The sequence below is a fragment of the Aulonocara stuartgranti genome, assembly GCF_965226115.1.
Source record: "Aulonocara stuartgranti genome assembly, chromosome: 3".
Classification (NCBI taxonomy): Eukaryota; Metazoa; Chordata; class Actinopteri; order Cichliformes; family Cichlidae; genus Aulonocara; species Aulonocara stuartgranti.
Window position 1 is genome coordinate 49405199 of NC_138941.1, and position 61927 is coordinate 49467125.

General features: G+C 40.7%; 2 protein-coding genes across 9 annotated transcripts; one reads left to right on the plus strand and one right to left on the minus strand.

The window, feature by feature from the left end:
* Positions 1-24162: 24162 nt before the first annotated feature.
* LOC309703100 (uncharacterized protein) lies at positions 24163-25929 on the plus strand (the record flags this gene model as incomplete). Its single annotated transcript, XM_082527802.1, has 3 exons — positions 24163-24822; positions 24908-25190; positions 25282-25929. The coding sequence occupies exons 1-3, from the start codon at positions 24518-24520 to the stop codon at positions 25927-25929; spliced, it is 1236 nt and encodes a 411-aa protein (XP_082383928.1). The 5' UTR covers positions 24163-24517.
* Positions 25930-31272: 5343 nt separating this feature from the next.
* Positions 31273-56645, minus strand: LOC309703271 (NLR family CARD domain-containing protein 3-like). Of its 8 annotated transcripts, none has more exons than XM_082528016.1 (13): positions 56611-56645; positions 55499-55794; positions 52481-52618; positions 52304-52396; positions 51496-51597; positions 50392-50470; positions 50043-50229; positions 48082-49885; positions 46623-46796; positions 44331-44504; positions 42145-42309; positions 33516-33562; positions 31274-33340 (listed from the first exon to the last, which is right to left on the minus strand). In XM_082528016.1, the coding sequence occupies exons 3-13, from the start codon at positions 52567-52569 to the stop codon at positions 32817-32819; spliced, it is 3438 nt and encodes a 1145-aa protein (XP_082384142.1). In that variant the 5' UTR covers positions 52570-52618; positions 55499-55794; positions 56611-56645; the 3' UTR covers positions 31274-32816. The 8 variants fall into 8 exon arrangements, 7 of the variants coding, with proteins under 7 accessions (XP_082384145.1, XP_082384147.1, XP_082384142.1 ...); XM_082528020.1 differs by lacking the exon at positions 56611-56645 and having other exon boundaries at positions 48082-48277; positions 48356-49885; positions 55499-56339; XM_082528019.1 differs by lacking the exon at positions 56611-56645 and having other exon boundaries at positions 31273-33340; positions 51496-51594; positions 55499-56340.
* Positions 56646-61927: the final 5282 nt, after the last annotated feature.

Below are 61927 nucleotides of genomic sequence, written 5' to 3' on the forward strand. Positions count from 1 at the left end.
ACTGGCTGCTACGTCTTCTTTGTTTCTGCTTTTCTCTTTGTCATGACTGTGAATCAGGCAGCTGTGCTGAAAATATGATTGTTCTCCTTATAATAAAAGCTGGAAGCTGGAAGTCCTGCCTGTGCTGAGACATTTTTTTCATGCATGATCGTCACAGAAGTAAACAGCACAGGACAAAGGAAACTGTGGGTGATGTCATCTTTAGTTCATAGAAAAATATTAAAGAGTCTTAATTTGAATTTATTATTTACCAAATTGAGTCCAAATGAGTGTGGATCATCACATACATACTATTGAACCAAACAGCCCAAAATGTGTCATCATTATTACTATTTTTAATATTATTTATCAGTAATATGGACAGAGTAATGTTTCGGCACCTGCATTATTCTCATTTTCATTATCAGACTTTGTTCTGTTGTTGGCTGATTGTTGTAAACTTGTTATAACAGAGGGGAAGATCATTCTGGGCAGCAGAAATGTGGAAACATGAAAAATGGAAAATGCTGTTGACAACAATTTATTAAAGCATCAGATTCATTCATTAAGGTCTGTTCTGGGTTGTTGGGGCCACTTTTTCTTCTCCTGTACAGTCTGTCTGTCTCTCTGTCCTTGGCAGGTGATTCGTTCAAGCACCGTGTGACTTCTGTGCTTCATAGGATTCCTGTCTGTTTGGACTTTGTTCAGTTTGTGCCTTTTTAAAAGAACGAACAGCTCATTTGACCTGCAGTGCCCTGCATTTACGTTGTCTGTCCATTACACCTCATGACAGACATTGTTAAATCGAAATAAAGGTTGAAATACTTGAAAGGTGCACTTTGCCTCCACAAACAGTAAAGTGAGTAAAGTGAAGGGTTAAAGTGAGATTTTGCAGGTGCTAATATCCACTCCCTGCACTGACTGTATACTGTTCACACCGTCTGTATACCAGAAACTTCAGTCTGTATAAAGGTTGAATTGATTTAAGCCTCATCACTGACCATGAGCAGCGTCTAATGGATTGCATTTATATAGCGCTTTAGTGAAATAAATGTATATAAAAAACACTTGTATGTGCATGAATAATTTAAGAAGTATATTTGATTGTTTGTTCTACTTTTTAAAATTTATTTATACAGTAAAACTGTTAATTTTCATTCGTTGCCTCAAGGCAACACTGTGCAGTTAGCCTAATTTTTTTCAGGCAAAATAATGCATATGTATGTAGAGATGTGTTTGTGTGCATTTATAGGATCATAGTCAATGTTTTTTACTTTACAATCTACTGATAATTACAGGACATGGACGTACAAACCTTTTATGCAAGGAAACCAAGGGAATGTGCAGTTAGGGACATTCCCTCAGAAAGTGAGGACAGTGAGCTTTCAGGGAGTGACAGGGAAGTGGAGGAGTGGATCCCTGAATCAGGTTTGAGGGATAGGAGCTCAGGGGTCAGTTGGTAAAGTAATTGTGTGTGTGTGTGTGTGTGTGTGTGTGTGTGTGTGCACACACACGTGCATGGGGTTAGGGTCAAATGTCGGATGTATTTTGGTGGTTTATTGTTCTGTGAAATGTTTACATTGTTTATTTGTTGTTTGATTATTGGTTCATCCTTGTTGTACTAATAAAACGTATTATAGAATAACTTGGTTTTGACTACCCTTGTCGCACAATGTTACCTTGAAGCAACAAACCAATAACTGTTTAGGGGGAGGGTGTCAAACTTTATGATTGATATGCTTAGAACTCAAATTGCACTGCTGGCAATAGTTTATTTTGATGCACATGCTGTTTTCTTTGCAAATTTGCATCATAGGATTGTTTTTTTGTTTTTCCTGCAGTATATAAAAATTGCTGTATCTCCAAAATAAAACTATGAAGATACTAAAAATAAATTTCCTGTTGTTGTAAACTATTTTTTGCAACTTTTTTCTATTTAAAGTTTTGAGGGATAAACCTTTCTCCAAGTAGAAATATATGTAAAAAAAACCAAAACAAAAACGATTTTCAATTTTTTTGCCATAATTTGCTAACATTTTTGCCATAATCGAGCAGCCCTATATGCCGTAAATGGTAAATGGCCTGTATTTATATAGCGCATTACTAGTCCCTAAGGACCCCAAAGCGCTTTACATATCCAGTCATCCACCCATTCACACACACATTCACACACTGCCGTGGTATGTTTTCAATGGAACTTCTGCTCCCGAACCTCTGGCACAGCGTCTGCAAATCGGGGCTTTACAAAGTCACTTTCATGTTTACGCAGGACTGTAAGCTGTCATCTTTGAGGCGTGAGCGGTTTTTAACATAGTTCACGGTGGAGAACAGCTGCTGACATAATGTGGATCTGAAGATCCATAATTGGCTTACCTGGGGTTGAAAGTCTCGATAAATGCACGGCGTTTCGGCGGGTACACCGGCTTCCGCGAGTGTGACGCTTATTTTGAGCGATGAAAAAATAATAGAATATAATTTTGTTTTTACATTTCAATATTACAATAATCTTCAAATTGAGAACTACAAGTTAAATAAATAAAATAATAATTAAATAAAATACACTTCAGCTAAATACTTCTAATTTATTTTCCCAAACCACGCAGAGCCGCACTAAGGCTCCGGAGCCGCAGGTTGCCGAGCCCTGTACTAATGTTTGAATGCGCGCAGTGACGTGAAATAATAACTTCCCGTCAAATGTGTTGAACCTAAAAGAGCCTGTTTTGAAAATGTCAGGAGTAGAAAATACAGATACTTGTGTTAAAATATAGCAAGTAGAAGTAAATTACGTATACCTGAAATTTAAACTGAAGTAGGGGAGAGTGAGGTAAGATGAGCCACTTTTTACTCATGTTGCCCTGGATGTGAGAAAAAAATGACACAGAAATAGAATGATAACATATTCCTTTATTTCAGGATGTCTCCTTTCAAATGTAATGATCAGAATCTATGTCTGATGACGCTGCCCAAAATAATGACCTATTAAAAAAAATGCTCCTTTGGCTCAACTTGCCCCAGATTAGGGGTAAATTGAACCTAGTCAGTGGGTAAACTGAGCCATCTTGGGGCAAACTGACCATGTAGTTTTTAAAATGTAAAACTGATCATATTGTGAAAACAAACCATTTTAACAGTTGTAAACCTGTGAGAACAAACCTGGAAACTGGTGGTTTCTAAACAAACCGCCAGTTCAAAACCATTTATTCAAAAGAACTATTCAATATTCCAATGATCAAGGTTGCAGGGGAATATGAACTGTTGCTCCCTCCTTGCAGTTCCTCCAGCCTGTTGAGGTTGAGGTAGCTTCTTCAGCACATCCTTGCGTGGGAAAGATGCCTCATCATTTTCCTTGAACACAAACGTGGGTTTCTTACTGCTAGTGATCCCTCAGATTCTTCTGAGAAATCTGGCACTCACTTCGTTGTCTGCAAAGCTGTCAACCAGGCCAATGTAATGGTGGCTCCTGGATTTGGATGCAAATCTTACGATGACAAAGTCACCAACTACCAGGTCTGAGACATCTGGTTCACTTCTTTCATCGCTGGAACTCTCATACTCAGAAGTGTCTTCAAATGGGATGGGAACATCACTCTCCTCAGAGCTGCTTTCCACTGCAATTTTTGTCTGGGTTTGTTTCCTCTTCCACATTCCTTGCTTTTTGTGGATTATTTCTTTTTTGCCTTTCAGTTTATTTGTCCTTTCTTCATGGGCTCTCTCAATTGCCTGCTTTTCAGGTGTATCAGTCAGGATTCGTGTCTTCACACGCTTTCGATTTGTTTGTTTCCTGGGCTGCTGAGTTTTGGGTAAGGGTAGAATATCAGTGGGAGACACATATCGAGCATGGTTGGGGTCACTTCGTGAACCACATGCATGTACAGGGTCTGGTGAAGGTAGTTCAGCAGAAAGAGAGGCTGAAACCACAGGTGCAACACCTTCAGCGGCAGGCTGCTGCTCCAGGTTGGGCCTGTCTGACACCATGGATGGCTCAAACTCTGCATCAGAGAAGATATCTCTGTTGTAAGGGAAAATCCCAGTGGCTCTAAATCCCGAGGAGATATTTCGTGGTGTCATTGCTGACATGAAAGCATCATTCACACAACCAGCAATTTGGTATATGCTGGCAGTTTTGCCTGGGTTGGACCTCATCCAGCCATCAAGAGCTCTGTTGTAATAGGTTTTAAATGGACCATACACACACTTATCCAGAGGCTGAAGGCGATGGGAAGTGTGGGGTGGAATTGTGAGCATTACAATACCACTTGTTTTTGCTATGTCCAAAGCCTTCAGTGAAATGTGGGCTTCATGGTTATCCATGATTAGCAGCAGTGGCAGGTCAGGGGAGCACTTGGTCTGCTGAACCAGATGTTCAAGGAACACAACAAAGACATCTTCACTGATCCAGCCTGATCTTGTAGTGGTACCAATTGATCCCGGAGGTGCTCCTGCAATGAAGTGGTCTTTGTATCTAACCCTTGGGAAGATAAACATCGGAGGGACTGCGTTACCAGTCGCATTGACAGCACAGACTACAGTCACCAGTTCGCCTCTTTCAGCAGATGTGATGGAGCCCACTTGTTTTTTTCCTTTTTCTGCCACTACCTGCTTTGGTGTCTGTACTGTTGTTACACCTGTTTCGTCAACATTAAAAATCATGTTTGGGGGGAATTTATACCTGTCAAACAAAAAAAGAGCAATGATGATTAGTTACATTTTTAAGTAATGCAAAAAATGTTAGCTGAGAGTACGCATATTTATTCACTTAACTGTTGTTTGTAGTTGTCATAAATAGTTATTAATGTTTTCAATTAGATAACTTCTGTTACCTGTCGATCACTTTAGCCAGATTGTCAAAGAACTCAACTGTAGTCTTATTGAAGGCTGTAGCTCTTCCCAAAGATGTTGCCTCAGGCATATGGCAAGAGAGATGGTGGCGTGCCAAAAAATTCTTGAACCATTCTTTACCTAAAAAATGTAATGGTAAAGTAATAAACTACACAAAATACATTAGTCTGTGCCAACCTACTGAAATGTTGTTTCTTGCACTTCCTACCGGCTAAACCTTTCTCTGTCCAGTTGCTGGGAGTAGGAATGTTGTTTCTGCCTGCCAATTCTAATGCCAGTTGACGGCATTTCTTTGGGGAAATGCCATGGAACTGCTCTGCAAGCTTCTTGATATGCTCTGCTAGCTCCTTCTCCACCTTCTCAGAGAAGACTCTCTTTGCTGAAGCTGTTCCACTATAGCCAACCGATTTGACCTCCTGTGTGTCCCTCTTTTTAATATATCTCCTGAGGGTTGACCTGTCAATTTGTCTTTCTTTAGCCACTGATCTTATGGACTTTCCTCCCTTGACTTCACTCGCTGCCCTTTCAATCTCCTCCAGGGGTGTTGAGCCCCAGCTGGTCTTCCGTCTGTAGGTCCTTGGCATGATATCTTTTCTATAATAGTTAACATATGACAAATACAACAAAAGGGTTCAGTATACTGAACTAAAATACTATTTAATAAGTCAGAGCCTTAAATAAATTTCAGTGCCTTATGGTGGGGTAGGTTGAACCATTGGATCAATTTACCCCATAGCCTTTGGCTCACTTTGCCCCATAGCCACCATTTTGAAAAAAACGGGCTAGCTTAGCAATTTAGGCTAATCTTTAGAAAACTTCTTCAGATGATATTATATTTTAGAAACCCCCCAACATGTATAATATATCATTTTAGACACAGATACATTTGTTTTAATATTACAGTCAATTTACCTGATATGCAGAAATTTTACTTTGACAAGCAAAAAACATTTTTTTGTGTAATACAGACTTGCCCTTTCTCCAATGTGCTCCTCTTTAATATAGCAGGATGGAAATGATGAGTGCTTCCTGGATTTATGGTCACATGACAAAACATGTACACAGTTACCTAGATACAAGGGGTGGTTCAACTTACCCACTGGCTCATCGTACCTCACTCTCCCCTACAGTATAAATGCATAAGGGTAGAATTTTGCATTACATGAACTTATTTCAAGCTGCAGCAGTGATTGGATTTCCTGCAGAGAGGAAAGGAGGCCGAGGTTTCTCCCGTGGGCCACACGCAGGCCTCAAACAAGAAGCTGCAGTTATTCTGCATCGTAGAAAATTATTTTTTATATTCAAATGTAACCTAAAATCATCGGCAACACAAACATAACAACTTGTACCTAAAACATTTATTCAGTGACAGTAATGTTCACCATAATCGTTGACACTCTGGATAATAATATTAACTCAAGTGTGTCCCAGAAAACAAATAATTCGCATTACGTTTGTGATTTTAAAAACTTAAATTATTCATTACTCAGACATTCATTGAATAGTTTATTTAGTGACAGTCTGTATAAATATACATGCAGTTGGATAAAATGTTACATAAACAAAAGGCTTATTAACGGAATGTTTCAAAAAATGCAAACTTGAAGATTAAATGAATGGAATAAAATACATATTAATATGAATTCCCTTTCCTGCATCCTCAAACACATTCAGAGGGTATGCTTTTAGACGCTGAAAATATGCAGCTAGCAGTAATATATTTAACCGGTGGCAGCAACTGATGAGCGCAGGGGCAGGAAGGTAACGCATCTGCGCTGGGTGGTTCACCAGCATCCAGCACAAGGCCGACACTTCAAATCTTCTCCTCCACAGGACTGACGGGAATCAAAACTTCTCCAGGCTGGCAGTCCAAATTCCTCCTCTGCTGGCAGCTACTCGCGTTTCTTGTCGATGTTCGGCTGGAGTTTCTGTGTCAGAGTACAGGGAACATAAGATAATTAGCTGAATTCCAGGAGCGTGACACACGTTGATAAAAGCTCATAAGGACTTGTTTGACATCTATGGGCTCAAAATGTGGTCATAAATATTTTGTACTTGTAAAAAAGATTTGTATGTGTAAAAAAGATTTGTGTGTGTGCGTAAAAAAGATTTGTGTGTGTGCGTAAAAAAGATTTGTGTGTGCGTAAAAAAGATTTGTGTGTGCGTAAAAAAGATTTGTGTGTGGACTTAGAAAAAAAACCCCTGCAAGTTACAAGTATGGATTTTTGACCCTATTTTTCTTCCTTTCATCTGATTGGTCAATGTCATGTCAATCACAAATGTAACAATCCAATCAGAGAACAGATGGGTTTGGCTGTCGAGGGGTGCTTTTTTTTTTTTTTGTTTTTAACTTTTTTTTTTTTTTTTTTTTTTAACTTTTTTCGTGTTGCACTCCGGTTGCCTAGGCCGGGGTGTAACATTATTCAAATGTCTTTGGTGTGAATTTTTCCCTCGCTGTCTTTCTTTCACACAAATACCTGCAGCCTTTCTGGCTGGAAACAGTTTTGTCAGGATAACAGAGCCGACTGCAGAGAAACACCTGGACTGAGTTTAGATGAAGCTTCAGGTTTAACTGGGATTATGGCAGCAGATTAATGCTTCTTACTTTGTTGTATATTCATTTTATCTTAATGTGCTTTTGTTAAAGGTTTTCAGTGTTTATTCCATCAAACATTTGAAGTCATTTAATGTGCAAAATGAATAAAATCATGACTGTAATCTGCATCAGGTTAGAGCGTCACTTTGTTACCAACTCAAAACTATTGGCACACAGCAGCTAACCTGAGCTTTTTACAAAGCGCAAAGAAAATAGAGTGAAGACTGTTAGTCTTTACAAACAGAGCGGATATGACATACAGAACATACAGAACTTGCTCTCACCAATGGGGGAAAACCTTCAGCTGTTACTGATCTTTGATGATTCAGCATTTTAATGAATCTGGGTGACGGTAAGAAAGATGTTACAAAGAAAAACAAACACTTGAGATTCTTGTTTGTACCGTAAATTGTTGGAAGACCGCAAATCAAGCCTTACTGGAAGCTTTTTGAGGTATAAGCTGTACTTTCGTTAAGTGATGTTGGTACAGTCATTTGTACCCACCTTTTTGGTCACACTCATTTGCAAACATAATTTGCAAACTTGAATTAACCCGTACCTGCTATTGCTAAAGAGCTTTGAGACACGGGAACAATAACAGTTTTGCTTAGGAAGAAAGATGCAGTATGTCACAATCGTGTGACTACTCGCCCATAGCTGGTTATTTCTTGAAGACAATGTCTTGTTTTTTAGTGACATTTAGATATGTAGACCTTTCACTGGATGTGCCCTGTTAGAAAAGAGACTATAATAGGAATGTCTTGTCAAATTAAGGCTAAGACTCTTGCGTTAAAACCAGGTTGCGAAGTGGTTTTAACTTTGGACTAAGATCAGCACATAAGTATGTCACTGCTAGTTTCTGTCACACTAAAGGGGAAGTGGTTTGGTTTTCACTGTGAATATAGCACACAGCCCTGCAATAGGACATCAATATCAACTGAAGTCATATAGTCCACATAATGGTTTCAATGAACCATGAATTGCCCAACGACATTCAGACTTACTAAAGGGGGGGGGGGGGGGTTAGTAAGTGTCAGTGTGCGCAGTACAGCTCCTGTAGTTACATGATGGAGGAATACTGCAGCAGTAATGAAAGAACATGTCTGTACTAATGTATAAACAATTAAAAAGTTATAGTAGTGATTACAATTACAAGAGAGTAACTCATGTTATTTCACCCAAAACGTCTTTTTATTTTAGGTTTCTTTTTTTTTCCAGCGTCAAAAAATAAGAAATCAGAATATAGCATTTAAAAAAAAAAACTTTTCTTTGCTTGAAGTGTTAATTTGTTTATCTATTACTTAACATGGGGAAAACTATTAAAGTGAAAATACACTATAAATTCAGAAAGTCATGTGCCCCCCCCCCCCCCCCCCCCAAAAAAAAAGAAAAAAAAAAAGAAAAAAAAAAAATTTTGACCAAAAAAATTAAAAAAGAATGTGATGCTAACACCGTGATTTTATAGTGAGGAAGAGGATTTGAGATTAAAAACACGTCAGCAGCTGGAGAAACGCTCCCCGTTTAATCACAACAGCACAACAGCACCTCTCGCTGGCCTCTTCTATTTTATTGTTTCTATTGTTATTATTGTACTGAATTAGTTAGTATTGTTTCAATTCTTCTATTCTATTGTTTCTATTGTATTACACTGTAGTTTTTAATTTTATTGTTATTGTTAAGCACTTTGTGCAGCATCGGCTGTTGGAAATGTGCTATATAAATAAATCTGACCTTGACCTTGACCCTTGACCTGTACAAATCATTTTACTTGGCTCAACCCGAGGCCTTTCAGGCCATTAACTCCAAACAGTTCATTTGAGTATTTTTAATGTTTTTTGTGCTGCAGTAAAAGTGGAAAGTGTATGCTTTAGTTTTTAATGTGTGTATCGCACATGTCTAGCATTCATTTCATTGTTTAGGGGAATACTTTTAGTAATGAATGACACTGACAGAAAGGGTTTTTTATTTTCAAAAAAGAAGAAGACAGATTTAAATAGCTCTGTTATTATCATTTTGACTTTCCGATCAATCTGAATGGTCAGATGGGACAAGCTCCGCCTACACAAGTCGTGTGTCGGCAGCCACCTCCCTGCCAACATCAGCGAGTATGGTTGACTGCATTCTTTTTACACACTCTAACAGAGGTTAACACATCATTTCTAATACAAAAAAAATCCTTAGACGGTTTCGTATTTCACAAACATTTGATCCACTGCCTTTGCAAGAGTTTGATTTGTTCTATGAACCGTGTGTTTGCCCATATATGTGAAAATTGGATTATTTATAATGTAGCTGCTGGGATCTGTTAGGAGTTATGTAGAGCATTTTCTTTACACGTCAGCACAAATATCAGTATTGTAAATTTCCCTGATATGATTTTAAGATAACCTTTATTAGTCCCACAAGTGGGAAATTTGTTTTGTTACAGGAGAAAGTGGACAGTGCAAAGTCACATGGCAAAAATTAGAAAGAAAACCCCACTGGAATATGATAAGATAATAAGAATAAGATACTGTACACAATAGGATAAAATAGAATAGAATAAAATACTATATACAATAGAATAAAAATACAACCGAGTAAAATACAACGTTGTAAAAAAACATGTGTGGATGTTTGGTCAGCTGGGAAGTCTTTGTTGTACAGTCTGACAGCAGTGGGGAGGAAAGACCTGCAAAATCTCTCCATCCTGCATCGTGGGAGCCCCAGCCTTCCCCTGAAGGAGCTGCTCAGTGCTGTCATAGTCTCCTGCATGGGGTGGGAGATGTTGTCCAGCCGGGATGACAGATTAGCCACCATTCTCCTGTCACTCATCAGCTCCACTGGGTCCAGAGGGCCTAGAACAGAGCTGGCCCTCTGGATCAGCCTGTTCAGACTCTTCCTGTCCTCTGCAGGGATGCTGCCACTCCTGCACACCACATTGTAAAAGATGGCTAAGGCCACCACAGAGTCATAGAAGATCTTCAGGAGGTTGAGGTTGCATCCACACCTGAGGGAGCAGCTTCACCACCAGTTGAGTCTAAATAAAGAGACACTCAGCTGGTGTGTGCAGATTTGAAAATAAATACTGAATTTATTAAAAAAAAAAAAAGATATAGAAGTAGGAGCCTGGACCCTACCCCAGCTGTCTTAGGGTAAGAGTAAAGATAGACCCTGCACAGGTCGCCAGTCTGTCACAGGGCTAACACATGGAGACAAACCAATTGGATCAAAATTGTGTTGATATCTGGTGAACACAGTAACCGGGTCATTGCAGCAGATTTCAATGCAAGACACCCTACGAGACCACCCATCTCCCATGCTACAGTTAGCAAACTGCTTGCTAAGTTTTGTGAAACTGGTTCAGTGTTGGATTTGCCAAAATGTGGACGCAGAAAACTGTCACTAATGAAGAGACATCAGTGGCTGTCCTAGCTTCATTCAGCAGGGGCCACAGCGTAGCACTCGCCGCATGTCACTGGAGAATGGCATTAGTCGAACATCCCTTCGGCGGATATTAGCTACTCACAAATGGCACCCTTACAAACTCCAGCTACTGCAGCATCTCAACGAGGATGACCCAGATCGGCACACAGAATTTGCAGAATGGGCAAAACAAAAATTGGAACAGGACCCTCAGTTCACGCAGAAGATTTTGTTCAGTGATGAGGCAAACTTTTATGTGAATGGTGAAGTTAACAAACAAAACCACAGCTATTGGTCTGACACTGACCCACATTGGATGGATCCCTCCAAGACTGTTGGAACAACAAAAGTGATGGTTTGGTGTGGTATATGGGGTACAACAATAGTGGGTCCATTCTTTATCAATGGAAACCTCAAGGCCACTGGTTATTTGAATTTGCTACATGATGATGTGTTTCCTCTTTATGCACTGAAGCTGGCAGGTTCCCTGAGTTTTTCCAGCAAGATGGTGCACCACCACATTATGGGTGCCAGGTCCGAGCATTCCTAGATGAACAGTTTCCTGGAAAGTGGATTGGTCATCGTGGGCCAGTTGAATGGCCCTCAAAGTCTCCCGATCTGACCCCCTTAGACTTTTATCTTTGGGGTCATCTGAAGGCAATTGTCTATGGTGTGAAGATACGAGATGTGCAGCACCTGAAACTATGGATGCTGGATGCCTGTGCTGGCATTTCTCCTGCGGTGTTGCTATCAGTGTGTGAAGAGTGGGAGAAGAGGGTTGCATTGACAATCCAACACAACGGGCAGCACATTGAACACATTTTATAAGTGGTCAGAAACTTGTAAATAACTCATGAAAGAATAAAGTTACGTTGAAATCAAGCACACCATTGTTTTTCTTGTGACATTACCAATAAGTGTGATGTGTCACATGGCCCTCTTCCTATTGAAAAAACAAAAGTTGTATCACTGCAACTTCCCTCTCTGTCAGTGTGAAATGTTTAACTACAGCAAAATCCTATCCTTACTGTGGTGTTTTTTCATCAGCCACATACAGTAACAGGAAAAAAATGACTTCCTGCCAAAGATTTTTTCCCCCTCTGACAAGCAGCAGCAGCAGCAGCAGCAGCAGGATCAGGCGACGTACTTTCAGTCATGCTATCGTTACTTTGTGGCAACACTGATGACTAAAGGATTTACTAAAGAACAAATTTTTTGTGGTTGCACTTCTCTCTGTGTAACAGCACAGTTCAGCACAAATGCACACCAACAAACAAACAAAACTTAATAAAACACATAAAAAGCAGTCACAGTATGCTCACATTTAATAATCTGACGGTCAGAAATATATATGCTCCTGTTTTCTCTCATATGATGATGATTCCAGTGGATCCTTGTAGCCCAGTGACTGTAAGATATTTTATACAGTCACTCCACACACACATATCAAGTTCAAAGGTCACAGAAATGGTACACCCGCTATGTCTTTGTTTAAAATTAGAGTTATTGCCAATAGGTTTGGGGGAAATACATTGATGGTAGGCAAAGCACTTTATATTGCAGGGTAAAGACCTACTGTGACAGCACTGAGCAGCTCCTTCAGTGGGAGACTGCGGCACCCACGGTGTGGGACGGAGAGATTTCGCAGGTCTTTCCTCCCCACTGCTGTCAGACTCCATAATAAAGACTTTAACTGATCAAGCACACACATCCATACATATGCAATAATACTAAGTGCAATAATCCTTCTGTCATCGTTGTATTTTTACTCAGTTGTATATAGTATTTGTATTTGTATTCTATTTTTATCTTATTGTATATTTATTTTATTTTATTCTACTGTATATAGTATTTTATTTTATTCTATTCTGTACAGTTGTGTACTGTATTTATTCTTATTGTATTCTAATTTTTGCCTCATAACTTTTGCACTGTCCACTTCCTGCTGTGACAAAACAAATTTCCCACGTGTGGGACTAATAAAGGTTATCTTATCTTATCTTATCTTACAACAACTTTAAGGTAAGCTAATGGCTCAGTCTCACTGGCTTTGACAGTTTATCAGCGTTCATTGCTGGATTATCAGAAATAGATTGCAAACTGATCCCAGTCAATCACAGACTGATATCATATTGACTCAGCAGGCAGACAGACTGCTGACATTTATTAACTGTACTTACTGCACGGGAGCAGAGAGTCCAAGATGAGTCCGTCTCTGTGTTGTGACTTTATGAGATTTCCAAATCATTGCATTTAGATTTAAAACACAGAGTTTGTAAAACTGTGATTCAGATTAATTTAATTTGAGCTCATTGTTCTCCTGCTGGGCCCCATCTGTTGGTTCATGCTCACTGCTCTCAGACTGTGTGGCTTGTAGAAGCAACAGTATAGTCTCAGCACAAAGCAGAGCACGTTACTTCACAGCAGTGTAAACCACAGCCATTCAAACCACAGCCATTCACTTCCCCTCAGGAGTGGAAATCAAAATGATTCAAGTCTTAACATTTATTGAAGGCTGTGTGGGAGCGCTGAGTAAACAAGTGCTGCTGTGGAGCTAATTTGGAGCAAACTGCTTTATGTTTAAATTCACAGGGTGATTCTCTTCAGTATTACTGGTCAACAACTGCACATAATCCACACTGGAACTGTTTGTGTGTGAAAGCAGTTACAAAACTAAAGCAGCTCCTGTTACATGTGCTAATGTGTTGGTGGCTGAGGAGGTTACAGAGCAGATCACTTTCTAGTCTCCCCGTCTAAATGAAAGTGTTGTGTAAAAAAACACCAGTGTTATCCTTTTACTGTCTGATATGTTGTACAGGGTGTATCAGAAAGAAACCTCAGGTCAGCTGACCACACGGTCCAAGTTAAAGTCCTCCTTGAGCTCAGTGCACTGGATCCAGCTCTAACTCCAGATGATGATGATGATGATGACGGTCAACCTCTTGGTTAATATGAAGGCTGTCAGGAGGCTTGTTAAGACTCATCAGAACTCTGCTGCTCCCTCTCTGCAGGTGCTGTATTCAGCTGAGACGATGATGCTGCTCGTCTTCAGCTGTGTGGGTGGAGCAGCAGCAGAGGTGGAGGCTGGAGGATGGTGTGGATGCATTAGCACGTCTGGTGTGTAACAGCCTTTAACCTGCTGTGGGTCAGACTTTATGACCAGACTATCACTGCTGGGCCTCACTGACGTTCTCGAGAACATCGTATCCCAGGATTTTTAAATTGATATCACAGACCACAACCTTAAAGTCAAGGTCAAAGGTCAAGTGTTCTGAAAAGCTTGTGAACTCAGTTTGATGTGTTTCAGTAGAGCTTCCACAAATAACAGGCGATGAAGTAAAATCACTGTTCAGTCATGCGTGCAGGTAAGAATAGACAGTGACTGAGAGCGTTCATGCGTTTAAGGTGGAATAGATTGTGTTCGCTCTGGTGATTCAGCTGTTTCAGAGCTGATCAGCTGTTCTAAAACTTTTACCTCAGAGGATTTGTGGCACCTACAGATTCTCCTGTACCTGCCAGCACACTGACACTTTGACTATCACAGGCCTGTGTGTGGACATGTGGACGCTCTGTGTAACAATGATATTCATTTTAGCACTACTTACTACTGACACGCAAGAGAGGAAGGTCAGTTTCCATTTCTGTGCTTATATCTTACTAAATGCAGGGTAATGACTGTGTAATGTGTTGAATTTAATGTAGTGGACTGTCTGAGTGGGTTTGCTGATAAGCTGAGGTAGTAGAAGATAAGCAGCTCTGTCTCTGCTGCACTGAACGAGTCCTCTGAGCTTCAGCCGCAGACACAAATGATGTGGATGATGTTGAAGCTGATGGGAGTGGTGGGAGGATTGTTGTTGTAGGTGTGACAGAGCATAAGCGAGTGATTGAAGGAGAATAATTAGTTGATTAAGATTAAATTAAATGTCTATAGATGTCTGTGAAACACTCAGCTTGGTGGCTGGCGTTGAAGTGTTTTCATAAGCTTTCCTGTTGTGACTTTGCATTTTCTCCCTGCATGAAACTCATTCATGTTGCATGACTTGGTGATCCTGAGCTGGCCGTGGATGTGGGGTTAAATGTGGCTCATCGGCTGCTTTGCACAGTGCAAACCCTTCATAGCCCTTCATTTGTAATTCTGCTAAATTAAGCCACCGTCTTTACTGCTGCTCTGGTCAGTGCATCACGTCTCAGTTCACATCAATAATGCTCAAATATTTACTGCCTCTCAGTGAATGAGTCAGCTGCAGTAAAAGCCTGGTCTCAATCACAGCAATTACAGGGCAGCTTTTTAGCTAGTGGTCATTTTTAGTTGGCTTGTGCTGCTCAAACGTTCACACCGTCATGTGAATGATGTCTGTGGCGTGTGTGGGATCAGAGAAGGTTTACGTGGAGTTTTTGCTTATTTAATAATTGTTCAAAAAATGCCAACACCTTCCAAATCTGAGACTTTCTCTGAGAAACGGAGAGCTGCAGTCTGCTCTTCAGGTTTTCTTGTATGCGTGGATCTGAATATCAGGATGGAGCTTCATGAATGCCACAGAGTTTGCATGAATCACTGTGATATGATCAAAGCTAACAGACATTTTCTGTCCGCTGTCTGATAACAAACACTGACCAGGATTAAAATGGAACTTTGATGACATGTGAACGCAGTTGGTCAGGATAAATTAAAGGTGGTGATTGTGTGTTACTTTATTTAACTGAAATCTGTGGATTTACCTTTTATTTCTTGGCATTTGTTAAATCAAAAAGCTTAAAATGCTCATGTAAATGAACCCAGAGTTAAAAAAAGAAAAGCAAAGAAAGAAAAACATAAAAACTCTTTGGAAGCAAAATGTCTCTGGTCAGGTGAAACTTCTGTCCCGCTGTGACGACTCTGAGAATAGACGGAGTCTGTATTGATCTCTCAGTGCATTATGTGCTGAGTCAGTTGAATCTGACACTGCTTGCTGCCACACACTGCTCTAGTGTGCACACACACCTATCTAACAGATGGCCATATAAGGTAAAGCATCCAGGACATCAGTGTAACCAGCAAACAAAGAGAAATGAAACTGTGAGAGATTCTGTTCTTGAGTGATTCATGCAGGCAGATCCTGATTATATCAGCACAGCTTTTAATTTCTTATTTTCTCATGTTCACAGAGTATCTTCACTCCACATGTAGAGTTGGTTCCACTACCCCGAATGCTGAACTACAAACCAAGTCCAGCATAGCTTAGCTTTCTTTGCATTAGCTGGCTCACAAAACCTCAGTCAGATATAAACTTCACAAACACCTGGCAGGAGTTTGTGGAGGACCTGAGCTTCCTCCTCTCCCTGGGCATCGTCTACTACGTCAGTGAGGTCCTGCCTTTCTCAAGGTGGAGGCAGTAAAATAAATGAAGATCCTCGTGTAGAACAAAGACCCTGTTTGCTCTGTTACAAGCTTTATATTGCTGATGTTTTGTATCTTTGATTTTCATTGTTTTCTCCCCACTTGTTATTTACTCAAATGTTTTTGGTATGAACTTTTTTTTTTTCCTTGTTGTCTTTATTTTACACAAATACCTGCAGCTGTTGTTTAAAAATGTCTCGCTATGTGCAATAAATGAATAAAATCTCATAATGACTGTAATCTTCATCAGGTTAGAGTGTCAGTTTGTTATTATCTCAACTTTATTGGCAAACAGCAGCTTCCCTGAGATTTTTATAAAGAGCAAAGTAAACAGAGTGAAGACTGTAAATCTCTATAAACAAACAGGACAAGTTCTCGCTGTAAATGAATAATTTTAATATAAAAGGGGACTAAATAAGTAAGCAGAATAAACAATAAAACAGTTCTGAAGAATGAAGAATTTTGTAAAGTTGTCTGAGGAGCTTTGAAAGAAAGCGACTGGACGTTCACCTCTTCTTCTCCACTTTAAGGGTTGAGTTGTTTTTCGTTTCATTTATAAAGTCAGGGTTTCCGTTTGACTTTAGCATGTGTTGTTGGTCAGTCTGATTCTCTGCTCTCTTCAGCCCCTCCTCCTCCTCTTTGCCGTTGCAGAGGTGTCCATCACCGTTGTTGATGCTAACATTTTTCAAGTTTATTTCTTCCTGCTCTGAGGATCCTCCACTGAAACCTTGAGTGTGCACATTGAATTTCCTGTCCCTCAGAAACCAGCAGAGCCAAACCAGCAGGGCAACGATCACAAATACAGCTGCCGTTATGAAGAATGTTCTCCACGACCAGTTGGAGCACTCTGATGGCTGCAGAGGACAAGAAGACAGAGCAGAAATGTTAGTGAGCAGTTTTAACTGACTTTTAATGCTTTCAGTTAAAGTTAAAATAAAACATTTTACACCGTAAAGCTTAACGTAAGGATGAGATCTTTATGTGGTGCGACAAGTGGTGAGACTGAAGGTTGGACAGCAGATGTGGGGACATTAAAATTGCAGAAAATTGTAGAATTTCGGTCAAACAGGAAAAACAGGGGCTTCTGGTTTTTATGGAGCTTCTGCGACCATTATGACACTGACTATGAGGCTCTGAAAGAGCTGCTTCCACCGAGTTATCAAAGCCCATGACTGCCATAAAGGCCTCCCCCGATCATCAGAATACATTTCTTGTTGAGCTGGGCTCTGTTATCTGTGTGGTTGTGTGGAAGAATACCTCAGTAGACCTTTAATGTTCACAGTGAAGTCTAAAACTAATGCAGTCTGTGTTCTTACCCTCTCTGTGGTTGTAGGCTGTGATGTGGTGCTCGGTGGTGTTGGTGGTGTGGAGACGTGCAGGCGGACAGCGGAGCGGTGTTTCTCCACTTTGTCGATGTCACAGTAATAAACTCCTCTTTCTCTCGCCTCGGCTCGCTTTATGATGAGGGACAGGTTTGCTCGTTGGTCCCAGTCTGATGGTATTGAGACCCGGCTTTCATCAAAGCTTTTTCCATATGTGGTTTTCCCCGACCCGACATCCAGCTCCAGCACCACCTCTCCATCTCTCCTCCAGCGCACAGACTTCACCCACTGACCTGCTGTGATGGAGCGGCACGGGAGGATGGCATCCTCGCCCTCGTGTACAAAAACATCAGAAGGTATGAATACCTGCAGCTGTGCAGTCTCTTCTTTCTTGTTGTTGCAGTCAAACTCGTAATAGCCTTCATCACTGATATCTGCACTTGTCAGTATCACAGAGTCGCTGCTTTGGAAAAACCTGCTAATATAACCTGGAGCCGGCTTCCAGCTGCCGTCGAGATCCCCGACCGAATGGAGGCTGTTGTCCTGCAGGCGACGTTTCAGCGTGCCTCTTCCTTTCATGCACTCCTCTGTGAGGGGAAATGTTACATCGTCTCCTGCAGCGGCTTGAATCAGTTTCCCAGAAACGCCGCTGATAAAAAGAAGAGGAATGAGCGTAGAGACCGAAAAACGTGTCATCTTGTCAGTGTGGCAGCAAAGTGAGCCGCACAGCAGCTGACTCTATTTATCTGCCGAGGCGTCTGGTTATGACTGCTTGTGCCAACCAATGCACCGCCCTCAGAGAAACCACAGGAAACCACAGAGTGGGTGAGTGCTCAAAGGGCCTGTTAGTGTTGGTGTATGAGGTGAGATTGGTACCCAGCACAGACTTTTAAGCCGGCGAGGCATGATAGCGGATGGCGCTCAGGTGCGTCCGCCTCCCTTGCAGCCGCCTCACAGACCACGTCCCGCCACAACCACCTTTATAAATCTTCACAGTCTGAACTCTCTTTGACAAGATTTCTTGTAATACTTCTCCACGCTTCTTGATGGACATTCAAAGTCTTTGTTTCTGCCTTTAGATGATCCCACATGTTGAGTTACAGGATCTGGGGAGGCCAATCCATGACTGATAGTGTGTGTGTTTTTCTATCCAGGTATGGTTTTACTGCACTGACTGTGTGTTTGGGATCCTTGTCATGCTGAAATGAGGCTGCTATATAATTTTGGCACACCACAGTCTGTACCTCCTGTTTCTAGTTTGGTTTCTTGCCAGTCACCTGTTTGGAACAATTAGTGTTTTTTTGACAGGCTGCTGCTAACAAAGTACCCAGTGAAACAGTTTTAAACCATTTCACTGCCCATGCAGGAATTAGCTACCTGAATGATTGGTCAGTGTTAGTAACTTAACAAAAACCAAGAACACTTCCTTAACCTCCGAGGCCCTCCTGCCCACATATGTGGACATCACATTTTGAGTTGTGCCTGATAAAGTGCCTGATATCTGCTTACGAGGACATTATAGTGCCTCTGTTTTATCAAAATTTTAAATGAATATCCTCATATGTGGCTCTCATTTTTCTTAGAAACAAAAATCAGGTAAAAAAAAAAAAAATCTGGTGATTCTTTGTTTTTACATTCATCAGGTCCCAATCAGCCCAAATATCAAAGAGAAATTAAAAATGCATGCTGTGGAGGAGTTTGGGTGTTAGGAGGTTAAGAAGCCATAAAACACTTTACTTTTACACGTTTTTTTGCTTTAGGAGCTTCACTCTGAACCCTGACCTCCTTTATTTCACAGTATATAGGAACAGTTAAGAGAGGTTAGTAACATCTGGAAGACTCAGACTGATGCAGAGATCTGAACTCTGATCCGTTCAGTTCTTCTGGTTACTGAAGCTGCTTCTTTGTCAGTCTTACTGTTCAGTTGTGCGAAAAAGTGTTTGACTCCTTTGAGATTTTTAAAAAAAATGTTTGTCACTTGTTTCAGATCACTAAATTTAAATATTAGACAAAGATAGCATCAGTAGTTTATTATTACAATTATTATTAATCCAAACCTATATGGCTCTGCGTAAAAAAATGGATGTTTGTGTGTGACTATAACTGTGTCAGTAAAATAAACATCGCTTCAAGACATGTTTTACAGTTTACAAAATCAGAAATAAGATGGATTAATAGTCATGAGGGGACTCTTTATTAAGAACTTGAAACTGTTCATCTGCTGCAGTGTCTCTTTGGCCAGCACCAGTGTGCTCTCCCTGGTATCACGTGTTCATGTGAAGCAGAGAGAGCTTACTGGCAATGACTAAGACACAGTTGTGCTGTTTGTAAGTTGTCTCTTCACCACACGTACTCACATGCTATGAAGCTTAACTTCTTTTAATTTCATTTTTTGTTCTTGTTTACTTCAATGGAAACGACCTGTCTGTAAATGGTCACGAAACAGAAAGAGTTTCGATGCTTCCTGTTCAAAGCGTAGCGACTCAAACTGTGTGTAAAACCTCCCACATCTGTGCGACTGACAGTGACATCAGTGGCTGACTAGCTGATTCTCTGTAGATTGACATCATCTTTATGAGTTGTGAGTGGCATTGCTTTCATAATCAATCACAAAAAATATCTTAGCTTCAGTTTTGTTTGTTTAAATAAATCCAGTTTTTAACGTAACTGTGTCAGACCTGACATATCTTTCTTTTGTAAGAAAATAAAATCTGAAAAAGTAAAAGTATCATTACTTTTTCTTGAAACTACAAATAGTCTGGCACAGAACGACTGGCGACCTGTAGCCCTGACCCCCATCGTGAGCAAATGCTTCGAGAAGCTGGTCAGGGACTTCATCCGCTCTGCACTACCCGACTCACTGGACCCTCTACAGTTCGCATACCGCCACAACAGGTCCACTGATGATGCCATAGCCCTGACACTACACACTGCCCTGTCACACCTGGAGAAGAGAGACACGTATGTGAGAATGCTGTTTGTAGATTACAGCTCAGCATTCAATACCATCGTTCCCTCGAAGCTGGACAGGAAACTGCAGGATCTAGGACTGAGCAGCTCCCTCTGCAGCTGGATCCTTAGCTTCCTGTCTGACAGACGCCAAGTGGTCAGACTGGGCAGCATCACCTCATCCCCCGTCACACTGAACACTGGTGCTCCACAGGGGTGTGTACTGAGCCCTCTCCTATACTCACTCTACACCTACGACTGCACGGCCACTAACAACTCCAACATCATTGTGAAGTTTGCGGACGACACTACAGTGGTGGGTCTTATCACCAACGGTGATGAGACGGCTTACAGGGAGGAGGTCAGCGCCCTGACCCACTGGTGTCAAGACAACCATCTCACCCTCAACGTCGCAAAGACAAAGGAGTTGATAGTGGACTTCCGGAGGTGCAGAGAAGTACACACCCCCATCACCATCAACGGCGCTGCTGTGGAGAGAGTGAGCAGCTTCCGGTTCCTTGGAGTACATCTGGCTGAGGATCTTACGTGGTCAGTACACACAAACAAAACAGTGAAGAAGGCGCAGCAGCGCCTCTTCTTTCTCAGGAGACTGAAAAGATTCGGCATGAGCCCCCGCATCCTCAGGACCTTCTATCGCTGTGCCATTGAGAGCATCCTCACTGGATGCATCACCACCTGGTATGGCAACAGCACCGCCTACAACTGCAAAGCTCTCCAGAGAGTAGTGCGGTGCTCTGAACGGATAATTGGAGGTGAGCTTCCCTCCCTCCAAGACATCTACAGGAAGCGGTGCCTGAGGAAAGCGGGGAGGATCATCAAGGACTCCAGTCACCCCAGCCATAAACTGTTCAGACTGCTTCCATCAGGAAGGAGGTTCTGCAGCATCCGGTCCCGTACCAGCAGACTGAGAGACAGCTTTATCCATCAGGCCATCAGACTGCTGAACACGTCATAGACACCTCAGCTTCACTACTGGAACTTCAACATTATGCACTCCACACTGTATATAAATGCCACTTGTTTTGCACATATTCAACTCTGTATATTTTTATATATTTTATTTATTATTATTATTATTTATTTATTTTTTTTACTATTTAATTTGTAAAATGTGTATACACAAACACACACACACACACACACACACACACACACACACACACACACACACACACACACACACAGGATAATATTTAGTATACACATCCAGAAATGCATACACTATTATATATTGTACATATATTTATTAGTTTCAGATGTAGCCATTCTTGTATTTGCTGGTTTGTGTTGTTGTGTTTGCACATCTCTGTTGCTTGTGGGGCTCGCACACAAGAATTTCACTCGCATGTGCTGTGCCAGTGTGCCTGCACATGCGATGTGACAATAAAAGTGATTTGATTTGATTTTGATTTGATTTAGTCTGGTTTGATGATGTTAATAGTGGCTTTATGGTTGAAAACATTTGGTTAACACAACTTTGTATCTGCACTGACTGTGTAGTCAGTTAAGTTTAGGCTGGAGTTTATCAACATCACTGTGTTTAAAGATTTGAATTTTTAATAAAATGTCTGTAGACACCTGATAGCCTCATAGGCTGAACTGACTTTGGAGATCTAACAATTTTCACTTTACTAGTCAATCCTGATCACTAAGGAGGTCTTAGCTTTGGCAAGTTAAGAGACACTGTAGAACCTTCAACAGCACCGACTAAAAGATTTAAGTGTATGTATACATTTGATCTGTGTGGATAAGAGGAAAGTGTAGTGGTTTTCACAGTCACCTAACGAGCAAAAGATCCTCAGTTTGATCCTGGGAGGAGACATTATTTCCCTTTGGATTTGGCAAAAATCTGCCAAGTCAAACATGTGGAGTTGGATGTGAGTTTGTAAGAGATGCAACACTAACTGCACATCTAGCAGATTTAAAACAGCAGAATGCAATTCCAAATAAAGATTTTATTTCTAGCTGATGTTATTAGGAACAGTTAAGAGAGGTTAGTAACAACGGGAAGACTCAGACTGATGCAGAGATCAGAATTCCGATTACTGAAGCTGCTTCTTTGTCAGTCTTACTGTTCAGTGGTGTGAAAAAGTGTTTGACTCCTTTGGTTTTGAGGTTTCCTGTTTAACGACACGCTGAGTCAGAACAAGCATGGATGCGCTAAAATGTGTTCCCCACATTGAACAGTGAAAATGAGCAAACATTTGCTAGTGGTTTTTGGCTGACTTCCTGAGAATGAAGCTTTTTGTAGCAAAATATAAAGAAGTAGAGTGTCTTTGCTCCTTTTTTGTTCTCAAACTGTTCTCCTCTAGAAGCTCAGTCTGGCTGGAGTTCGTTTTTTCTCTCCCTGTCTTCCCTCATGAATTACATATTTCATTGTTTCCATCCTACCTCTCTCCGACCTGCCCTAATATGATGTCTGTGAAATGAATGTACGAACGGAAGGGGGTCCAATTTCACTGCATATTTGTCACTGCACATGACAAAGAAAGGGCTATCTATCTATGATGTGTAAGTTAAATCTGTTGTCTTTTTTTTTAAAGCTTCTGTTTGAAAAGATGAACCTTTAACATAAACTGAAGCCCATGATAGTACAGATGGTCTCTGTTGAAACTGAGATTTGAATCTCAATGAGATTTTTACCTGGATAAATAAAGGATTCATAAAATATAACACTACAATCAGCAAATCAAACAGGAGGTCTGTATGTGGACTGGAGGCACTTTTTTGAAAACATCAAACGTCCTCACTCAGACAGGAAGTAGACAGTTTATTTAGAAAATATATATACAAATATATATACAAATATAGGCATAGACGCAATGAAACAGATCAAATGAAGTTTTAATCTAAAATCATATGTGAATGGTCATTGTTATCATTTGTGACTATGAAAACATCGACATTATTAAAATGCACACTAAACACTAAAGCACGTTCATAAAAGCTGGCATTGTGCAGGAGACGCAGCTGCTGGCAGATGTGCTGAAGAGGAGGAGGAAGAGGAGAGGTTCTCATGATCCATCTAGGCTACATTTGCTCGACCGCAGTGTCTGCATTAGGCACCTCTGGGGCAGCATGTGTGATCAGTGATGGGAATAACAGCATTGCTTTTTTCAATAACGAGTAATCTAACTAATTACTATTTCTTTTGTTACAACGTTACTAACAGGGAAATGCAGTCCGTTACTATTTTTCAACAAACAGATGGTTGAAGCTGTGTTCAGTTTACCGCGTCTTATATCAGTTGCACGGAAGTAGCTGTAAGTAATCTGGACGCTACAGCTTTAAGCAGCTGCGCGCGCTCCCGCGGACGGTAATCATGATCACTATCTAGCACAGAGCTTCCCAAAGTGTGGGGCCCGCCCCCTAGGGAGAGCGCAGAGCCATTGCAGGGGGGGAGGGCTGTATGAAAAGGGAGAAAAAAAACAACGTTTGGACACTGCTAGCTCAGGACGCCCACACAAACGCAAAGCAGGAGATGAAGCATCGCTGAACATGTTTCCAAACCAACTTCATTCTAAGCCAAAGACTAGGAAATAGGGTGAAGCAAATCTGCCCTTTGGTTTCACCTGCACAAGTGCAGAATTGGTTTTCCCTTTAGTTGGGAGCACGCGCTGGGCTGTTCACATCACAGACAAACAGGATCCCACAGCTGTTTATGTTCTTACAGTTTTTACCGAATGCCTAAACCCTAACTGTGATTCCTGTAGCACAATTTCTAAAACCATTCAGACATATAGCAAAACCACTCACAGAGTTTGCAAAACCAAAAGCACAAAAACTGCTTTGCACTCAGTTTGCAATTTTGTAACACACACTTTGCAAAACTGTAGGCACAATTCACTGCACAACACTCAATTACCAAATTTCCAACACACTCCTAGCAAAAGTATACACATGTATGGCTATCATTAACACTAATTTGCCAACTGTCTGGCACACTTTCACATGTGGAAACTGTTTTAGATAAATAGTCCACTTTGCAATCAGCCTAAGCACTATAAACAGGCCACAGGTAAGCTGTCTATGTGGAGTACAATGGAGGGAGCAGTAAGAGCGAGAAGAGTGAGAATCAGAGGAGGCCGAGGGAGAGGACGTGGAGGTGAAGAAGTTGGAGGAAGAGGACGTGGAGGAGCAAGAAGAGGACGAGGAGGGGAAAGAGGAAGGGTAAGAAGAGTAAGAAACAGAATAACTGATGACACCAGAGCTACAATAGTGGACCATGTCATCAACCATGGGATGACCCTGAGGGAAGCTGGCCAACGTGTTCAGCCTAAACTGAGCCGCTACACTGTGGCAAGCATCATTAGGACATTTCGAAATGAGAATCGGTAAGTACTTTGTAGCACTGCCATACTCTAATGAGAAACACAACAGTACCATACATGCAAATATATTGAAATTGTTACTTTACAGAATTGCTAGACGTCCAGATGTTGGGGGCAGAGGCAGAATGTTCACTCCAGAGCAAGAGACCCATATAGTGAACATGGTGATTGCCAATAATGCAATAAGACTACGTGAAATACAGCAGCGCATAATGGATGATGACACCATCTTTCAAAATATACACAGTGCAAGCATTTCTACACTAAGTCGTGTACTTGCGCGCCACAGAATAAGAATGAAGCAAATTTACAGAGTTCCTTTCGAGAGAAACACAGAACGTGTAAAGCAACTGCGATATGACTATGTGCAGGTAAGCTAGTGTCATTGGTTCTGAATTTGGAAGTGCATACTGTAGTGCTGTGCACGGGCCTGATGTGTTGCATTTGTTTTGTCTTGTCCAGAGAGTGATGGAACTAGAAGCAGATGCAATGGGACATGAGCTACTTTTTGTAGATGAGGCCGGTTTTAACCTCAGTAAAACCAGGAGACGTGGCAGGAACATTATTGGACACCGTGCCATCATCAATGTCCCAGGACAACGTGGTGGTAACATAACCATGTGTGCAGCTATAAGCCAAAATGGTGTTGTTCACCATCATGCAACCATAGGCCCATACAACACTGCACACATTATTGCATTCCTGGACACCTTGCATGACATGCTCACTGTTCAGAGACCAGAGCAGACCCGATATGTCATCATATGGGACAATGTTAGTTTCCATAGGGCTGCTTTGGTCCGCAACTGGTTTACAGACCATCCATCCTTCATGGCACTCAACCTCCCTCCATACTCTCCATTCTTGAATCCCATCGAGGAGTTCTTCTCTGCCTGGCGCTGGAAAGTGTATGACCGTCATCCTCATCAACAGGTAGCCCTTTTACAGGCAATGGAGGAGGCATGTGGAGATATTGACCAGGCATCATGTCAGGCCTGGATACGGCATTCAAGGAGATATTTTCCCCGGTGCCTTGGACTGGAGGATGTCGCATGCGATGTGGACGGAATTTTGTGGCCGGACCCAGAAAGACGACATGATGTAGGCTGATTGTCTTTTTTTTCCCTTTTATTTGTGGTATTCCTATTTTGTGTTCTGACTTTGTCTTGGTTTTGATGAGTGTGAATAAACACCAATACTTGACGTTTGGATCCTTGTATGTTTACATGACACTACGACAAAAGTGTGACCTCAAATTGACATCTGTACACAGAGAAAGCAAAAGCCAGATGTGTTTTGTATTCATACCATCAGTGTGCAGTTGGCGCATTGTGTGCTTAGTAGATGATGGCTTGTGTGTACTGTTTGATACGGAAACACCATTTTTACAAAGGTGTGAGGAGTTACAGTTTTTTCTGAATGCTTAAACCCTAACTGTGATTCCTGTAGCACAATTTCTAAAACCATTCAGACTTATAGCAAAACCACTCACAGAGTTTGCAAAACTAAAAGCACAAAAACTGCTTTGCACTCAGTTTGCAATTTTGTAACACACACTTTGCAAAACTGTAGGCACAATTTACTGCACAACACTCAATTACCAAATGTCCAACACACTCCTAGCAAAAGTATACACATGTATGGCTATCATTAACACTAATTTGCCAACTGTCTGGCACACTTTCACATGTGAAAACTTTTTTAGATAATTAGTTCACTTTGCAATCAGCCTAAGCACTATAATACAGGTAAGCTGTGTGTGCGGAGTACAATGGAGGGAGCAGAAAGAGTGAGAAGTAGAGGAGGCCGAGGAAGAGGACGTGGAGGTGAAGAAGTAGGATGAAGAGGACGACAAGGACAAGGAGGAGCAAGAGGAAGACGAGGAGGGGGGAGAGGAAGATGAGGAGGGGGAGAGGAAGGGTAAGAAGAGTAAGAAATAGAATTGCTGATGACATCAGAGCTACAATAGTGGACCATGTCATCAACCGTGGAATGACCCTGAGGGAAGCTGGCCAACGGGTCCAGCCTAACTCGAGCCGCTACACTGTAGCAAGCATCATAAGGACATTTTGAAATGGGAATCGGTTAGTACAGTCACTTTGCACAAAGAGTTGTAGCACTGCCATATGCCAATGAGAAACACACCAATACCATTGATGTAAAAATACTGAAGTTGTTACTTTACAGAATTGCTAGATGACCAGATGCTGGGGCAGAGGAAGCATGTTCACTGCAGACCAAGTAACCCATATAGTCATTATGGCGATTGCAAATAATCCTATACTTGGAAATAAACACTTGTGTTTGTTTTGATGTGTTTGAATACAGTTTTTTCTGATTGCTTAAGCACATGTTATGTAACTATTGGCTAATTTAGCAAAACTCTACACACAAATAAGAAAACCTGTCACCCAATAATCAAAACATTTTAGTTCTCTTGCAAAAGCAAACACAGCTAGATTAACTCCTCACACCTTCGTAAAAATGGTGTTTCCGTATCAAACAGTACACACAAGCCATCATCTACTAAGCACACAATGCGCCAACTGCACACTGATGGTATGAATACAAAACACATCTGGCGTTTGCCTTCCCTGTGCACAAGGTAGGCTATGTCAGTTTGAGCTCATACTTCTGTCATAGATCCATAAGCATGGAGGGATCCAAACTTCAAGTACTGGTGTTTATTCAAACACATCAAAACAAACACAAGTGTTTATTTCCAAGTATAGGATTATTTGCAATCGCAATAATGACTATATGGGTTACGTGGTCTGCAGTGAACATGCTTCCTCTGCCCCCTCCTCGTCTTCCTCTTGCTCCTCCTTGTCCTTGTCGTCCTCTTCATCCTACTTCTTCACCTCCACGTCCTCTTCCTCGGCCTCCTCTACTTCTCACTCTTTCTGCTCCCTCCATTGTACTCCGCACACACAGCTTACCTGTTTATAGTGCTTAGGCTGATTGCAAAGTGAACGAATTATCTAAGAAAGTTTTCACATGTGAAAGTGTGCCAGACAGTTGGCAAATTAGTGTTAATGATAGCCATACATGTGTATACTTTTGCTAGGAGTGTGTTGGAAATTTGGTAATTGAGTGTTGTGCAGTGAATTGTGCCTACAGTCTTGCAAAGTGTGTGTTACAAAATTGCAAACTGAGTGCAAAGCAGTTTTTGTGCTTTTAGTTTTGCACACTCAGTGAGTGGTTTTGCTATAAGTCTGAATAGTTTTAGAAATTGTGCTACAGGAATCACAGTTAGTGTTTAGGCATTCGGTAAAAACTGTAAACACCAGTACTTGAAGTTTGGATCCCTCTATGCTTATGGATCTATGACAGAAGTATGAGCTCAAACTGACATAGCCTACCTTGTGCACAGAGAAAGCAAAAGCCAGATGTGTTTTGTATTCATACCATCAGTGTGCAGTTGGCGCATTGTGTGCTTAGTAGATGATGGCTTGTGTGTACTGTTTGATACGGAAACACCATTTTTACGAAGGTGTGAAGAGTTAATCTAGCTGTGTTTGCTTTTGCAAGAGAACTACAATGTTTTGATGATTGGGAGACAGGTTTTCTTATTTGTGTGAAGAGTTTTGCAAAATTAGCCAATAGTTACAGAAAATGTGCTTAAGCAATCAGAAAAAACTGTAATTGACGCCACTGCCTTTGTAAATAGAGGGAGAGTAACTGCGTGTTTATGTGTAAGCGTGTAAAACCTCAAGATAGAGACAAAATACTGTTAATCTGACTATCTGCCATTCTGCAATTCATCTCATGTAATGCCAATCACATGACCACTTAAAGACAAAGCAACAAAGTGATATATACCAGTTTTTAAACTGTGTTGATAGGCCACGCAAAACCAGAGTCATGATAAACAATATATACATGGAGTTTTTTCCTTAATAGTTTCGTCACGTTTACTGTCTAATAGTGTTGGTAAATTTGATTCTTTTTACTGAATCGAGTGTTAATGAGTCACTCACCAAAGTGAATCGGTTGCTTTGAGTCATTTGATTCACTGAGTCAGTTGATCAGAGTGCAAAAATTTTACATTTTCACTCAAACTTAATTTGTTTCCCTTTTCATGTAAATCCCCCTGCTAACATGAATGATTAAAAAAAACAAAAAACAACAACAACTATTTTATAGAGAAAAAAAAGAGCAAAAACATTTCTAAAATTAAGCAATTTCCTATCAAAATTGGCACATCGTTTACAAACCCTCCGCGGTCTTTCGCTACTCAGGTTTAACATGATATATAAGTCACTTAGATAACTTAAAAATGTTATTGTTTGGCTTTTTTCAGTGTTTTATTTGTTCCTGAGTAAATCGGTTTGACTTAGATTAAAGTTATAGTTTTGACACAGCTGAATAAACATTTAACAGAAAACTGATTAAACAGAAGTGTGAGATGGTTGAGAATTTACTCCTGTGTCCTGTTATATTTGAGATCAGACGGCTGAGATAATTAAACTCCACCGAGACAATCTGCAAATTTCATTTAAATTTAATAAACTATCATCTTGTCTTTATTTTTAGTTAGCACATACCTTAAACACTTCAAGCTGTAAGCTAATGATAGTTATATAAGAGCAGATGCTGCTGGTGCAGTAAGCTGTACGTTTTACGTCCAATGGATGCATGATCTGATTAGTCGACTAATCGCAAAAATAATCGGTGACCAGTTGACTATCAAAATAATTGTTTGTGGCAGCCCTCGTGGCCACCAGACTCTGGACCTCTCTTCCTCCAAGCTTGAGGTCAGTGGACTCTTTCAAGAAACAACTAAAAACTCATCTTTTCAGACTTGCATTTAGTTAATTCTTCTTTTTTTCCCCTGGTATTTTGCACTGGTTTGTCCTGAAGCACTTTGTAAATTTGTCTTGAAAGGTGCTTTAGAAATAAAATTTTTAATTACTTACTTGATATATGATATAAGATAAGACAAGTCATGACAAGATAAGACATTCTTTCTTAGTCCACATCCAAGCAGTGGACAGGAACAAATAAACAGATTCAGCATAACCTGATAGACTCAATGAGCAACCTGGTGAAACAGCAAGCCCAGTGCCTGCCAGACTTGGTGCAAAAGTTTGAAATGATTTTGGATTTTCTCTAAGCCACACAGGGTCGAAAGGGACTACATGCTGGTGGCATAATTCTGGCTGGATACTTAACCACTCTTTTAGCAGAACCCTTTAAACTGGTTAGTTTCTGGAACAAACTTTGCTTTTAAGCATAGTTTTCAGGAGGGATGTACTGATTTGGGCTTTCACTACAAGTTGTAAAAATATGTGTTCATTCTAGAAGTTTAAGACCAAGTTCAGAGAAAAGATTTGGCCGGTTGAAAAAAATCACTATTATCACTGTCAGTAAAAAAAAAAAAAAATAAATAAAATCATTGTATGTATGAAGAAATTTGGCTTTTGACTCCAATTGATTTCACCAGCGCTTCCTTCCCCCTGCTGTGCAGCAGTAAATATTGCAGCATTATCTCAAAGGCAGATATAAAGTTGCATTCAGTTTGACATTGAATATATATGGATTCAAAGAAAGGAAACAAGCAAAAACAGAAAAAAATCACTTGATGATGGTGTATAAATATTTCAGTACAAAGTAAGTCATTTATAAACAGGAAATGGTGTGGGAGTTAGGTTGACATGACATTATTTCTAGTGATTTCATTACTTAAAGCCAAGCAGCACATGATGCACCTGCAATGTTTCCTGTATCATGACAGTTAAAGTTAAATGGTCAGTGGACTGGTTCTTTTATAGTGCTTTTCTACTTTGAGCACTCTACACAACGTGTCTCATTCATACAAGCACTTTTTGTATGCTTCTTCTCCGCAAGTGCTTTTTATCTAACGTTCACATACATTCATACTATAACTCATGAATTCAGAGAACAACGTGCGATTTGTATCTTGCCCAACGATATTTGACAGATCGGGATTGAGCCACGAACCTTCCAATTAAAACCTTCCTGCTCTACTTTCTGAGCCGCAAAAAAAGCAAGGGACACTTCTCACTCCCCCTCAGGGAACCCGGTCTTCCATGTGACATGAGTTCCACTTCACTAACTAGGATCTGACACGTGGGTGAATAGGAATTAGTGCACAGTGAAGGACCCCTAGCAGCAGAGGACAAGTCATGAACATAATGGTAAATACAGTCCAAAAACCAGGATTGGAGAAGGACTCATTGAGTGTTTGTGTTTGAAAAATGGTTAAAGTTTGTTTAGAAGGGGAGTTTCTTAATGTGATTCATTTAATCTTATTTCAGGTCCAGGTCTCTCTTGGAAATGAGATTTTTAGTCTGAGTAAGTTATAGAATATCAAAAGATTACTTTTTTTTAAAATCATGGAAACATCCAAAGGAAACTACTTTAGTATTACTTAGAAAAACAAACGTTTTCCTCATACTTGATTCAGTTTATATTTAATACAACACATTTTAACAAAAGATTTATAAATGCACACATTTTGGGAACCATTTTTAATTCCTTTGCGAATTTTAATTTTCTGCAAATACAATTTTGTAGCATCCATGACACTTTTCTTATGCAATTGTACTCATACAATTACAAATTGGACACTGAACTTTGTATGTATTAAAAACAATGAGGGTCTACCTGCCAGCTGCATCCACCTCAACACATGCAACTGTTATATGAAAGCATATAACAATTTATACGCTTTCATACTGAACTCAACTGACAATTACAAAAACCATAAATGATAAATTTGAGTTATCTTCACTCTTACCCAGATGTGACCGTGTCTTCAGGCAGTAAGGTACATGTTCAACTTTTATTTTCTGTCGTGCAAAATTGCAGTCACCTCAAGGCACTTGATAATTTAAGGTAAAGACCTTCCAGTAACACAGAAAAACCCTTATCAATAGATAGCACAAAATTAAAATAAAGAAGTTGTTTACCAAAAAAGGCAGCTAATAAAAACCCCCAAACTTGATTACATGGAATAGCATTTAAAGATGTATCGAATGAAAGGTTGGACATAGAAAGCAGTGGTACTCCTACATAAAACCCATCACTACATAGCCAGTCACTAGCCAGTGAATAAGAAACTGACATTTTTCAACAATATGCACCAAATAAATGTAATAAATGTCAAATGTAGCACATTTTCACTTAAAAAATTAGCAAAGTAGCTGTAATTCCAGGTTTCTAAAGCAAAAAACAAAAAAAGTTAATTTAACAGATCAATTTTCACATTTTAATGTGACCTTTACTTAATTTTCATAAAACAATTTAATTTTCAATTTTTCGCAGTAAAGGGGGCACTATAATGGTTTGGGTGCTTTTTCCTTCAGTGGAACAACGGAGCTTCAGGAGGTGCAGGGGCATCAAACAGCTGCTGGCTATGTCCAGACATTGCAGAGCATCCCTCATGACTGAGAGCCCTCATCTGTGTGGTAACGACTGGGTTTTTCAACAGGACAGCGCTAAAGTACACAATGCCTGCATGACAAGGGACTTCTTCCAGGAGAATAACATCACTCTTTTGGACCAACCTGCATGTTCCCCTGCTTTAAATCTAATTGAGAACCTTTGGGGATAGATGGCAAGGGAAGTTTACAAACATTTCCAGACAGTAGATGCCATTGAAGAGGTTTTTTGGAGGTGACTCAACCAAAGCTGGTGCTGGTCTTTCTTTATTTGAAATTAGGGATTGTCTTGACCTTTTATATTTTTTGTCTTTGAAGATTCAAAGCAATTTTTCTAACATGAAACACAAAAGGTGCACGATTAAGACAAGACTAGTTTCAAATAATCAATGCAGCAACTGCTGTTTATTAGATAAGCCACATGCATTATGACCCATCTGAAGAGCATTCAATCAGTTTAAAACATCAACTGATTGAATCCGTGAATCTGAAAACGTGTTTCTGAGTGAAAGAGACAGACATGTACAGACTGAACTATCTGTTCAACAGTCAGAGTGTTTCTCTAACAGGAGGACACTCTTTACACTCAACTCAGCACAGACACACCGAGGAAACAGGAGACCAGAAACTAAACCCAGGATAAAGAGTTTGAGTGAAAGTGGTGTTGAAGGTGTGGAGGTGGATCAGAGTGTCAGAGGAGACACTGTAGAAGGACAGAGTGCCAGCAGGACAGTCCACATACACTGCTACTCTGTTAGAGACGGAAGAGGAGATGGATGTTTTTCTGTTATTGTGCCAGACAGAGTAACCAAGAACATTAGAGCACCACAGACTCCAGGACTGATCATTGTATCCAAACACACAGTCATCACTGTCTCCTTTCCTTCTGATTCTTCTGTAACTCACTGATATATAAACATTTCCTTTCCACTCGACCTCCCAGTAACAGCGACCAGTCAGACCATTTTTACACAGCAGCTGAGGACGGACATCAAATCTGTCTGGATGATCAGGATATGACCGAACCTTCTCCACACGCATCACCTTCATGTTGTTGTCAGACAGTTTGAGTCTTTTGTTTACTGTGTTTGTGTCGATTGTAAGTTTACAGGAATCTGATGGAGAGAACAAACACAATCCAGTTGCAGTTATTGATCCATCATCTGTTCATTGATTGACACTTTGATGATGACACCTGACATCAGAGATGTGAATGAGTGATGTGACAGTTTGAAGATGGTTGAATGTGTGCTGCTTTGTTTTCATGAATCATATTAAAAACAAACTTACACTTCCTCAGACCTGGTGTCAACCATTGTTCTCCAGCAGGCTCCACCCTGAAAGGAGGAGGGGGGGTCAAACCAGCACAGTCTCTTTCAGCATGCACACATGGACATTGCATGGCTCTCTTACACATACTGTTTTACATTGATAAAGGAACAGTCCAAGAGTTTCACAAATACACTTCAATCCATACGTGGATCAAACTGCTGATGATTTGGACTGATCCTGGATCTGTCAGTACACCACTGTATTGAATGAAATTGATTGATTCAAACTGTGACCTTCATTATCTTTATATTCCTCTTCTGTTTAGCTGGAAAGGACACCTCCCTGCGACATTAGAATAGGATCAATTAGAAAAGCTCTTTACTGAGATTGTACATGTAAAACTAAATGATGGGTGAGCTCACTCCAAGCGTGCAGGAATCAAATATAAATAGTAGACCGCAGGCATAAACACCAAACTGGACAAATATATAGCACACATTGGGAATCAGTAATGTAACATGTAACTGTACTCAATGCTGTAATTACATTACAGTTGTCTTGACGCAGCGTGGATAGAAAAGAAAAATCAAAAACAGGCACTTTCCTTCCTCCACACTGAGCTACAATCAGTTTTTTTTAGTTCGTGTCCCTCAGGAGGAAAATGCTGCAGTGGTTTATAGTGGAGATATACATTTGATTTTTAATGCACAAAAGTCTGATGATGAAATACACACCACATCCAGGACACAAACAACTGCATTATGCTGCTAACACAACTTTGGCTCTTTGCAACCCTGTGCACAGATGGCATGCTAACACAAAGTGACAAAGCCAGAATCCAGAGCAATGTTATAGCTGTGTAGATGCTGACTAGAGTCCAGAAACCCAAGGCTGATTTTTAAACAGACAACAAAGGCAGTGATGAGCAGTCAGGCTTGGAGAATCCATTTCTACCTGCTCACTTTTCTGCAGTAGAATCACTGTGAAGTCTTTGTGCTGCTTTGTGTTGTTGCTTTTGTGTCCATACACAAAAACTATCATTAGGACAGATTTATGTGTTAGAAAAAGAGGAAGTTACCAGAAACCTTTTTTTTTTTTTAAATTTAGTAGAACTTGAAATTTTTATCAGTGAGTAAACAATTAGTATTGTGCCCTCAGAAACATCATGTTATTCTTAGTACTGTATACTTGTAATGAATAAGTTGTCCTAACACAGATATCTTAAGTAAGCTTTACTTTGTTTCTTTTTTAGGGAACGAGTTTGAATCATTTTTTTAAGTTTGGGGAACTAATTGGATTTTACAGTGAAGTGGTTCAGTTAATTCATTTATTTGGCAAGTAATTAAGTAATGATTTTCAGAAAAAGGACAATTACTGTGTAATCCATGACTCTTTTGTGTAATGATCCCAACACTGGTAATGATAATAACTTATTGTTGTTTTTCTCTCATTTATTATTTTAATTCTCTCTTTTTCCTCTGCCCAAATGTGTTAATCCTGGCTTTATGCAGCCACATTTAAACCTCTCAGATTTTCTTTACCACCTCTGTTTTGGCAGGTTTTTGTCTTTAAGTAACTTTCCATGTTCATGGGATGTCCTACTCTACTCTGTATGCTGGATTTTTCAAAAATAAAGTTCAAAAAGAGGCAAAAACAGAAACATGGATTCTTTGTCTCAAACAGACTTGAGGCTATAATTGCTGCCAATGTTGCTTCAACAAATTACAGAGCCACAGCTGTAAATACTTGTGTGATATTATCTATCTATATATTATATTATATATATATTATATTATATATACAGGGAGTGCAGAATTATTAGGCAAATGAGTATTTTGTCCACATCATCCTCTTCATGCATGTTGTCTTACTCCAAGCTGTATAGGCTCGAAAGCCTACTACCAATTAAGCATATTAGGTGATGTGCAACTCTGTAATGAGAAGGGGTGTGGTCTAATGACATCAACACCCTATATCAGGTGTGCATAATTATTAGGCAACTTCCTTTCCTTTGGCAAAATGGGTCAAAAGAAGGACTTGACAGGCTCAGAAAAGTCAAAAATAGTGAGATATCTTGCAGAGGGATGCAGCAGTCTCAAAATTGCAAAGCTTCTGAAGCGTGATCATCGAACAATCAAGCGTTTCATTCAAAATAGTCAACAGGGTCCCAAGAAGCGTGTGGAAAAACCAAGGCGCAAAATAACTGCCCATGAACTGAGAAAAGTCAAGTGTGCAGCTGCCAAGATGCCACTTGCCACCAGTTTGGCCATATTTCAGAGCTGCAACATCACTGGAGTGCCCAAAAGCACAAGGTGTGCAATACTCAGAGACATGGCCAAGGTAAGAAAGGCTGAAAGACGACCACCACTGAACAAGACACACAAGCTGAAACGTCAAGACTGGGCCAAGAAATATCTCAAGACTGGTTTTTCTAAGGTTTTATGGACTGATGAAATGAGAGTGAGTCTTGATGGGCCAGATGGATGGGCCCGTGGCTGGATTGGTAAAGGGCAGAGAGCTCCAGTCCGACTCAGACGCCAGCAAGGTGGAGGTGGAGTACTGGTTTGGGCTGGTATCATCAAAGATGAGCTTGTGGGGCCTTTTCGGGTTGAGGATGGAGTCAAGCTCAACTCCCAGTCCTACTGCCAGTTTCTGGAAGACACCTTCTTCAAGCAGTGGTACAGGAAGAAGTCTGCATCCTTCAAGAAAAACATGATTTTCATGCAGGACAATGCTCCATCACACGCGCCCAAGTACTCCACAGCATGGCTGGCAAGAAAGGGTATAAAAGAAGAAAAACTAATGACATGGCCACCTTGTTCACCTGATCTGAACCCCATTGAGAACCTGTGGTCCATCATCAAATGTGAGATTTACAAGGAGGGAAAACAGTACACCTCTCTGAACAGTGTCTGGGAGGCTGTGGTTGCTGCTGCACGCAATGTTGATGGTGAACAGATCAAAACACTGACAGAATCCATGGATGGCAGGCTTTTGAGTGTCCTTGCAAAGAAAGGTGGCTATATTGGTCGCTGATTTGTTTTTGTTTTGTTTTTGAATGTCAGAAATGTATATTTGTGAATGTGGAGATGTTATATTGGTTTCACTGGTAAAAATAAATAATTGAAATGGGTATATATTTGTTTTTTGTTAAGTTGCCTAATAATTATGCACAGTAATAGTCACCTGCACACACAGATATCCCCCTAAAATAGCTAAAACTAAAAACAAACTAAAAACTACTTCAAAAAACATTCAGCTTTGATATTAATGAGTTTTTTGGGTTCATTGAGAACATGGTTGTTGTTCAATAATAAAATTATTCCTCAAAAATACAACTTGCCTAATAATTCTGCAATCCCTGTATATATATATATATATATATATATATATATATATATATATATACACACATATATATACATATACATATACATATATATATATATATATATATATATACACATATATATACATATACACATATATATACACATATATATACATATATATATATATATATATATATAACACCCAGCACGCCCCTGCGGGCGGTTTATCCTTCAAGCTCGGGTCCTCTACCAGAGGCCTGGGAGCTTGAGGGTCCTGCGCAGTATCTTAGCTGTTCCCAGGACTGCGCTCTTCTGGACAGAGATCTCCGATGTTATTCCCGGGATCTGCTGGAGCCACTCGCCTAGCTTGGGAGTCACCGCACCTAGTGCTCCGATTACCACGGGGACCACCTTTACCTTCACCCTCCACATCCTCTCGAGCTCTTCTCTGAGCCCTTGGTATTTCTCCAGCTTCTCGTGTTCCTTCTTCCTGATATTGCTGTCATTCGGAACCGCTACATCGATCACTACTGCCGTCTTCTTCTGTTTGTCTACCACCACTATGTCCGGTTGGTTAGCCACCACCATTTTGTCCGTCTGTATCTGGAAGTCCCACAGGATCTTAGCTCGGTCATTCTCCACCACCCTTGGGGGCATCTCCCATTTTGACCTCGGGACTTCCAGGTTATACTCGGCACAGATGTTCCTGTACACTATGCCGGCCACTTGGTTATGGCGTTCCATGTATGCCTTGCCTGCTAGCATCTTGCACCCTGCTGTTATGTGCTGGATTGTCTCTGGGGCATCTTTACACAGCCTGCACCTGGGGTCTTGCCTGGTGTGATAGACCCCAGCCTCTATGGATCTTGTACTCAGAGCTTGTTCTTGTGCTGCCATGATTAGTGCCTCTGTGCTGTCTTTCAGTCCAGCTTTGTCCAGCCACTGGTAGGATTTCTGGATATCAGCCACCTCCTCTATCTGCCGGTGGTACATACCGTGCAGGGGCCTGTCCTTCCATGATGGTTCCTCATCTCCCTCCTCTTTCTTGGGTTTCTGCTGCCTGAGGTATTCACTGAGCACTCGGTCAGTTGTATTCTTGGATGTTCGTTGTCTCATCCTGGACTGTGGTGCTGACACTCACCAGTCCCCGGCCCCCTTCCTTCCGCTTAGCGTACAGCCTCAGGGTGCTTGACTTGGGGTGAAACCCTCCATGCATGGTAAGGAGCTTTCTTGTCTTTATGTCTTGTCTTATATATATATATATATATATATATATATATATATATATATATATATATATATATATATATATATATATACACAAACCTCTTCCTCCACACCACAACAAATCCACACTTCCTGCTAGCTATGAATTATGGAACTGTATCTATTGTATCTATTAGGGGTGCAACAATACTCGTATCAATATTGAACCGTTCGATACAGTGCTTTCGGTTCGGTACGCATATGTATTGAACAATACAAAATTTTTTATTTATTTTATCAACTTTTCTTCTGACGATGCTGTCTGTGTTGAGCGCTCAGTGGATCTGCGTTCAACTACTCCGCCTAGGCTGCACTGTCGAGTGCAGATCCACTGAGCGCAGCGCAAGCTAGCAAGACAGAAGCTAAGCTTGTTGCAACATGGAAACTGCCTCAACGCTACCTGAAATTGAACCTCCCCCACCCTCATTCAGATCTGGTGTTCTGGGAATCCATCCTACCTGGCAAATCATCCTACCTGTTGTTTCTGCGCATGCGCACAACACGAAATTCAGTGGCAAATTGTCCTACCTTTGTGAATATTAGCTAGAAAAATGCTCTGACCGGTAATATTAACTGCCAAAACAACCTACCTTTGTGAATGTCACCTACAAGCATACTTAAACTGCTAAAATTTTGTGGCAAATCGTCCTACTTTTGTTAATCTGAGCTAGAAGCATACTTTAATAGCTACATTTCAGTGGCGAACCATCCTACCTTTCTGAATATGAGCTAGAAGCGTACTTTAACAGCTAAAATTCAGTGGCAAATCATCCTACCTTTGTTAATAACAGCTACACACATACTCTGACGGGTAAAATTAAGTGCCAAACCATGCTACCTTTGTGAATGTTACCTACAAGCATACTTTAACGGGTAAAATGAAGTGGCAAACCATCCTGACTGTATGCATATGAGCTACAAGTATACTCTAATGGGCAAAGTTAAGTGGCAAACTGTCATACCTACTTAAATTGGTGCTGGAATTACTCTGTGACAGCAGAAATGTGCATAAACTACTTACGGTAGGACGTTTTGCCAAAGTAGGATGGTTTGTCAGAACACCGGCATTTGGAACTATCTTGGTTTTCATGTGAAGTATGACCCTGATGGTAAGCGCGTCATGGACAAAAGTAAAACAGTATGTCGATGTGCCACGCAATGCTCAATTGGTGGGAACTAGTGCGTTAGCGCAATTAGCTTGTTAACGTGTTGATGCCGTCCAGCCCCACGCACGGGGCGATCCGCGGTAACTCGTTAACGGAGATTTGCCGTGTTACGGCGTTAAAGTCATTTTTTTTTGTGATCAACATTTTATTGATTTAAAACGGGGTTGGGGGGGGAGGGGGGGGTACAGACATATACAGCACAACTGTAAACTGCAGTAGCAAAGCAAACATTAGCAAACAAGGCATAGGGACAGCAAAGAAAAGACACAAAAACACAAAGTTAAAACCAATTATTGCCTCTTCCAGGAGATAACTCTGGATGAGAAGATTTTCCAAGCGTCAACAGTCGTGGGTCGAGCTTTATTTAATTTTGCTGTGGTATGTTCAAAACCAATAACACGGATAAGACATCGTCTCCAGAATGATTCCATACAAATGTCAGGACAGAACCACTGCTTTGTAATAGTCTTCTTTGCGGATGTGAATCCAGCGAACAACATTTTGCATTGCATTTGTTTTAAGGAGATTTCAGAGGTATCATTAAGGAGACAAAGACCAGGATTGGGAACATAAAAAACTTCCAGTACCTCAGATAACACAGAGTTCACAAAGACCCAAAAATTGGATACCACAGGACAGTCCCAAAACATGTGCAAAAACGTGCCAGGTGATGAATCATTGCAGATGTGACACGTTAAAGTCATTTTAACAAGATTAACACTGACAGCACACAACAAATATGACTGCACATTTACTCCGACATCATCCTAGTGCAAAGACAAGTGGAAGCAGACAAAAACAACAAGCATGCATGCTACAAACTTTACCCGAATCGTTTAGACAGCCGTTAGCACATGATTCTCCTTATGAGGACCTGATATGTGTAATATGCTGCTGAGAATATTGCCCAGAAGAAGCGTATAGTATAGCTTTTGTTTTGGAAAGAGACATTTCTCTGTAATAAACTCTCTTTTCCAAAGATGAGTGATTTCTCGATCAGATAGATTTATTTTATTATTTTGTTTCAGCAACATTAAATTTAAAAACTGTACTTTTGAGTTAAAATATATATTTATAATTTTAATAAATGACAAATTAAAAAGGAATGAACATTTTTTTGTATCGAAAAAATATCGAACCGTGACACCAAAGTATCGAACTGAACCGTGAATTTTGTGTATCGTTGCACCCCTAGTATCTATGTCCTCTGCTTTCATAAAGGATGCTCCAGTAGTATCTCCTCTTCTAAAGGAGGTAATTGTCATGGTACCGTGTCTGCCTGGCGCTCCCTGTGTGGCTACATGTGTGTTTTTGTTTTTGCCTCTGCTCTCTCTTGCTCTCGCTCCTCCCCCTCTCTGTTCTCCCTTTGTTTTCCACTATGCCTGGGCGGAGCTCATTATGGGCTCCCGCCCTTGGCCCACGCACCTGCCACTTCACACCTGAGAGTGATCTCCCTGATGACCTGCCCTGGACTATTTATGACAGCAGTTTGGTGTTATTCCTCGCTGGACCATTGTAGACTGCAGTTAGTTACTGTCAGTAGAATCCAGCTTTCTCCCATGATTTTTTTTCCTTCGCTAACTTTTTTTCTCTTGTAAATAGATTTCCCCGAAGCCTGCCCTCATGTCCCTTGGATTTTTCCCCGTGTGTTCGTCTCAGTGGAGCGTGTGTGGATTACTGAAGCGTTTTGTGGATTACTGCCTGTGGAATGTTCTGTAGAGTCCAAGTGAATCTCTGAGTGAGAGCGGAGTGTCTGTGCCTGTTTTCCCCAAGCCCCGTGAATCCCTGGAGCTCTGGTTTTTCCCTTCACCGTGTAAATATTCACCTGGTGTTTGTGTAAAGAATAAAATTTGTAAATATACTGTCAGCGGTCTGCACGTGAGTCCGTTCGGTCAGCCACGACAAAAATAAAGGAAGCAATGAAGCACCTTTCCTCAGTATTTGGAGAATTCAAGCAGCTCTTATTGTTTTTTTCATGCTTCCTGTGCTGCTTTGGATTTCGGTTTGATGGACTTGTGTCTTTTGGCCACTAAAGGCTCCTTTTGTCACTTCCTCACCTGCCTTTGCATCTTTCACCTGTCCTCAGTATTATTTTACCTTTCATACAGAGCATTTCAGGGTCAGGCTCCTGTGTATGTAGTCCATCTCCACCATCACTCTTCATCTCACTCACTTAGTTCAAACATGACAAATTTACTGTCTGTCGCACAGACCTACCTAAAGGTCATCAAGCTTCTTAGACTGTGCCCCTTTCTCATTTCTCAGTTTGTACATCCTCCACTGCTCTCCTCATATCTTAGCCCCTCCCACCAGAGACGTGAGCAGAGGAGCCAAGGAAAGGACACGAGGAGAGAGGAGTCATGGAAAGAGGTGTCTAACAAAATCCAGAGAAATCCAACAATTTATTTTCACTTATTTAATTCATCCAGTTACTTTAGAGGCTCTTAAATGAAGGATTTTGTTAAGAAAATGTTTTAGTTCCTCACATTTTTATACAATCTTTTTGTTCAACCCACTGAATTAAAGCTGAAAGTTTGAACTTCAACTGCATTTGAGTTTTTTCCTTTAAAATTCACTGTGGTAACCAAAATTACAAAATGTTGTCTCTGTCCAAATATTTATGGACCTAACTGTATGTCTACTTTTAATTAAAATCTCAATATGTGTTATCAGTTATCATTAATGTTTCTGCAAACAGACTCGTTGGAGACCCCCTACATAAAGATCCATGTACTATCCAACTAGACTAGTGTGTCTGTCCCTAAAAATACTCCTCCATGTGTGATTGTTCATGTCTCATCTGCAGGACACAAACAGGAAGTGAGTGAAGGACACAGGAAATGTTTTCAACTCTTCCTCCTCTATCAGACATTCTCTTCATACCTGAGAGTGTCCAGTGGATCCTTCAATCCAGCCGACAGCAGTTTCATTCCTGAGTCTCCTGGATGATTGTAGCTAAGGTCCAGCTCTCTCAGATGGGAGGGGTTGGAGTTCAGAGCTGAGACCAGAGAAGTACAGCCTTCCTCTGTGATCAGACAGCCTGACAGACTGCAGACACACAAAACATGAATCCATCTGTGAACAATGACTTTCTGTTTGTCAGATACAATAACATTATCCATTTACGTCCATTCAGTTTAATTTAACTTTATTTATAAGTGACTGTTTCCGGATAAGGTACCGGACTCCGCAATACAACTACCGGGGTTCTCTGTGCACCGTGCAGACAGGTCACAGGATCTTACTGGTAAAAGCAGAGGCGGTGGTGTGTGTTTCATGATCAACAACAGCTGGTGTGATTATGCGAACGTGCACCCGGTCAAATCCTTCTGCTCACCGGACCTGGAATACCTGATGATTAAGTGCCGGCCATTCTGGCTACCGAGGGAATTCACAGCAGTGATTATTACGGCTGTTTACATTCCCCCACAAGCCGACACTGACCGAGCACTCAGGGAACTGTACAGTGCGATCAGCAGTGAGGAAACTGCACACCCAGAGGCGTTTATCATGACCGGGGACTTTAACAAAGGAAACCTGAAGAAAGTTTCACCAAAACTCCACCAACACATCCATTTCAACACTCATGGAGACCAGCACATGTCCGACTACCAACCTCTGTATATTTTATATACTTTATTTTATTGTTTACTCTATTTTATTAATATCTATTAATTTGTAAAATATGTATGTATATACACACACACACACACACACATATTTAGTATACAAATTCAGTAATATGCATACACTCATATATTGTACATATATTTAGTCATATAATTCTCAGATTTAGCCATTCTTATATTTAGCTTGTTCTTATGGTATTGTATTGTGAAGCTCGCACACAAGAATTTCACTCACATGTACTGTACCAGTTTACCTGCACATGTGATGTGACAATAAAAGTGATTTGATTTGATTTGATTTGATTTGATTTAACAGTTTAAGGTAACTCCCTACAATATTAGAAAGTCCCAACCATCAGGCAATCGACTGTGAGCAGTGCTTGGTAATGGTGGGAAGGAAGAACTCCCTTTGATAGAAAGATCCTACCAGTGAAAACAGGCTACAGGAGAACCATCTACAATGACTGGCTGCAGGGTGAGGGGGAAGAGAAGAGATGAGCTCAGAGAGACAAGAACAAATCACAAACTAACAAGAGAGAAGACAAAAGTTAAGAGCATGCAGTAGTGACATATAAAAACATCAGTAGTGAAAAGAGGTGGGTGGAGAAGAAAGAAGAGTATCATGGGAAGTCTTGCAACAGCCTGGGCCTATAGCAGCATAACTCAGGATCACCTGATCCACCTCTAACAATAAGCTTTATCAAAAAGGAAAGTTTGAAGCTGATCTTAAAAGTAGAGAGGGTGTCAGTCTCCTGAATGCAAACTCAGAGGAGAGTGTTCATCTGCACAAGTTTAACTTGTCACAAAAGCAGAATTCCCAGTTAAACATTTTTTTGCTAAACATGAAGCTTTTACAGCTTTTCTCAGTGATCAATATATCAGGATGGGGACGGCAGTGACATCACAGATTTACCAGAATAAAATCTATGATCTCCATCTTTGTAACTCTGACACTGTGGACAGTGTTGCTGTTAGATTGGAAGTTTCTGGCACTGCAAACATTTACTGTGTCGCACACTGATCAGTTATCAATCATTATTTGACTAGAATCAATCACACTGATGGAAACGTGTGTCACAGGTGGATTTTGGAGATGTCATGACCTTTGACCTTTCTTAAGAGAGTCAGCTGTGGATTATTCATTGTTGTGTCTGATACTTAGAACTGTGAGGAAGAATGGTACACAGTTAATCGGGGTACCCTCTATCTGAATTAGGAAAGGTTGGCAGGCCGCGTGTGGGCCACGTTGAGTATCACTGTTTGAAATGTGAACATTGTTCTGCTACAATCAATGGACTAAACCAGAGAAGAAGTAAACAGACTTTACAATGAAGATCCTCAGTGTGGATCAGTATAATATCAGCCTTGTGTCTGCAGTTTAGTGTCAGCACAACTTTCACATCATATTCATCTCAGCACAACTAAAACATGGTGACTGACCTCAGAGTTTTGAGTCCACATCCTGAACTCTCCAGAAAGCCACACAGCTGTTTCACTCCTGAATCCTGCAGGTTGTTGGAGTTCAGGTCCAGCTCTCTCAGGTGGGAGGGGTTGGACTTCAGTGCTGCTACCAGATAATCACAGCTGATCTCTGACAAACCACAGCTCCCCAATCTGTATAAAGAATGAAAGATGTAAGTTTATTAGACAAAGTGTGTGCTTGAAATCAGTCAGTGTTTCATAATCTTTTCAGAGCTGAAGAAGGTTCAGAATGTAGAAGTTTAGAAAATGGAAACTCCAAACAGCTGAAACCAACAGGAAGCAGCTTCAAAAAAACACAAGAGAAAAAATCTCTGAATTTTTCACATTAAAGTTGTACATTTATCATAAAAAACATAAAAAAGTCATGTTTTTTCATTCCAGGATCCCCATGTCTTTTAAAGGTGAAGTTGGAAAGAAATGGACATATTTGAAGGCCATCACCTTTTTCAGTCACATTATTAAAGCAGACAAACTACAAGCTCATTTTCATTCCAACAAGTCATCTTCTGACCTGGACTAACAACACTGGCCTCAACTGTGTTTAATATTTAGGCACGTAGATTATTTATGTGCTTCAGCTCTTCTTAAATTTTACCACCAACACGTTTCAGGAGGAGCAGCTTTTAATTTGAAGGCCAGCTTTCTCTGTTTCCTGTTTTCATTGTTCTTCAGTGCATTAAATTGTGTTACACAAAAATAAGAAAAGCAAAGTTTTCAAGCGTTGAAGAATGAATTCACACGTCAATAAACATTTTCATCAGCACAAGCAGGAAATAGCCCAAAACTGCTATTTCTCATTCTACAATTTCAACAAATGCACATGAATTATACTTCATACACAGACCCACAGTCTCTGATTGCTCTGAAATCTCACTTACAGCTAATGGAAATAAAGAAAAGTCCAGACTGACAGTTTACTGTCCTTGCCCTGAGTTTCCACGTTTTCACCAGCTAGACAGTGAGATAACGATGATTCAATATCCAGACTTATTTTCCTTTCTGTGCTCATTTATTAAAGACCGGCCTCTCACCGTGGCTCTCTCTTTGACCATCGTAAAACTGAAAGCATACGAAATATTGTGTTAGCTAACCAACATTGCAAACTAGCTTGTTACACGCTTATTGCAAGCTAACAAGATAAAACGTTCATCTTAATCATAAAAATGATCATTAAGCAAAACAAAATAAAATTATGATTTTATCATCATTCATACTGACGGACAAATGTCGTCCAAAGCTACAACATTTTAAGGTTCATATGAGCTTAAAACAATAATACTTCAGCATCACGGTGAGCCATCTTGGATTTTTCTTTTTTCTAAAGTAACCAAAAAAATATTACAAAGCAGCCACTAGAGAGAGGGCAGTTTACAAAACCATATAATCCATCTTAATTTTTAAAAGACAGAACCAATGACTGTATAAAAGATGGACAACGCGACACCACCTCCTCCCATTGTGCAAAAATAAAGCCAAAATATCCCACTTGTGGAGGCTGCCATCTTGCATTTTTGGAGCCAGAGTCTGCGCAGTAGTGACTTGAGGTGGAGCGACTGTGTAACACTCCCGCCCACACACCCGCTAGACGTGACCGCAAACACGCCCCCTTACACTTTTTACGTAGCCCGGCTGCTCTAGTTTTTTGCTGGTTTACCGCGTTCCCCTGGCGTTTACTGGCGTTCCCCCAGACAAGCTAGAGGAGGAGGCTGGGGAGAGGGAGGACTGGGCTTCTCTGCTTAGGCTGCTGCCCGCGTGACCCAGCCCCGGCTAAGCGGAAGAAGATGGATGGATGGAACAAATAGCCTGCTCATTGGTGTGTCAAACAAAACATGCCACAGAAAACATGAACCAAACAATACTTCTCTTTTACAAAATATGTGACTGTAAAAACTCCTCAGACAGTAATTAAGAACCTCATAAGCCCTCCAAAGATAAATAAAAGGTGAAAGGACTGGTTCTTATATAGCTCTTTTATACTCCATCTGAGCACTCAAAGCACTTTATACAACTCGTTCATTCACCCAATCACACCCATTCACAAAAGAACATTATCTAAGCTGTTTTAGTGCTTCATGCACATTCACACTGCATCGGAGAGCAACATTCTGGATAGTAGCTGACCTGCTCTACCACCTGAGCTACAGCCACCCCGGTCAAAGGTCATTCGCCAATTCTACAAAGCTTGGTTGTTTATTGTTTAATATCATTCAGACCTTAAATGATAAGCAGTGGGAACGTTTGGATTCTGACCTGAGAGTTTCCAGTGTACAATGTGGACTCTGTAGCGCAGCAGACAGAAACTTCACGCCTGAATCTTGCAGGTCATTGTTAGTCAGGTCCAGCTCTTTCAGAAAAGAGGACTTGGAGCTGAGAACTGAGGACAGAGCATCACAGCTTCTCTCTGAGAGGTTACAGCCACTTAGTCTGTAAAAAAAACAAATTAATTAAATCAGTCAAATGAATTTTTAAAATGCCACCATGCAATACAATTACTGGTTGACTAAATAGCTTCATTAAAACACAGCTGTCCTTCTATCAGCACTTACTCCTTGTAAGCTTCACCTCCTCCACCTCGTAATTCAGAGGACATTAACATAAACTGTAAATCTAGTATAAACATCATTTCTGAGTCATGTTTGGAAATGTAATCTTCTCTGAACCATTTGCATAGTTTAGAGCCTGATACTGAAATATATCTGTGGACAGCACGGACATTCAAAGCAGCAAAGATCACAGAAGACGACTCTGTTCAATAAATATTACACTCATGCTGTCAAGAAAGACCAAAGGTAGGTAAAACTCTGGTTGTTGCAGCCATCCAGTAAGACATGCTTTGTATTTGCAGTCGTGCTGTAGTTTGTGACACCTGGTGGATGAGTTGTGAAGGATGATGAAAAGAAGATTTAAACCCAGGCCCTGGAGTCACAACTCTAACCTTCAGTACATCGGCCACCTGCTCAGCCAGGTAAGCTATAGCAGCAGTCAGTGTGTGAGTTAATTTGAAGACAATGATGAGAATAGCTATAAGTCAGGGGAAAAAACAAACAACTTATTATAAGAAGAGCAGGTTCAGGGAGGGACAACCATCTGCTCCAACCAGTTTGGGAGTGAGGGGAGAGAGCAGGCCAAAAACAACAAAGAAACAAAAAACACACTGTGGAAGACCGAGGCAGAGTTTAGTAATTAACTCAATTCAACAGTGGTGCATGAACACATGAAAGTGGAGAGAGGTGGGTGAAGAAGTAATGCTCATTACATCCTGGGAAGAGCCCAGAAACCTAAGCTTAAAAGTGCAACTAAAGACGTTTCTGTGGCTACAATGATTCACTGAGTAATTCAAATGCAAATGCTTTGTTTAATGCATGAGCCACCATGCATGTAAAAGTGAGTGTTTCACCAATATTTGTGACCAAAAATAGACCTGCAGTAGAAATGTATCTAAAAGCATGCATGTGAATATAAGGTATTACAACATTTGGCAGTTTTTAAACAAAGACTGATAACACAACAGCAGCACTGATGATCATAGTTTATGGTAGACTCAGCGTTTCGAGTACACAGAGTTCTTGAGCCATCAAAGAGGTTACAGCTGTATAGGAGTAATCCCAAACTTTAGGATACAAATTCATACAAAGACAGAAAGCCTGGTGAAATAAATTACTGACACAGTTGGATGTTTGAAGTAAAACATGAGTACAAATGTACTTACAGAGCTTTGTTGGAGGTTTTGAACACTGGCAGCAGCCTCAGAAGAGCCTCCTCCGAAGCAGAGTATTTCTTCAAGTCAAACACATCCAGATCTTTTTCTGATGACAGTAAGATGAAGACCAGAGCTGACCACTGAGCAGGAGACAGTTCATCTTCGGAGAGACTTCCTGATCTCAGGGACTGTTGGATCTCCTCCACTAGAAAACAATCATTCAGTTCATTCAGACAGTGGAACAGATTGATGCTTTTCTCTGCAGACAGATTCCGATTCTTACTGAGCTTCTTATTGATGTACTGGACTGTTTGTTGATTGGTCTGTGAGCTACTTCCTGTCTGTGTCAGCAGGCCTTGTAGGAGAGTCTGATTGGTCTGCAGTGAAAGACCCAGGAGGAAGCGCAGGAACAAGTCCAGGTGTCCATTTGGACTCTGTAAGGCCTTGTCCACAGCACTCTGGTAGAAGTATTTCTCTGAAGATTCTCCTGTTTCAGATTTCTTGGAGGTTGTTTGTTGGTCTTCCATCAGATTGAGTCCAGAGTTGATGAAGGTCAGATAGACATGAAGAGCAGCCAGAAACTCCTGAACACTCAGATGGATGAAGCAGAACACCTTGTCCTGGTACAGTCCTCTCTCCTCTTTAAAGAGCTGTGTGAACACTCCTGAGTACACTGAGGCTGCTATGATATCAATGCCACACTCTGTCAGGTCTGATTCATAGAAGATCACGTTTCCTTTCATCAGCTGATCAAAGGCCAGTTTTCCTAGAGACTCCATCATGTTCCTGCTCTCTGGACTCCAGTGTGGATCTGTCTCAGCTCCTCCATCATACTTGACCTTCTTCACTTTGGCCTGAACCACGAGGAAGTGGATGTACATCTCAGTCAGGGTCTTGGGCAGCTGTACTCCCTCTTTGGTATTCAGCACATCCTCCAGAACTGTAGCAGTAATCCAGCAAAAGACTGGGATGTGGCACATGATGTGGAGACTTCGTGATGTCTTGATGTGGGAGATGATCCAGCTGGCCTGCTCCTTATCTCTGAATCTCTTCTTGAAGTACTTCTTCTTCTGTGGGTCAGTGAACCCTCTGACCTCTGTGACCATTTCAACACACCTAGGAGGGATCATATTAGCTGCTGCAGGTCGTGTGGTTATCCAGAGGTGAGCAGAGGGAAGCAGTTTCCCCCTGATGAGGTTTACCAGCAGCACATCTACTGAGGTGGACTTTCTAGGGTCAGTTAGGATTGCAGTTTTGTGGAAGTCCAGAGGAAGTCGACACTCATCCAGACCATCAAAGATGAACACAACCTGGAAGTCTTCAAAGCTGCAGATTCCTGCTTTTTTGGTTTCAGTAAAGAAGTAATGAACAAGTTCCACCAAGCTGAACTTTTCCTCTCTCAGCACATTCAGCTCTCTGAAAGTGAATGGAAATATGAACTGGATGTCCTGGTTGGCTTTGTCTTCAGCCCAGTCGAGGGTGTATTTCTGTGTTAATACAGTTTTCCCAATGCCAGCCACTCCCTTTGTCAGCACTGTTCTGATTGGTTCATCTCTTCCAGGTGAGGCTTTAAAGATGTCTTCTCGTCGGATTGTTTTTTCTGGTCTGTCTGGTTTCCTGGATGCTATTTCAATCTGTCTGACCTCATGTTCATCATTGACCTCTGCAGTCCCTCCCTCTGTGATGTAGAGCTCTGTGTAGATCTGATTCAGAAGGGTTGGGTTTCCTGCTTTAGCGATCCCCTCAAACACACACTGGAACTTCTCCTTCAGAGCAGATTTAAGGTTACGATGACAAACTACAGCTTGAAGTTCTGAATGAGAAGAAATATGTAGAATATCATTTGAAAATGAAAATATACACTTAATTCCAAAAACAATGAATCTTTAAAACACGTTGGTCTTTCTCTTAAGACATTAGTAAATGTTTCATTTATCCAGCAGCTTAAATCTTTAGAGAAATCCTCTTACTGCTCTGCAGACGGTCAGCCAGCTCCTCCTGCTTCATTTTCCTCAGGAACTTCAGTGTGATCTTCACAAATGCCTTTCTGCTGCTGCTCTTTCGACTTGCTAAGCACTCTGGGTAATCTGCACTCAGAACCTTCTGGATCTTCTTCAGCTCGTTCTTCACAAAAGTGATGATGTTGTCCTCCAGCAGCTGGAACAGAATACTTTATGAATGAGCCAATCAGACTGAAATCATGGAGCCAAACATCAGATCCATGTTGGACACACTTACAATCCACCGGTCTACAAAGAGCAGCATGGAGAGGACTGTGAACACAATAGATGTAAAAGTAGTTGTTGTACATGTACAGACCATAAATATGGAGTCCAGGTGTGTTTGATGCTGCTGGGCAGACTGACCACTGGGAACCTCTGAGCTCTCCTGGTCCACTCTGTGGAGGAACCATGAAGAATCAGTTCAAGCACAAGATAAAGATCCAGTAGTTTCTGCTCAGGTAACTTCATCTGAATCAAGTTTGTCATGTTTTAAACTCAGATTGTGAAAATATCAGGCATTTTCAGTCTGTTTCATGGACTCTCTTTCATTGCTGATGGATGATGTTGCAGAAGCTCAGACTTCATTAAATTGAACAAATTAACTCAGTGGGAGGTAAAACTGATAAACCATCAACCACCTCTACAAGCAGTTCATTGCTCAAAGACCAGAACATTATCCCAGGTCTGCCCTCCACCACTATAACAACAGCTTTACAAACTGGGTAGATTAGTGTAGGACATGTGAGAAATACCTGTTGTGTCATTTTGTCACAAATCATCTGACACCTCTGAGTTTTTTCTAAAACAAACTTTGTATATTGAATGAATTTGTGAAAGTTTTACCGTCATACTAATAATACAATTGCAATTTGGTTCCTTAGTCATCGATTCATAAGTTCAGGAAAGTAGATGCGTTTTTCAGGGCAACCCCCCACACATTTAATCTCTATTGAAATCACTAAACAAATGTAACGTCTAGTATAAAGGTCACAATCTGAAGATCAAATCAGTTTTTGTTCCCTGTGATTAAGTCTGAGCATCAGTATCCTGGGATTTATCCACTACATCCACACTACTGTTGTTCAGTGTTCTCCTGGTGGAGGTCTCATTAACACCACCCAGTATGATCCGGGCTTTAGCTGCTTAGACGTTACCCTGGGTCTCTTTGTGACCTCTCAGACTGTTTAACAGATCAGACACAATGACAGATCAGAGAGAGAGCAGCTCTGTTCTTTAAAGACAAACATGAACCCACTCAGTACACACTTTCCCCACAGATATGAGCATATCTGTCCTGAAACAGTCTGACATTTTTATCTTTTTGTTTCATCGTTTTCTTTGTAAAAATCTGAGGATTTTTCAGCTCGTATTTATCCAGGAAAACGCAAACATCTAAAGGAGCTCATCACAGTTCTCTGACCTCGTTGGTCCAGGTTCATCACTGAAGTATGGAGGTTCATCTTTGGACAGGTCACTCCTCACAGACAGACAGCTGGATCCTGCAGACTGTGACCTCTGACTGCTGCAGGCACAAACATGTTTTATTCAACGATAAATTATCTGATGAAAGTCATTGAAGCAGCTCTGATCACACAGACTGCAGATAATGCAGCTGTTTCCTGTCAGTAACAGTCCTCTTAGATTAGAGTACAGCTTTTTACAGGAAAACAAATGTCCCTGAATGCAACAGTGAGAAACAGTCTGCCTCTGTGGCTGTGATAGCTGCCGTTAGGAGCGTTCATGTGTTTGCAGTTATACGAGGAGATGTACCATCATGGAGATGTTAACAAATCCTCAAATCCTACAGCATCACGTGGCACGCACAAACAACTTCCACTGATCAGAGCAATGTCCTCTTTAAGGTCTGCAAACCTTAGTTTGCTTTCTAGAGCAGTGTATCATCCTCACAGAGCACAGCTGGCATGCTTGTTTGTGTTAGCTTAGCCACTAGGCTAAAGTCAAACTACCCACTGCTAGCAGCTGTTTCCATCATAGTTTAGGATCCAGATGTGTGAGCTCTAAATTTGCACCTGTGATTAAAATAAATAGCTAAAAACAGCCAATTGTGTCCAAATATGTGTTAAAAGCAGATAAAATGACAGTTACACCTGTGCCTGTGTGTCCTTTGAGACACTACTCTCCTACAGAGATGCATTTTAGAAACCAGTAAACATCAAAATCATTTAAATCAGACAAACTGACATCAGTTCATGTTACTGACAGCTCACCTCTCTGCAGCAGACACTTTAAAATCAACGAGACCACCTTTAGACGTGTCACTCCTTAAGGACACAAAGCTGGATGGAGGTCCAGGCTGGTTCCTGTGAATAATGATGGAGCAGTGATGCGAGTGCTGAGCTGTGACATGGAGAATAGTCATGGACAGTTAGAGATGGTCATCTCACCTCTGAGATTTGGTCTGGCTCTCACGTTCCCCACACAGAATGGTTTTAGAGGGAGGGACTCCCTCCTCTCTGTCCTCACACTGATCCATGCTGCTCAATTTACATCCACATCAGCTCACAAACACTTTCTACCTTCACCTGCAGAGAAAACACAAATCATTCATGTGCACATGAACTGAAATCCTCTTTTCCATCATGTGTGCTGTCCAAATATCAACTCCTTCTTTCCTGCTTCATCTCAGTGTCAGCTGAGAGAATGACAAACCCACTATGTGTCAACATTTGATGGATGATGACACAGAAATGTGAAGTGATATTGACCTAAATGTGTCCTAATGATAATGAGAAGCTTTGATGAGTTGTGATTGTGTGAGCTGTTACTAGGATGTTAGCCCAGCCCTGAAATCTTTGCTATTTTCACTTGATAACAGAAGCTGTTATATATATATATATATATATATATATATATATATATACCTAAATAAATACAAGCAGGAAGCATGTTTTCATAGTGTTATTTAGCCATCAGAACATCCTACCTAAATAAATGCAAGCAGGAAGCATGTTTTGATAGTGTGTGTTATGCCTTTTGGTCAGAAGTCAATAGTTAATGCATAGTCTGATTAAGTTACATAAGCAAAGTGATAAATAAGTTCAAAGTTAAGAAATATTATAAGTGATTCATGCTAAAAACAGTTAAAATGTCTGGGTTCGAAATTTGCTCAGAGTGAATCATCGTTATCACAAGTGATCTTGTATTATATGTGAGGAAACGGGAGCGAGGGAGCGCTCTGATCATTAACATATCTTTGACGTATTTTCTCCGTTAATGCCGTGAAAAGTGCTTCGGCAGTATTAAAAGAGTGAACGAGTTCATGTGCACGCTAAGAGTGCCCTACACGCTTGTACCTTGGGAAACGTTCGTCTTTGTGAGTATTAATATGTTCAGAGATAACTTTTATATGTGTTTACCTGGAGTGAACTGCGATGCTAATGTAACGCACGTGTTAAGCTAGGCTAAGTTTGTCATTAAGATGTGTATTAGCTAGCAATTTATTTTCATTTTCTGTATATTTCAGTTACAAATAAGAAATAGCAAGGAGAAACCTTGAGAGAGGAAAGGCTTTAAAGGATCTTCATTAAAAGCAAGAAAAGCAAGCCTTGTGTGGAAGATCTCCTCTATTTTGTTCGCTAGCTGTCTAGCTTCACATGGTCACGTGTCGTGAGGGCAGCGTAGTGTGATTTGGCCATTTGAACGTCCTACCTAAATAAATGCAAGAAATTGATCAGTGTTGTCTTTGCTTACTTACTGTTTTTAGTGTTAACAATCCACATTGCAGGCACTGCATCTTTCAACATGTTTGTGGGTAGATTTGGATGTACCAGGTGTAAGTGCAGCCACTCAGCCTTTACTCGATGTGATCATAGCAGCAGGTGCAGATGTGTGTCACAAGTTAATCTAGTAGTAGGCTATGGTACTTGGCCACAGGTGGCAGCAGTGGACTGACCTGCATTGGAGACTGGTCCAGCTTGTATGTGGTAGTCAGTAGATGGGTTCCAAATTGAGGATTATATGCAAGTTTTGGAGACTGTTTATTACTGATCACTGTGTAACTGTGGATCATTATTAGATTGACCACACTTATACAGATTGTATATAACAACTAACGCTAAAATGTTCATTTGCAGAGAAAAGACACACGCAGACTATGCTAACGACATGTGATGTTACAACACCGGTGAAATATTAGTGTCATATATTTGTTCACGACATTTTTCTTATGGGCAAAAGTATTGATATCATGATGAACAAGGGTGGTGATTCTTATGACTTTGTGTATATAATTTGCTATTTTGTACAAATGTAGGCTGATAATACATACATGATATCATTTCATTCATTTCAAAGGTTTATTTGCATGACGCATAAACAGACACAATTGAAAGGTACAAATGTATTGTGCATGAAACGAATTCAAACGTGCTGCAGATGTGTGTCACAAGTTGATCTGGCTGTAGGCTGTGGCACTTGGTTCACTCGAGTCCATGTTAGTGCACAAAGTAAACTGCACGCTTTAGTAATAAAACGTGCGAGAGGAACGATAACGACGACAAGAGTCTCCCGATCGTTTACTCTTGCTGTCCTGTGAACAACATCGGCGTGGTGTTAATTTTTTGCTGTTTTCGGGATCGTGTCGCGCATGAGGATATCACCAGGTAAACTTGCCACATTTTTAAACATTTTGTTGTTCAACAGCATCAACACTGACGGAGTGTGTTTGAGATAACCTCACAAGTGTCACAGATGACACATTTGGCGTTTTTTTTTTTTTGTTTTTTTTTTTTTGCTGGTTTGTCGGTAGCAGCTACTGAAACGCAAGTCTGCCATACATCTGTTCGACCAACGCCAGTTGATCTAAACGCCAGTAGATCTGGAACACCAGCAGCTTTACAGCTGTGGCTCCAGCAAACATCAGCTGATACTAGAAAGTAATATTAAATAAATGCTAACAACAGCTGATCAAGCTTAAACGTGTTGTTCTTGTTTAGCGTGACATCCACTGGTTTCCTCTTTCTGGCGCAGAGAGAAAAGCCGATCAGCTGATCATTGATCAGTTTCATGATTGAATTAGCAACTTTCTACCTTAAGTAGTGATAGGGAGAAATCACGTTCCTTTTCACCTCAACTTTAAAGTTCAACCTTCCCGGCTGTAATTGGTCCAGTCCCGAGTCGATGGCCAATCCACCACCATTCATTTATACCGTTAAAAAAAAGAAAAGAAATAAAACCCCATCTGCCCATAAAATCGAAAAATCACAAGTGGCCCGGTATGCCCGATGGCCAGTCCAGCCCTGCACAGCTGATGTTAGCCAGAAAAACATTACACACCGACTTTAAAGGAGAGACCGGAAATAAAAACACACAGAGTTAGTTGTGTGAATAAATCAGACATGAGCTGAAGAAACAGTAAAGTTCCTAAAGACAAACTGTTAAAGGAGGAAACAAAGCACACTTACAGTTTCTTCAAACACACCAACAACAAGCTCCACTTACTTCCTCATTGTTCAGCTGCTTCCTGGAAAGCCAGTAGTGATGTGTCAGTCTCGAACGAAAGTGAATGACGCAAGCCCCGTCTCCTTATTGGCAGCCGTGTTTTGTGTTTGTTTTTCTTTCTCTCACCCTCTGTCTCACACTTTTTTTTCCGCTTCACTCCGCATGCGAGGCTTGTGCTTTGCGCTGGGTCAGGGGGGAGGGGCGGTAGCTACACTGGCAGTAGCACCGGTGTCCTGGGAATCCATCCGACCTGTTGTTTCTGCGCTTGCGCGCAACACAAATTTCAGTGGCAAATTGTCCTACCTTTGTGAATATTACCTAGAAAAATTCTCTGACCGGTAAAATTAACTGCCAAACCAACCTAGTTCAAAAAAGAATGACTTCATATAGGGAAAAATATATATCACATGTGCAGGACACCTTAAACTAGTTTTTTAATTAAGCAGCAAGGCAGAACAAAATCGGGGCTGTATCAAGACACGAGGACTAAACCCCAATTCAACCAGACCCAGAACTGATCCGGAATTAAAACAGGACTACAACAGTTCAAAAGCAGGATTACTGAGGACTTAACCAAGACAGAACCAGAGTCAGAACTAGATGATAGTAGCACTAAAAATCATCATAGACCTGCACTACACTTATTGTTTTAATTCTACCAAAGTCCACTATTTAGACTGAGAAAAGTTTATATAATTATTTAAGATAAGATAAGATAACTCTTTATTGTCATTGCACAGTCATACATAGTACAGTAGTACAATGAAATTGGAAAAACTGTCCTACGTCGGCACTACATATAACACTACATATAACACAACACGACACGATATGACACATCACAACGTAACAAACAACACAACACAGTATATTAACTTAGTATAAAAAAGAAGAATAAGTGTATGTGTATTGCACACTGTTAGCCTTGTTGTGCAAACAAGCCTGCATAACTTAGTAAATGTAGAATTTGAAAAATAACAAACCTAAAAAGAAACACTAGGTACGAGATACGTGAGTACCTATGATACAGTGATACTTTTGGTAAACGACCATTTGACTAACATGTGTGTCTCACCTGCTCTTGTTCATCTCTGTTCTGTCCTCATTCTCTCTCTCTCCCTCTCTGTTCCTCTCTCTCCCTCTTTGTGCTGACAATCATCAAATATACAGTTGAAACCAGATATTTATAAACTCTTCAGATCAAAACACAAACACTTTTTTAATTGTAACATCAAATCAGACTAAATGTTTATTTTTTTAGATTGATAAATATAAAAAACATATTTGTTAACTTTAAGAGTAAAGAGAGAAACTATCTGTATTTCTTGGAGCTGTACAACACCAGCTGCTTTCTGTACCGAGACAGGAATATAAAGGACCGAGCTTGGAGGAAGATATGTGAAGAGATCGGGCAACCTGGTAAGTTCATTCATTTCTCTTTTGAAAGTTTTCACTGACCCGGGGAAGCCGCACAAAAGCTAGCAAGCCACCGCTATTTTCCCACTGACGTACAAATACCGTTCTGCTTTTATGCATGTTGTCATATAGGAATATATATTTTTTATTAATAAACAGCACACAGTGGTCCCGCTCATCCGTCACTGCTTCGCTTTTTCGCTGATTTTTTTATTGCACCGTACAGCATTGCATTCTGCAGCCTGATTGACAAATCTGCTCTGTGTCGTGTCTCCTGCGCTTGCCAAATTTATCATGTTTGGTTTTGATAACCATCACGTTCAATAGAAAAAACAGCACAAAAACACCCATAACTATGAGCCTCATTCGGAAATAAACACCTGCACCGTGAGGGAAAAAGGTGCACGAAAGTGGTGGGCAGATGAAGACAAACGGCGGCATAATAATACTTTTACGTTTTGCAATCTACAAAGGTTTGCACTTTGAGAATCAATTGTGAGAACTGTGACCAATGTTCATGTGTGTGTGTGGAAAACAGTGTATAAAGTGCGTGACCAGGGGCTAGTTATTCTGAGAACCCCTGCTGCAATAAATGAGGGACCACTGTCTACTCTACGATTATTATATTCAACCTGTTAACATTTAATACTGTATTGATAGAACCAACTGATTCTGAAGCAGAGCATCCCCAGTCCCTGAGCTCCTGCTGCTGCACCCACAGATATGTACAGCAAGCACTGATACCTTTTTAGTCGGTGGGATTGCCTTGTGATCACGTTTACTAAATATCTAAAACCAATCTGATTATATCCTGTTTTTTTTCAATGTTGAAATTAAAATCTAGTAGCAGCCTTCTCATTTCTTTGTGTTTTGTGCTGTTTTACAGGCCCACAGGGGAGGACGGCTCCGAGGCAGATGAGGGACGGGTCCCAGGACGGTCCATCGGCGGTGGAGCTGGCCATTCTGGTATCCCTGAAGAGTTCACACCAGTCTCCAATGGAGCATTTCCTCCTCAGCCTTGTTCCTGCTCTGGAGAGCAGCTGGTCCTTTTTATTCCTGTCTCTCTGTAAATTCTTATATTTTATATATTTATGTTTAATGTTTTTCTGTTTGAGAATTTTAATATTATTTCAAATAAATTTTTATAATGACTAATGTCTCAGTTCTACTACACAGCAAATGTTGGCACACGACTTGACACATGTAGAATTTATTTCATATTATACTAATGACAAAATATACGAATACAGTGGGATGCAAAGGTTTGGGCAACCTTGTTAATAGACATTATTTTCCTGTATAAATCGTTGGTTGTTACAATAAAAAAGGTCAGTTAAATATCATACAGTAGACACACAGTGATATTTGAGAAGTGAAAAGAAGTTTACTGGATTTACAGAAAGTGTGCAATAATTGTTTAAACAAAATCAAGCAGGTGCATAAATTTGGGCACCACAAAAAAGAAATGAAATAAATATTTAGTGTATATCAATGTGTGTGTCTCCTATATGATATATGGGGTGCCTTTGTCTGGACGTGCTTCCCATCCAGAGCTCCACAGCACAGAGGAAAGTTCCAGCGCTCCTGGAATCCCTCTGTGATGGACCGCCAGTCTCCAGGTGAAGGCACAGCCATGAAATCGTCCACTAGACAGTCCCAGTTGGCCGTCGCTACCTGGGGGATGATCTGGCTCACCGTGGACACACCGACTCTGTAACTGAACGCTTGGTGCTGAAGGAGTCCGCGGTGACAAGGAACCTGGACACAATTGTTCAAAATCAGTATTATGTGTACTGCAGTTACAAAATACATTATTCAAATTCCAAAATACTTTTGTGATGTCAGATTTAAATCACAAAACTTAAATCTTACATAAAACATTTTGTAATTATAAGGATAATTACAAAATGTATATTAGATAATATCTAAAACAGTTGTGTTTTGTTTTAACTTTAACATATCATAATTTGATTGGTAGCAACTTTTGCCACTACAGTGAGCCAATCACTCATAATTCCTAAACATGTCAATCAGGTAGGAATGAAGTAAGACATTAATAGAAATAAAGAGTTGTATGTTGACATGTAGCCCTTTCCTTGCTTAAATCATTAATATTTTTGAAAAATTAATCTGTGATAAGACAGCTTATCAAGATAGAACCATGTAACTAGAGATGAATCAAACTGTTCACAGTTTTATCTAACTCTGTTTTAATAAAGGCTGGTGACCCCTGTTATAGTCTGACAGCTGCAGGGATTATATACAAATATTCAACTATCCCAGAATTAAACCAGGTCTAAATAAAAAGGAGTGAGTATCACTACAAAGGTTAACTCAGTGGTCCTAATGCTACAGTTTGATATCAGCAAACACCGAGCGCATACATTGATGTGACACCACAGCCATGCTATCATGCAAACACTGATAACAGCATAAATCGAATTAAATCGGGACTTGATGAGACCTTCTGAGTATCACTAGAAATATTATAAACAGTCTCCATACCACAGTTTTCTTTCAGTAAACACCGACAGCATTCACTGTTAGCATAGCACATCCATGTTAGCAGTGTATAACTGGATGGTTTAGCATATTAGCACAGATATCAATAAAGGACTACCGTATTAAACACTTTTACTAACCTCAGGCAGACGGACAGGTGCTCTGCAGGTGGGATTGAGCGCCTGTAGTTGGTGTCTAGGCGGGCGATGCTGGGACCGACGAGGGAAAGCAGGTCCTCAAACTGGCCGACGGTGATAGCGCTGGAATCGGCCGTCATCCAGGCGCAGCTCCTGGAGCAAATGGTGAAACTCACCAAACTGCTCATGCCTCTGGAGGACCTGATGGACCCAGGTACGGCGAGGACGTCTTTTACGCTGCTGCTCTGCTCTCCACAGTACATAGAGAAGGGAGAGTCTCTCTTCAAGCGCTAGCTCGACAGCTGCCATCTTGCAAAGATGTCTGGCACAACTTCCTCCCACATTCCTCCCACATTTCCGGTTGACGCGCGTCAAAATATGCGCGATGGATTTTTCTTGGACACGCGTTGAGACGCGAATGTGCACGCGTCAAATTAGGGGCGTTTGGGGCGTTTTATTCGCGTCCATCGCGTTCGGTGTGAACACACCGTTAGACAGCAGCTGCCCCGCCCTGCTTAGTGCCTGAGCTCAGATCATACCAATTAGGGGGGATTTACGCACAGTTGTAAATTCCCACAGTGTGCACTATGTGCTTCGAATATTGTGTGTAATTTTTGTTTTATACAGTTGTCAGCCAGGCATCTAACTATGAAAAAATTACACTCCAAAAGACCCCGGGCTTCTGAAAAAACAACCCGGGCTTAAGCCCAGTAAGCCACCACCCCCCCCCTGCTCCGCCACTGCTTAAACTGCTAAAATTTTGTGGCAAATCGTCCTACTTTTGTTAATCTCAGCTCCAAAGTTGATGCTTTCTGTCTTGCAACCATAACCATTACAAATTCCTCAGTTTTATGTAAGTATGGATATCTACCATCATTTATCTTCCCTGCATATCTACTGTTTATGTTGGAGGGAAACAATGATGGAGTTTCTAGGTGCTCAAACACAGAGTGCTGTTAGTGTTGGTGTATAATGTGAAATTGGTCCACTTACATTTAATGAGCAAATGCTTAGATCAGGGGTGTCAAACTCAAATACAGTGTGGGCCAAAATTCAAAACTGGAACAAAGTCGCGGGCCAACGTTAATATTTATTGAAATATATTTATTCCTCCAGATATAAGAATGAATCTTTTCTTATGGACTCAAACACGTTTTGCTGAAAAACTGAATATGGAACAAGCAAAGCTTAATACTAAACAATATATATATTAGCTGTATAATACCAGTAGGCCAGCTCTGATAGTAATTTGGTATGGCTTCGCGGGCCAAATGTAATTAGGCTGCGGGCCAAATTTGGCCCGCGGGCCAGAGTTTGACACCTATGGCTTAGATCATCCGTGTCCAGCGATGTGCAGTTGGCCTTTTGAAGGACTGCACTGGAGCACGTCTGTGGTGGGAGAAAAACACCCCTCTGCAGGAGCTCCCACATTTATGGGACTACTTTATGCTGCCTGATTTATGCTTAGCAATCATGCTTTTTTTTCTCCTTCAGGAACCACAGGGACAGATTGTGTAATGGAAACAAACTGTGTTAAGCTCTAAGTTGGTCCATAAAAGATGTCAGTTAAACAGAATTCTCATAAAAATATTTAACAAAATGTCATAACTCAACAAACTGATGTCCCCAAATGAGAAACAGCTCAACTTATATTGTAACTAAATAAAGTATTTTAAACATCACAGCTGAAAACCACAGAGACAATAACCGACCATGACACAAGAAGAAACCCCATTCCTCCCTGTGTGTTCACAACAGAAGGTTAAGCCCATTGTTTTGGCCTCTCCACTTAAACCAGCTCCAGCCTCACTCCAAACCACGAAGGACTGCAGCAGCAGCCAGGTAGCTCAAAGGGAACCAAAGGTAATTATTACATCATATACCTGTAGTGACAAACAATACAAACTAAATCCTGTACCATCATTTGTTATGTATGGGAAAGAACTAACCAAATTAAACCTTTGTGCTCTATATTTTTCTTCCTGTACACTTGTAAAACAATAACTGTATACAGACTGATAATACACCCGGCCTATCTATGTTATGATGCCATTATGCCGTTATGGGTAAACTGTGTCTAAAGGAATGTAAATTATTGAAGCAGGGAAGATAAACATCAGTGCTGCACTTATGGCGCCGCTCACATGGTTCATTTGTGCAGCATGACAGATTAAAAGGCACAATCAGCATGTACTGCTCCTGGTGTTGACTTCTAAAAATTACAAGCAGCAGAAAGGTATCGCAGGAGAGGCGACAAACTGCCTGTGTGCCTGACATAAACTACATGGATGGGAAAATTCACTGCTTTCCAAATGATTTCGCTGATTGCTGGGATGT

Excerpts from the sequence above, each read along its gene's own strand:
- LOC309703271 (XM_082528016.1), bottom strand. The coding sequence starts at position 52,569 with ATGGATCAGTGTGAGGACAGAGAGGAGGGAGTCCCTCCCTCTAAAACC. Across the intron at positions 50,471-51,495 it reads GATGAACCTGGACCAACGAG|AGTGGACCAGGAGAGCTCAG; the intron begins GTCAGAGAACTG and ends GTTCCTCCACAG. Across the intron at positions 42,310-44,330 it reads TGTGGACTCAAAACTCTGAG|TCTGTCAGGCTGTCTGATCA; the intron begins GTCAGTCACCAT and ends GTGTGTCTGCAG.